This window comes from Beta vulgaris, chromosome 7 (genome assembly GCF_026745355.1).
Source record: "Beta vulgaris subsp. vulgaris cultivar EL10 chromosome 7, EL10.2, whole genome shotgun sequence".
NCBI lineage: Eukaryota > Viridiplantae > Streptophyta > Magnoliopsida > Caryophyllales > Amaranthaceae > Beta > Beta vulgaris.
The window spans coordinates 9,888,840-9,960,928 of NC_079208.1; the positions used below are offsets into that span (position 1 = coordinate 9,888,840).

At 36.4% G+C, this 72,089-nt stretch overlaps 2 protein-coding genes across 2 annotated transcripts; one reads left to right on the forward strand and one right to left on the reverse strand.

Moving 5' to 3' along the window:
* The first annotated feature begins 16,137 nt into the window (after positions 1-16,137).
* LOC104898645 (heavy metal-associated isoprenylated plant protein 6) lies at positions 16,138-27,420 on the forward strand. Its single transcript, XM_057396188.1, has 5 exons — positions 16,138-16,298; positions 16,401-16,536; positions 16,895-17,205; positions 18,962-19,049; positions 26,709-27,420. Exons 1-5 carry the CDS (start codon positions 16,290-16,292, stop codon positions 27,233-27,235), a joined length of 1,071 nt encoding a protein of 356 aa, XP_057252171.1. The 5' UTR covers positions 16,138-16,289; the 3' UTR covers positions 27,236-27,420.
* Positions 27,421-35,015: 7,595 nt separating this feature from the next.
* On the reverse strand, positions 35,016-35,627 carry LOC125491701 (uncharacterized). The gene has a single exon (XM_048633794.1). The coding sequence runs from the start codon at positions 35,625-35,627 to the stop codon at positions 35,016-35,018; it is 612 nt and encodes a 203-aa protein (XP_048489751.1).
* Between the last annotated feature and the right edge of the window lie 36,462 nt (positions 35,628-72,089).

Sequence of the window (72,089 nt, forward strand, 5' to 3'; positions counted from 1 at the left end):
CCACATCAGCACAAAACTCGGTGCAAGCATCCGAAGTTTGCCAGACTTTGAACCATTCCTCTGAGAGCGAGAGCCGCGGCCAGGGCTTCCTTCAACTGGGCCTCGCCGTTGAAACTTGAACTTCACCCTCTCCAGGTCCCCTCGATCCAGGTCACCCTGGCCTCAGCAGCAGTCTTGGCCGATTCAGCATTTTCCTTGGCCGTTGTCAGCTTGGCCCTCTCCACCTTCCATTCCTCTTGCTCCTTCTGCCAAGCCTCCTCGCCCTTCCGGATCTTATCCTCCACCTCTTCCTTGCGCAGCTCGGCCAGTCTTTTGCCCTTTTTGGCTTGGTACAGCTCGTCAAAGTGCGACCGAGCCACGTCCTTCAGCTCCTGGACTTCTTGGACCAAAGCGAGCCGGTCCTCGGCCACTTTGGTCATCCGGATAGAGAACTGCCAAAGCAAAGCTAGTTGAGAAGAGGAAGTTAAGAAATAAAAAGCAAAATGAAATGCGAAATAAATGAAGGTACTCACGTCCATCCAGGATCGGAAGAGTTCGCTTGACTCATTCCTCTTGTTAACCGCCCTGATATGATCACAGTCGGCTTGAGTACAGAGGATCTCCAGCGCATCGCTGATCCTCTGTTTCTTCTCAGTCTTGGAAAGCTGAGTAAATGGAAGAGGCGCCTCGGACATCGCCTGCTCGGTGTGAGATCCCCCCGGCGCATAACCCGGACTCCGAACAGGCTCGAAATCCGAGGATGGACGGAGATGTGAGTATTGTCCTCCTCGGACCCCGGTCGAGGGCTGTTGACCTCGATCGAAGGCTCTTTTCTAGCCTTCTTCGCCGAGGCCTCCTTCTCGGCCCGAGCCTTGGCCAGAGCCCTCTCGGTCAGCTCTACCCTCTCCTCCGTCCTCTCCTTGCGCTTCCTCGGCTTGGGATTGGAAGGATCCTACAAAACATATAAAGAGTTGGTGAGAATAAGGAAGTCTAAGTTTAAACCGGGTCGGATAAAGAAGGATCTTACCTTTGGCTTGGAAGGCTTGTTAATCTTGTTGGCCTTCATCTCGGCCCTAATCCTGGCAGCTTTCAGAGCAGCGGAGGTCAGACGTTCAGCCATTTCTTGGTCGGTTTCCTTAATGAAGGCTAGAGAAGCTTCTGCAAAAGGAAAAAAGAGTTAGAAAATATGTCAAATAAGGCATAAAAACAAGTCAATCGGACCCCCTCTTGCCGAATTACCCTTAGAAAAGGTCGGACTCAAGCCGAAGGCCGCCAAGAAATGCTCGTTCTTGAAAAGTTTGCAGCTCGGGAGCCAGTTCCCCGCTACAAAGACTTCGCCACCATCCACTATCTTGGCCTCCAGCTGCATATAAATAGCGGCCACGGCTTCCTCGTCGGATAGCTGAGGCACCTTGAAATTTAAGCAGTGGTTTGGCTCGGCCAACGGAGGCACAGTAGGGATGCCCCATTCCCCACCGTGGTACACAAAAGCAAACCCTCGGCGGAACCCCTTCTGAGAGGTGGGAAGATCAAGGACTGTTCGGTAGCCCCGCCGAGCCTGGAAGCACCACCAGCCCGGACCATGATCCCCGGCCGGCATTTCGAACAACTTATACTTATGCCGCCAATGGGTAAGGGTCGGCTTGACTCCAATAATGTCACAGATTACCTGGACGGCCAAGATTCCACCCCACGAGTTCGGAGAAAGCTGACCCAGGCATAAATTGTAGGCGTTCAGAATGTCCTTCTCGAACGGGTCAGGGGAACCTCAATCCCATCTCCATGGCCTTGTAATAGAAGGCGGTGCATCCGGGAGTGGGGTCAGGATGGTATGGCTAGCATCGGGTCGACCAGCAAGTAGGGGTCCTTTATTTGAAATTTAGCCGCTTGGCCTCGGGCGTCTTCTAACAGAGCCTTTATTAGTGACGGAAGCGGGAACTTCGCTCCCGGTCCGCCTTTGGGATCAATCTCCGGATATACGAGCCGCCGGACGTCGAAGCTTCCCTTCTTCTCCGGCATAGTTATCCTAACTACACCATCAGACAAAACCTGTCTAAGTAACTCCTCGAAGAGGATAGGGCCAGGGACACCTCCCAGGGTAGGGGGATGGCACCCTCGGCCTCCTCCTCCTCGGCTTGCGAAGGAGTACTCGGGAGGGAAAGCGCCTCAGGCACAGCCGAGGGATCCGGGCAACTTATTAAAGTTGACACCAATACCATTCCCATACCTCTCACTTCCTCGGCTAAATTATAAGGAGGTGAGGGAGGAGGTGTCACTGACTCGGACGAGCTCCCCATTATTTATCAACAGAGGGGGTCGGCCGATTTAATTAAAAGAAAAGAAAAAAACTTAGCGAAAAAAAAAACAAGGCGTACCTGGTCGGACGAAGAAATGGAGCCCGGACTTAGAGAGAGAAAACTCTAAAAGTAGAGAGAGAAAGAGCAGAAATCTACAAATTAATAAGGAGAGAGAGAGAGAATTGTAAAAGTGCCAAAATCTCTCCCCTCTCTCCTTACTTATAGGCAAAAGTCCTCGATTTTCGTGTCCCGCGTCGCATCTTGGACCTGGACCCGCGTTTTCGCCACCTTAATGGGCCTCTCAAATGGCCCAAAACTGTTCAAAAGACACAGCTCCAAGGAATATCAATCGTCACAAAGGTCATAAATGACCAGAAGTTGAATCGCCACCATGTTTTCAAGCACCCCAATAATCCACCATTGCCACGTGGCATTTCGGGTTTCGAGAAACTATTAAGTTCACCAGCTCAAGATTGCTAGTTCATCAGCTCAAGGTTACCAGTTCGGTCACTTCAGCCAGTGGTCCAAAGCCTTAGGCACCGGCTCGGACAAGCATGGGGCCCATTGGCCCCTCATCCGAGCCGCGTCCAACCAACTCGGCCCAAGGAGGCTCTCCTCTTTGGTTGAGCAAGTCTCCTAAGTCCCAGATTGACTTAGCGAGAGCAGGCACCAGCTCGGACAAGCATGGGGCTCATTGGCCCCTCATCCGAGCCGCGTCCAACCAACTCGGCCCAAGGAGGCTCTCCTCTTTGGTTGAGCAAGTCTCTAAGTCCCAGATTGACTTAGCGAGAGCAGGCACCGGCTCGGACAAGCATGGGGCTCATTGGCCCCTCGTCCGAGCCGCGTCCAACCAACTCGGCCCAAGGAGGCTATCCTCTTTGGTTGAGCAAACCCCCTAAGTCCAAGAGTGACTTAGCGAGAGCAAGGTACTGGCTCCGACAATCATGGGGCTCATTGGCCCTTCGTCCGAGCCATGTGTAAGCAAGGCCTTTCCTTTCTTTAACTGCTCGGGTCGGCGCATGCCTCCCTTTTCCTCCCAAGGACCGGGTCGGCACATAAGCTCCCCCTCCCCTTGAAGATATCGGGTCGGCGCATGCCTCCCCCCTCCTCAAGGAGACCGGGTCGGCACATGCCACCCCCTCTCCTTGAAGAGACCGGGTCGGCACATGCCACCCCTCTCCTCAAGAAGACCGGGTCGGCACATGCCACCCCCTCTCCTTGAAGAGACTGGGTTGGCACTTGCCACCCCTCTCCTCAAGGAGACCGGGTCGGCACATGCCACCCCTCTCCTTGAAGAGACCGGGTCGGCACTTGCCACCCCTCTCCTCAAGGAGACTGGGTCGGCACCTGCCTCCCTCCTCCTCCAGGAGACCAAGTCAGCCTAGGCTCAGGGCTATCTAGGTTCCGCCACGAACGGGAGACGCTTCAGCAAGGCCTCGATGTTTCCCATTCCTGGCGTGGGGCTAATTGTTTGGGCTTATTTCCTGGGTTAAGCCAGTCAGAGACAATTAAGCCCAATAAAGCCTTAAACCTCCAGAGGGCCCCACCTGTGATAGTGCCTCCCAGCTGTCAGTGCCCTCCAGCTGGCCTACAGTTGGCATATCCCAAGCACTATAAATACTCAACCCCCTCATCAATGAGAAGGTATTGAATTCTTACCTAACAAACCAGAGCATCTCTCTCTAGACTTTATCTCTCAAGCTTGATCACGACTTGAGCGTCGGAGAGGCGATCCCGGAACAACCCCCGGGGCAGTCTAACCATTACTTTTGCAGGATTCCGGCGTACGGACTTTGGACTCAGGACATTCGAATCTGACCCGGTATTCCCTAAGCAAAGGAATCAGTACCCTTAATTTCTAGACAGAAACATAACTGTAATATAAATTCCAAACATTAAAAAAATGAGGGGAGGGGGGAGGTGCAAGGGTGGCCTACTAACATTGGCCTATTCACAGCTTCAAGGATTTATTGTTTGGAACCATTAGCTATTACTTTTTTGATTTGGAAAAAAAAATATTCATGCATTTATCATTTCCTGCCAACTTGTGGGAGTTTGACCATCATTTGCCATTGATTTGTTGACTTGCACCTTTAGATTGAATTATCAATGAGTCTGACCTTTAACTTTTGGACCTTGAAGAGTTGTTTAAAATGTGAGTAACAAGTAACAACTCAATTGGCATCTATTAGTAAGTGTAAACTCTTGTTTATCTCATGTACAAGCTTAAAGCACAAATTTCTTTCCTTTTCTTATGTTCTTGTGTTTTTGTTTTTCAGCTATATGGGTTGCTAGCTAAATCAACTCAAACACGAGTATATAGATTTTTGGTCCTTTTTACTCTCTTATGTAAAGTTTAGTGAAGCATAGAAGAGTACCTTTGAGATTTTCAAATTTTTATATGGTGATTTAATAAATTTGACCATGAAAAATCTAATGATTTAAAATGATGCAATTTAATAATATATCATGATATTAATTGATGATTTGATTGAATATAAACCTACATATGGAAAATACAAGATGAACAATCAATCAAAGCATTGTCGCGGATTCCTTAGCAAAACAAGGGCTTGGTAGAAGATCGAAATTCATAGCTTGGTTGTGAGTTTTTATCCCATGTATTTCTTTAGTATTGTTGTCATTAGCTTCGTGTTGTATGTCCTTTGAGACGAGTATGATCTGTAACTTTCAACTGTAACAACCCCCAGCTTTGAGGCTCAAATCAATGGAATAACTCGGCTAATTATAAAAAAAAAAATCAATTAAAGCAATAGTTAATACAGTCAAATGGATAACCGTAAATTTATTATTGCAATTTTCTAATAAACACTCAAAATGACCAACATCTGTACATTTACATGGTTTGTGCATTTGCTCCTTCTTTTATTTGGACCCCTCTTTCGGGAACTTCTTGGTAAGAATAATCCTCTAAGTGTTTTTGCACGGATCATTCACCCTAATGTCCAACAAGTCCCAAACCCTCCCCCACCCCCCTACATCGATGCTTCCACCTAAATTTGAACTTTGATCTTCCATGTGGGAGATAGGAAGCCATACCATTGGATCAAAGGGTCCTTAGTTGTGCATGTGGTACTTGACATCTATTAAAATCCTTTGTACATCGATGTCAGCTTATGTTTGTATGTAAGTATCTTCTATACATTCATGTTTGTAAATTTTGTACTTTGTATTCAACATTTGTAAATTCCCTGTTAAAAAACAATTCTTTTTCCCATGTCACAATGTTGGAAGGAGGGTCTCCAACCAACTAAGTCAACATTGATTCTTCCGTCAAAAAATAACTATATTATGTTGATAATTACACATCCTAACTCGTCCAAAAAAACTTATACATCTTGTATTTGAAATTAGTAACCATTCTCTAACCCAACTTGATTTCTGCGAAGGTATTTTTTCTATTTTTAAGTCGTGTTTAGAGTTATTAGCCATTACTCCATAACCTCGTAGCATGCTTCTTTGTTAGATTATTTTTTTCTAATTTAATCTTTTAAAGCATGTCTCACATTTTTAGATGAAACTAGATATTCTTTTCTCATAATTCATAAATATATTGGAATATTTTTGTAGTTGTACTCTATACATTTTTTTTTTTGAATTAACATTAATTCATTGATTTAAAGTCTTACGACATCTACAATAGAAATCAAAACTAAACAAATACATATCAAAATTTTATTCTTTTAAACTGAACTGAACTAAATTAAGTGAATTGAGCATAACTAAAATGGAATTGAAGTTCAACTAAAATAGTAAGAGGAAACTAGTGAAATGAAAAAGGTAAAATGATTTGCAACCATGCTAAAAAACATAGGGCCTAAAACTTAGCAAAACAAAATTATTCTTGCAAACGAAATCAAAATTTAACTTTGCAGCTTGGCATTTAAAACAGGTCCCACTTACCCCTGAAAATCCGTAAATCCAGGGCCCATAAGTCAGTTCCGGGATGTAACAAACCCGTCAACAAAAGCACCCAATTGTTTGGTCCAAATTCAACGGCAGCGATGTGCACTCTCCTCATTTTTCATGTATGATCATGTATGTCCTCATGTCCTCATGCATCATTCGTCCCAATACACATACATACACACACACTCTTCACCGTTTCCCGGCTTCTCCTATTTATTGTTTGAGGTGGGACCATCGTTATCATGTAAATTGTAATATTGACAAAAACATACTCTTCAAGCCGCCAGAAATTTACCAAATTCTAAGATTGGTCAAAATTACTATTAATCCGCCCCTAATATTATTATCAAGACATTAAAGTAAAACCCCTCAAACAAAAAAACACATTAAAGTAAAAACTATATATTATCAGTTATCACATGTTCCACAATTTAAAGCACTTATACTTCCTCCGTTCTAAATTAAATGTAATGTATTTTTACGCATCTTGATATACTTCCTCCGTTCCATAATAAGTGAAATATAGGGATTGGACACAAGATTTAATAAATATCACTTTCAAAAGCCAAAAAGTCATAAAATACCCTTTTCATTATCAAAAGGAGGAGAGAGAAAAGCAAACTACACAAGTTTGTGATGGGTATTCTTGTCATTTTATAACTTTCTTTTTTCCATTTAAGGTATGTTTCACTTATTTTGAAACATTCTAAAACAGTAAGTGTTTCACTTATTATGGAACGGAGGAAGTATTATTTTGACTACAAATATCTATAATTACATATGAATAAATATTATAAAAAATACATTTTAGGAAAGTACGTCAGGAGACAAATCTAATAAGATCCATATGAGTGAATATGACTATATTTTCATTAGGTATAAATCACAATTTTTTGTCAAAGTGAAAGGTGTGAATAGTGAAAAAGCGTATTTGTTGCATTAAGTTCGAAACAGAGGAAGTACTAAAATTTTCATAAGAGATTCCAAATCCCTTTAGCACATACTATAAAGATTATATTTTTACCCATCAGACTAAATCACTTAATTATAAGTACTAAAATTTCGATGTCAACTACTAAATTCTTTTCTCTTATCAATTTTTTTCAAAAGATAAAAGTATAATTTTCCAATGTCAAACTATTATGAAAGTCTTCCTACGTGCTTGTAAGATTTTGAAGAAAAAAACTCAAAATTTGAAAATAGAGATCTATGTAAAGAATTATAATCAAAGTGTTTCAAAATGTTGCTATAAAAGGTATGAAGAGAAAAATTGAAAATAGATAACTATGTAAATAATTATAATCAAATAGTGCTTCAAAATGTTACTACTCCGTCCCATAATATAGTGCCTAATTCATTTTTGACCGAATATTCTCATTTGTATATATAAAAAACATATTTATGTGGGATCTTGTTAGATTCGTCTCAACGTGTAGTTTCATAATATCAATTTTTTATATTTTTTATTAATACAGAATTGAAGATATTAAAGGTTAAAATTACGTCTTAGAGATCGTGTAAAAGAGAAACAAACACTATATTATGGGACGGAGGGAGTACCATAAAAGGTATGAAGAGACATCTATTGGAGGGCAAATAAACGAAACCAATGCAAACAATCAACACTCCTTGAAAAAAAAACAATTTTTGTCATTAATGTCATAGCCAAGGTTGACACTCTCACCGGAAAAAAAAAAGTAGCCAAGGTTGAAACAACTGATTTATGGAAACCAATGAGTCAATGACATCTTTTTGTCATAAACCACTACAATGTACTATTTCCGTTTCCTAAAAATCTTCCTTGTTATTGTTCCTACAGATATCAAGAAAGATCCATTGTGTGGAGTATGGAGTGGGTAAAGTAAGAGAGAGAAAGGGAGTAAAATTAAATTAATAATGTAATGATGGATCATATGATAGGGACATGAGAGGATAAAAAGGAAAAAAAAATCCAAATAAGGAATAAAGTAAAAGAGGGAAGATCTTTTGGAAACGCACTTAAACGGAAAGAGGGATGATTTTTATGAAGAGTAAGTATGTAACTAACATATGTAAATAAATTATGGCATCATGCGGAGTGATAGGACAAATATTGACCTAAATTACCCCCACTACATGACCCTGAATATTTTGCACAAAAATTGACCAAAGAAACTAAAACTCCTTAAACAAAAATAAACCACAACAAGACTAAAACGAATTGGTTAATAGAACCAAATGACATTAACTATGTTGAAGTACTAAAATGCGACACCAAAAAATAATCGAAGGCATGGCATGAGCCCAAACAAAATTAGGTAAGTATTATTAAGGCGAGATGGTTGATTTTCAACCTACAATTCATAATTTAAAATCAATGAGATCATATATTTCTATGACCATATTTAATATGATCAATTAACATTTTTCATAGAAGGCATACCTCCTCATAAATAGGCTGGTTCTGAAAATTAGTACTTGTGTCATTGGTAGCACAAAAGTTTCTTGAGGACTATGAGTGTGTCTATAAACAAATTTTCAATTAGTGTTTAGTAGTTTGACTAATCCCAAACTAAATTGAAGATGGAAAGGGTGGAGCTTGTTTGGTTGTCAGCTAATATACACGAGAGTAGGCTTGTTTTACGGGCAAAAACATAAAAAATGTCGATTTTTAAAAAGTTCTATTTCTTAATTACCACAAAAAGAGTGGGTCTCTTAGGCATGAAACTTCCTATAGGAAGTTTCAACTTTCGAGGGTCAATCAAAATTTTATTTATACGACGTCTTAGAAAATGCTATTACATGGAACAAGTCGAACGAAAAATGAATGTTGTGTTCAACTAAACAACTACATGATGTTTGTCAATTCAATAATATAGCTCAAAATTATTTAAGCCTAGCTCGTTCACTTGGCTCGAGATGAACAAATTATTTTCAAACTATGCTTGGAATAATATTATCAAATCTTGTTATGCTAAAAAAATGCCAAAACTTTTTTAAAAAATATGACTAAATAAATGATTTATTATGTGAATTTTCACCAAAAAAATTCCCAATTTTCAACTTATTAACAAAATTTCCTCTACATTTTCAAAATTCACCGTATATCCCTAATACCTTGACAAACGTACAACATGACCTTACTACTAACAAAAGTCTAACTACATTAGTTGGCGTTAATTCTCCTAATTAATACTTAAATCCTAATTAACTCTAACAGACCACTGATAAACTAGTTATCTTCTCTATTAAATTTTCTCTTTTCCCTTTCTTTTTCTATTTCTCTTTCTCTTGGAGTATCTATGGCAGGCACCACCATATGTCCATCACAAAACCTAAAGGCCTAACCCCACCCTTGATTCCAAAGATCCATCTTACAATACTTCACCTTCAACCTAACTCTTGAGAATGCAAATTAAAGCCCAAATACAATGGCGAAAACAGACCACTTCGAAGATCTTGATGATCCTTTCTCAACCAAACACTCATATGTACTAGACAACATCGCCTTCAACTTCGATCATAGTTTATTAGGGTTATTAATTTAACGGAGTTGGACTTCCATTAGTAGCAAGCAAGGAAATATATTGTTTTTAAAAATGTTACGATTACATAGCTAATTCAAAATGTATTTTTTCTTTATTTTTTTATTAGGAAAGATAATTGGTCTGAATATCAATCCCTGCTAGACTACTAGCCTGCAGGGCACATCAAGTTAGAGAATAGGTACAAGGCTAAACAACTCAGAAGACAATAGACCTAAAGGCCCACTACTACCACAAGTGAAATCCCCAGCATATTGTTAGGATGAGGATTTGAACTCTGGACAATGTCATGAAATTCAGGGTGGTACTCCACTGAGCTAGCACTTCTCCCCTGTATTTTTTCCTTAATATTTATAATTGATGATTAGATTTTGGTTTTTTAAGTTTATTAAATTTTATAATCTCATTTGATTATTCTAAAATTATACGTATTTTGCTTAATAAGGTGATGTCTCTATACTTTTGAAAACTTCCTTTTAATATTAAGATATTTACATTAAGTTACATAATATAATATTAGTAACTAAGTTTTAGGCTCAAGCGATGCCTCAAATTGTTGCTTGAAACCCATTTTATGGCCGCAAGATAATATTGTCAATTGAAATTATGTCAATCTATACAAATATATTAAAAGGCTTATTGCTAAAGAAAGCCTATGTGCTACGTGGCACTCTCCTCAAATTTCTAATGCAAATGTTTTATGTTTGTGTGTACTCCTCACTTAAATAAAATGTGTAAGTGGAAGGTGTCAAACACGTGACTTTTGAAATGAAAAATAAGAGCTTAACCATCAATACATTATGATTTTATTGTCTAATATTTTAAATAAAATATGACGAAGTCTTGTAATAATTATAATTAACTAAAAAGACTTAAACCAAGCATATATATTTCTAACACTCTTTTTACGTAACTTAGAAGAGAACATTAATGTCATATTCTCTTACCACAATTCCTTTTACGGTACCACAATTCCTTTTACGGTATTGTTTTCAAACTCAAACCTTTTAATTTTTTTAAATTATCACATCATGACGTGAAATTTTCAATTTATTAATGGACAAAAAATAAGAAAAGTAGCAAAATAAATTATGAAATTTAAAAATAATAACAAATTTGTTTATTGTAACTGACCCGGTGCATCGTCCTGGAAAAAAACTAGTTATGTATTATATCTTAGGCCTTAAAGTTATATTGCCATCACAATTAGTATTTGGTTTTAAGAAAAGAATCATAAGATTTCATATATAAAATCAATTAATAACTCTTTTAATGTTGATTTGAGGTTGTGAGATCAAAACTTTTAATGACTATATTAATTACTTTTTGATACAAGGGAAAGCTTGTAGGAAAAAACCTATTAAGAGAGAGATTATTAACGTAATGGACAAACTTACTTCACAATAATTATATAACAGGACCAGGTGCTAATGAGAACCAAGTTTATAATGAGAATGAGAACCAATTTCGCCTCTTAGATCATCAAAAAATCGAATAGTCTACATTCCTCTCATGTCATTAATAATGACATTTTCGTAATTAATGGAACTTTTCGAACCGGTATTCGGTTTCTTAACCGGTAGATTCACAAAATAGATTGAGATGTTAGTTAGTTGTCAATGATGATATTTCATGGTCATTATTATGTCAATATCCTTAAAATTTTAAAATATCAAATATAAGAAGATGCATATTTGGTTATTAACTTCTATTCAATATAATTTACTTTAATATATTTTTGCTTTATTTTTTTTAAAAATAATTTTAGCTTATTTATTTCATTGAAGCAATAACATTACATATAGGATCATCCTGATTTTCCACCTCCATTACATCAAACCAAACTCAATGACATAAAAGACATAGAGAGTTATAACCATGCAATAAACTCATCCATTCTTATGAGGCCTTGCTTGGCAAGAGAGTCGGCCACAAAATTTGATTCCCGGCCTTTGAAGGCTATTTCAATTCCAAGGCCCCTTACCATAGCATTGCAAATGTAATTGATGATAAAACTTAAATTCCACGGCCCACTGCTTTCACCATTGCACCGCATTCAAAGAATATGATTCCATCATGATTTTTGATTGAGAGGCAATCCATTGAGGAAGAAATTTTAATCGCTCGATGAATGGCTAAAATCTTGGCATGGTTAATTTTCATGACTGGAATTAGGTTTGAGAAGATATAAATAAATTTTCCATGAAGATCTCTAAACACTCCTCCAATAGCCGACTTGGATTCACCAATCTTCAAAGAAGCGTCTACGTTCCACTTGAAAGAGGAGGCTGCAGGGGGAACCCATGGTTGCGATATTTTCAAGGCTTGTGCAACAGACTTATTTTGAGAGACGGGAGACAAGTCGAGGCATTTTGGATGCCTCAAATCTTCATTGGTCCCACAAGGGCCCCCCAACCCTTGATCCACCAATAAAGGCGCAACAAAACAAGATCTTGCAGCTGGTTTAGAGAGTTTGACTTGTTTTCGAAGCATCAACGGTTTCTCTCCATCCACAAAGTCCACAAGATAACGAAGAAATTTTATTGCAGTCCAGATTTTCTTAATGAAAAATCCTTTTTTCGTTTTACTTTTAATGGGTTATTATCGGTTCTCCTTTTCATTATATATATGTGGAAAGACTTTTGTAAGACTAAATTTGAATAGAGATTTAAGACTTTATGATATTTTGTTCAAAAAATTGTCATCACAAATAACAGGCCTAGAATATCCTGCCAATTAATTCAAATTTGACGTGTGTTATTCCAAATTTTGTGATATCCTTCTCATATTAGTTCCAATTCAAACTTGAGCGATTTAACATTTCGAAAAATTCACATAACATCCTCTAACGAGCTATGCCAGCCTAGTGGTTGGAAGAAATAGATAGAATGGAGATGAAAATAATTAAATTTAAGTGCACATTTTAACATGTGAAAAATAGATAATTAATCACCTAAAATCATATGGGAAAGGTACATCACGAAACTTGACCATATTCACAAATAGAGAAAATTTGGGATCCACATGCGAAAACATCCTAAACTTTGGGTTTATGGTGGAACTTTTCTCTATTTTGTTCGAGATACAAAATTATAATGGTGTATTAAAATCATGGATAAACTTTTACTTCTCAAGTAGAGGTAGAATTAGAGCTGTTAAATAAGTTGTGTTTATTTCATATTCGTGTCATTTACTAATTGTGTTTAAATTTTAAAAGTCTCGATGCTAACCTAACCTATTTAACTAATCATGACGAAAACCATTGACACCAAACAAAACCGTTTAATTAAATGGTTACTCGTGTCGACCTATTTAACGTATTTATTCAAATTTTCTAAAATATTTTAACACAAAATCGATGTTTTATGTACTATATATATCAACCCATGTTTCTTTAGTTAATAACTTGCTAGTCTATTAGAATGGTTTTAAGAATTTAGTAGTGTTTGTCAACTCATATGCTAAATGGTGCTAATATATATATAAATTAAATGTGTAAGTCGTGTCAATTTTGAGTTGAAAATATCAACACCAACACAATCCATTTATCAAACTATAAAACATGTGTTTACCCGTTTATGCAAATGTGTTGAAAAAGTTTGACAATAACCCATTTTTTCCTATTTGGTTCATGTCGTGTTAACTTTTGACAAGTCTAGGTAAAGCGCTTAAAAATTGTTCTAGTAAAACTTCTTTCTCCTGAAACTGAGGATTTAGCACAGCAAGCAATTCCTGGCGTAGAGGAGTAAGAGGAAAGCACCACCTCACAAAAATTTACTTGAGATAGTCTTTTAGATATATGCATTGATATATATAAAAGGGATCCTTCTTTATCTTGAACATAAAAAATTGAGAATTTCCTAACAAAAATTGAAAATTTTTCAAGTTTTTTTTTTGTAAAATTGATAAATTAAATCCAATATAATTTTAATAATTTCTTCTGATGTCATTTGATATTTTCTCTAAATTCGCCATTACACATAATTATCTCATTCTTCGTGTACCGCAACAATAATAATAACATAAATTCTTATATGCGGTCGGTCACATCTGTATCTTCCCGTGTGGTCGGCCCATATATAAGCCCAAACACATAAACATAACCCTTGCACGCGCCTTTCACTATTATGCGTTCCTTTTTCCGCTTCTATTCTCCAAGCTCATCCTTTCCACTTTTTCTCCTCTACTTCATTTGTTCCAACCTCACCAAATCATCAAGTTAAAAATCTGGAGTAATTTCGCAAATGGAATTGAACTCCATAAAAATTCAAAGTTCAAAATCCTAACTTCTTTCTCCCCTCTGTAAAATCAATGGCGTCGTTAGGATTGTAGACAGTGATAAAAAATCAATGGCGGAATCTGAGGTGTACCGCGTATAATGAATTGTGAAAAGTTGCAAGATGTTTGAGGAATTTAAGGTTTGAAGTGTGAAATGTTGGACAATGTATTGTTCTATAATCCTAGGTGATGGTGATGATGATAAACATGGTTGTGATGTTGAAATTAATGAGAGTGGTAAAACTGTTGCAACAACTATCTCTGAGCAAGAGTTTAACATATGAGCAACCTAGTTTAACCTTATAAATAGCCTCATTTATCCATACAATTAACTCCACCTAATCATATGAGCAACCCCATTTTGTTTGCATAAGTAACCCCATTCCGTTTATAAGAATACCACCTCTATTGTTATGCATAACCCTGAAATATTATATGAGTAACACCATTTATTGAGTAACCTCATTTATTCATATTAGTAACCTCGTTTAATTATACAAGTAACTTCAATAAATCATACGAGTAACCTCATTTAATCATATGATAATACCAAAGGTTCGTAAAAGTAACTGCATTTAATCAAACGATTAACCTCATTCATTCATAAGAGTAAACTGATAAGTAACCTCATGTATCCAAATGAGTAACCTCATTCATGCGCAAGAGTCCGTTTATTGATACGAGTAACCTAATTCGTTCATATTAGTAACCTCATCTATTTAATATACGAGTAACCTCATTTAATCTTATGAGTAACCCAATTAATTCATACTAGTAACCTCATTTATTTATACAAGCAACTTCAACTAATCATACAAGTAACCTCATTTAATCATACGAGTAACCCCAAAAGGTTGACAAAAGTAACCGCATTTATTCAAACGAGTAACCTCATTCATTCATAAAAGTAAATTGATTATTATATGAGTACCCCATTTAATTATATGAGTAATCCCATTTTTATCATATGAGTAACCCAATTCATTCATACTAGTAATGTCATTTAATTTATGAATTACCTCATTTAATTTTATGAGTAACCCAATTAGTTCATACTAGTAACCTCATTTATTTATACAAGTAACTTTAATAAATCATACGAGTAAGCTCATTTAATCATACGAGTAACTCCAAAGGTTTACAAAAGTAACCGCCTTTGCTTATAAAGTAACCACATTTCTTTATAGGAGTGACACCCTTTTATTGTTAAAAGTAACCACATACTCATACAAGTAACTCCATATCATAAGAGTAACTCCATCTGTTCATAAGAGTAACTCGATTTGCTTATAAGTATTTGTGCATAAGGATCAATTTCAAAATATCATATCTCACAACACATTTAATATTTTGGGAGGATTCAAATTGGAGATGAAAATTTGGCTCCATAACTTTCCAACGCCTGGTCAAAAGCTCGATTTCGACGAGAAACGAGCAAGATACGACAATTTGAAAATGAGATGACGGGCTAATAGCGTGTCACACGCAACCACACCTGTTATTTCGCGTATGACCGACCACCCACAAGACGCGCTACAATAATAATAACAATAGCAATAGAAATTCTATATAAGACTTCCATAGTTTTATCGTATTAGACACTTAAGTTGAAACTTGTCTACATTCAATTTGATGTTTCTTACAAATGAGAAAACAAAGTGAAGTATACAACCCCTTTGGTTGGTCTAAATAAAACTATACTAGTCTAGTATAATCTTTTTTGCATGGGGAGACAAAATCACCAAAAACGCCTAAAACGGTGAAGTAAAAGTAGCATGACCCACACACACACCCATGACAAATGAGACAAATTCATTAAAAAAAAAAATAATTCTATAATACTCCCTCTGTTTCAAAATATAAGGCATTTACGCTTTACGAAAATTTGCTTTGACCACAAATATCTCTCAAATACGATAAATAAAAATTATAAAAATTATATCGTTGGATTCGTCTTGAAAAATACTATAATAAAATTATTTTTAAAATTTTTTTATCAACATATATTGAGAGTAATTAACGGTCAAAGTTCGACCTCAAACCTCGTGCGTGCCTTATATTGTGAAACGGAGGGAGTAATACACAACAATAAATGGATAAAATAATTAGGAAATTTCTTCCTTCTTACTACAACTCTATATATATTCCCTCCGTTTAGAACCTCATTTGTTGGGATCCAAAATATCAAACCTCGTGTTTCTTCCTTACCATCCAAACAACCCCTTACTCTTAACTTCTTCCAAAACATTCACAACTGAGAAAAAACTATCACACATCACACATGGGTGAGGTTAGTTGCCTCATTTTCACTCATATTTCTTCATATTTTCTTCATCAAAATTTCATGTTTTTATAAGTTAATGTATTTTTATTTGTTCTTGTTTGTTTATAGAAAAAAGAAGGAGAAAAGAAGAACAATGAAGGACAAAACAAGGGTGATGGTGGTGTTTCTACCCTTGTTTTTAAGTTTGATATGCATTGTGAAGGTTGTGCCAAAAAAGTCAGACGATCAATCAAGAAATTAGACGGTAATTTTTCCAGAAATTTTCAATCATAGTAAATTAAATTTATCAAATTTCTAAAAAATGCACATTTCTTTGTCATTTTACTTATCTATTTTGTAATTAATTACTTTTGCTTATGAAATTCTCCTAATTTGCTAATTTGCCGTTACAACTTACAGTTACAAATTATCCGAGTTAAGTGGGTTAATGGAGTTTTTGACCGTTACCACTGCTTAATTACAATTCTCTGGGTTTCTTAATTTAATTTTTGTTGGGTTATTTAAAATTTTCGATTTTTTTTTATTATTGGTGAAGTGGGTAAATAAAAAGATTGGATTTTTCCTATTTTTGCTAAAGTTGTGTTTGGTTTGTGAAATTGTAGGTGTGGAAAATGTAAAGACAGAATTTTCTGCAGGGAAACTGACGGTAGTTGGTAAAGTGGACGCTGTAAAAATTCAAGAGAAGGTGGAGGAGAAAATGAAAAAGAAAGTGGAGTTGTTATCTCTACAAACAAACAAGCCCTCTAATAATAAGGATAATAATGGTGGTGAGAAAAAATCCGATGAGAAAAAATCCGGTGAAAAAAAGTCCGATGAGAAAAAATCCGGTGATAAAAAGGGAGATGAGAAAAAGTCAGAGGTGAAATCTGATGAAAAAAAGTCAGAGGATAAGAAAGATCAGAAACCCAAAGAGGTATTTTATTTTTAATTTTTTTATTTGAGTTGCCTTCTTTTGACTACTTACCTTGTTTAACATGGTTTGCCACATAGAAACTAGATAGGGATTTTACTTGATTATCTTTTCCATACATAGAAAGGGAATTTAAGGATGAGTGGTAATTTTTTATCCATAAACTATGTAGAACAAGATTGGGCATGGTACTGTAAAGCGGAAAAACTTCAGATCCCAATTATATTCGGGTTTTCATTAGTTTAAATAAATTAATCTATACGCGGTCTTGCATTTTAGGTTTACTTTTTGATTATCTCTGATAGTTACTTATGATACGTGTTACTATGTCGCACCCCCACTCTCGCCTCTTTTGGAAGAAGGGACATTGTAACACATATCATAAGTAACCTATTAAATAAATCACAATCAGTTCAAAACTCAATAGAAGAAAACAGACATAAAAACTAGCTCATATATCAAAAGATTCCTTGCTTCATAGGTTATGGAGTAATAAGTATATTATTATAAGTGTGAGTAATTATATTAATATGACAAGTAATAGTCTAGTGGAAGTACCCTCTAGTCCCCACACGAGTTTTGTACATAAGGGAAGATGGAGCTTCCTAGTGCTCACACGGAGTTCTATTGGAATTGAATGAAAGGTCCCCAATCTTGACTTTGTTTTGTTATAATTACTCCCTCCATTTCCATATTAGTATCATTGGTTCGTTTAAAACTTCCATACATCACAACATTATCTCTTTGTTTGAAATATCAAAGTTAATTTCTAAATTTTAACCAAAAAAAAAAAAAGTTAATTTCTAAAAACATTATGAATGCTTAATGGTTGGTTGACATTTTTACTTTTAGCTTCTTATTGTTCGCATGGATAAATCATTTTCCGTGATTTTGAGTTTCCGAAGTCATATATATCAATATATGCTCTTTAAAGATGATTTGAAAAAAAAAAAATCGCGTTTTCAAATATCTTAAATGATCTTGCTTGAATTTCCATACATTTTCATACATTTATATATGAGGGGAATCCAACTCGCGTGTAAATATAATATAATTATATATTTTGAGACGAAGCGAATTATCCATTTGCCAACCTTCAAATTAACATATGACTGATCACCCACTAGTAGCATTTCTACACTTTGCTTTGAGACTATGCATATCCACACAAATTTACTTGGCAAAAATCAAATTAGCATTACTTGGACAATAACGTTTCAACAAGTGGTCCAAGTTCATAATTGGCGAAAGGTTATTGCTATCCAAGTAATAAATTAATTAATTAGTTAGGTAGTTGTGAATTGTTTTTTCTCCTATGCTCAAAGAAGCCAATATGCTAATAATGATTGTCTTTGTAATCAAATAAATAAATTATTAAGTGAGTAACATCTATAAAAAATTTGTCTTGGGTATTGACGAAACGTTTCTAATGAATACTTAGTTTGTGGGGTTAGTTTATCTAAAATTTTGAATAATTAAAGGAATCTATATTTCTTTAGAGGTTTCATATCGTTCTGTGTTAGCTCATCCGTGCAAGATATGAAAGTGATGTATTTATTGAATTGATTATATATTAGGCATGTATTATTATATAAATAAAATTATTCGTAATTAATTAAATTGATGCTGATGTGCATTTTTTTTTGTTTTTGTGTTTGGAGAAACTTGGATGATTATGTATGTTAATCGTCATTAATTATTTAATTAGATGAAACGACGTTCTCTAATTGGTCTGAAAATATTATGATTTTTTTTGCAGCCTCAAATCTCTACCGTATTATTGAAGACAAGAGTGCATTGTGATGGATGTGCTCAGAAAATTAAGAAAATTGTCCGCAAGTGTGATGGTGAGTAATTTTGATTTACAAATATGGCAGGAAGCATGCGTTACCAGCTATCATTATCATTTAATTGGCTAATTAATTGATTTTGATACTTTTCTAATTAATTGGATTTTAATCTTAATGACAAATTCAATCTTAATAGTATCATAGAGTATCAATTAAAATATCTGTGTTTAAAAGTGATAATAACAAGATATGGTACAAGTTTTTATGGTAAAAGAATTTTGGATTCTTAAATTTTTTTGGAATGTTTAGTGGATTACATGGTGTCACTTTTTGAGTTTCTTTTTGGGTACAATGTCACTTCTTTTATTTATGGCACCAGTTGTGTATAGATACAAAATTGGGTACTTTGTCTTAATCTAAGAGTGACAAATTGACGCGGATTGCGTATAAAAACGAAGGCACGAAAGTGGAGGGGATCTACGTAGGAACTTCCTATAGTGTAAGCCGTAAGGCAGACTCAATAGGAGCTTAGATGGGATAAAGGCAGTAGAGTAGAGTTGTGCATAATTTTTTTAGGGTGCGTATTCGGTATAATTTATTGTGTAACATGTATAATGACATATCTGTATGAACAACTTTTTTCATACATATGACAACTCGAAATACCAAGGATGTCTTAGCCTAGTGGTTATGATTGAGGTGTTGTGAACAATAGGTCACATGTTCGAATCCCTCCTCTCCTTCTCCGTACTTTATACGGAATTATTACACTATAGTTTTATCTTTTGTGAACTTTATTTCTTGTTGATGCTTTTGTCCATGAATGAGAAATCTAATGTTGATTTCAATTATCAGGAGTTCAAGATGTAAATGTTGATTTACAGAAGGATGTGATCGCATTGAAGGTACTATGAACGTGAAAGACCTATTGCCTTACTTGAATGTAAAGCTAAAGAGAACCGTAGAGCTTGCTCCTGCAAAAAAGGATGAAGGGGCTGGTGGAGACAAGAAGCCTAAAGAAGATGGAGGGGCCAAAGAAAAGCCTAAAGAAGGCGGTGGCGGTGGCGGTGGCGGCTCAAAAGAAAAGCCTAAAGAAGGCGGTAGTGGCTCATCGGAAAAGCCTAAAGGAGGCGGCGGCGACAAAAAGGAAGGTGGTGGGGGTGAAGGAAGCGCCTCTAAGGAAAACGTAACAAAAATAGAGATCAACAAGATGGAATACAACCCATATGCTCATGGCTATGGTGCAAATGCATACACTTTTGATCCAAGGCAACAAGAACAAAGCTATGGTCACCAAGTAGTTGATTATTGGCATGAACCAGAATACTCTCACCCTCAGATGTTCAGTGACGAGAATCCTAATGCTTGTTCTGTTATGTGATTGTTTAATACTTCCACTATATTTTTAAACCTGTAAATAATTATGTAGTGAGGTAGAAGTTTAATTAATATATGATATATATATTATCTAACGAGAGCTTAAGTTAGTGAGCTAGACTTTTTTGTTCTTATTTACTTGAAATAAATAATGTCTTCTCTTGGGAGATGGTGATTGGTTATGTTAATATGGTTGCAATTTTGTGAAAGTGAAAGGATAATTTCCAAAGGAAAAAGAAAAGGTAGCAAATGACTAAAGTTTAGTAATGTTCGTGATATTGTACATATTAATGGAATGTTTAATTACTCGTTATTTATTAAATCTTAGTTTTATGATATATATACATTGTTTTCTTTCCAACACCTAAAAGATATGCAACTCGAAATTCGTCGTTATTTTGTACATATAGGAACTTCTTATTCAAAATTTTCTTTCTCACTTCTCAACACGTCATTAGAGAGGAACACTTGTATCTTCAATCGTAGATATGGGTTTTCTCGCCTTTCCATCTAATGCTTTCGCAATGAGAGTGATTCTCATCTTAACTTTTATGGCCTAAACTTCAATTTCAATATCAATATAAAGTATAATCAAAATAATTTGAAAGACTTAATGAACTTAATTACATGCGAAAACCTCTGGTGAGAGGAATTTAAAACCTACCACATGAGAGAAGAAGGATTCTTATTCAAGATAAAAGAATACAAGAGTGATTAAGATCGCTTATCTATCTACTGGTATTATGATTTAGTCTCAAAGTATGCTTACGTAGAGATAGGACAAGAAACTCTCTGATAACCAAGGAGCCAACATCAGGTATTATCATGCGATAAGAGGCTACTAATCTACAAAGTGAAAGTATAACAGAAGAAAACACTCCATAAAAAGTCATATTGATCGAGTCATTAAATTTCATGCCACAACGACCTAATTGTACTTGAAAAAATATTACTATATTATTGTCATCATCAAGTTTTCATATTTCGCAACTCATAATAACGTTTTTGCAAAATTTTCTCCCATGAGTAATTTCTTCTTACTTACATCAACCATCATCATCAGATTCATGTATCTTAATTTCTTTTATTTAGAGTCACACAAATTCATTTAATAACATAAAAATTATGAACTCATAGAGTATAAATCTATTCCTGGGGCCTCAACCATCGGCTTAACCTTTTTGGTTGAGTTGGTCCTTTGACATGGTATCAAGAGCCAACGTGACAAAAAGGTCACGGGTTCGAATCTCATCCACCCCTCATTTCTCAGTGGAATATTTAGCGTCAGGTATGAGGGAGACCTGTGCTGCATCTACACTTCAAGCCCAAAGGGCTCTTGCGTGAGGGGGCGTGATAGAGTATAAATCTATTCCTGGGGCCTCAACCATCAGCTTAAGTTTTTGGTTGAGTTGGTCCTTTGACATGAACAAATTAAACTACTTGTACAAACATATTACTTTATCCAAATAATAAGTTTTGAAGCACATGGTTGGTTTCGATTTAGGTTCATAGCTCGAAGCTGGTAGGCGATGCCGAGATCTTCATTAGGGCAACATGTCCAAGTTGCTAGTCCGGTATCAACATGGTCGTAGTGCGATACTTATCTTGTATGTGAATGTCAACTACTTTAATTGGTTAGTATCTTGTATGTGAATGTCAACTACTTTAATTGGTTAAAGTTCTCTCTTAAAATAAGATATTTCCTAATGCGCGTAAGATGCTGCCTCATTAAAAACCTTACCAGGAAAACCCAGTGGGAAAAACCATGGTTAAGGGAAAAAGAGTGCAGCGCGCATCTACTCCCCCTCATGATTACATAACTTGAGATCTTTGAGACGACGTAATCCAATACGGTAAACTAATTTCTTGAAAGTAGCGGTGGGAAGTGCCTTGGTAAATAGGTCTGCCAAATTTTCACTTGAACGAATCTGTAGAACCTGTACATCACCATTCTTCTGCAGTTCATGGGTGAAGAAAATTTTTGGTAAAATGTGTTTTGTTCTATCACCCTTGATGTATCCTTCCTTGAGCTGTGCAATGCATGCTGCATTATCCTCATACATAACTGTTGGAGCTTCTTTCCCTATAGATATGCCACAATCTTCTCGTATATGTTGAATTACGGACCTTAACCATACACATTCACGACTAGCTTCGTGGATAGCTAAAATCTCTGCATGGTTGGAAGAAGTGGCTGCAATGGTTTGCTTCATGGAGCGCCAAGAAATGGCAGTACCACCACTTGTGAACACATATCCTGTTTGTGATCGAGCATTATGGGGATCAGACAAATACCCTGCATCTGCAAAACCAATTAAGTCTTCTTTGGGTTGGTTAGAAAAGAATAAACCCATATCTTTCGTTCCTTGGAGGTAACGAAGTACATGTTTTATTCCATTCCAATGCCTTCGAGTTGGACATGAGCTAAACCTTGCTAGCAAGTTCACAGAAAATGATATGTCAGGTCTCGTATGGCTAGCAAGATACATCAATGCCCCTATTGCATTAAGTATGGTACTTCAGGACCAAGGATTTCTTCATTGATTTCTCGAGGACGGAATGGGTCTTTATCAACATCAAGTGATCTTACAACCATTGGGCTACTCAACGGATGTGCTTGATCCAAATAAAACCTTTTTAACACCTTTTCCGTATATGTTGTTTGATGCACAAGGATTCCATTCTTTAGATGCTCAATTTGTAGCCCCAAGCAAAATTTTGTCTTTCCAAGATCTTTCATCTCAAATTCTTTCTTCAAATATTCCACTGTGTGTGAAATCTCTTCAGGGGTCCCAATAATATTTAAATCATCAACATACACTGCAATTATTACAAATCCTGCCCCAAATTCTTTATAAAAATGCATGGACTGATAGGGTCATTCTTATAGCCTTCACTTAATAAGTACTCACTGAGGCGATTATACCACATACGCCCTGATTGCTTCAATCCATAAAGAGATCTGTTTAATTTTATGCAGTAATGTTCTCGAGAATTAGAATTTGCTGCTTCTGGCAGTTTAAATCCTTCTGGGACTTTCATATAAATGTCATTGTCCAGTGGCCCATATAAGTAGGCTGTGACTACATCCATTAAACGTAAATCAAGTCCTTCTCTTATTGCCAGACTAATAAGAAATCTGAAAAGTAGTTGCGTCCACCACAGGGGAGTATGTTTCTTCATAATCAATTCCAGGTCTTTGTGAGAATCCTTGTGCAACTAAACGTGCTTTGTATCTCACAATTTCACCATCTTCATTCTTCTTTCGCACAAAGACCCATTTATGTCCCACTGGTTTTACACCTTTAGGTGTACGGACTACTGGTCCAAATACTTCTCTCTTTGCAAGAGATTTTAATTCTGCCTCAATTGCTTCCTTCCATTTTGGCCAATCATCTCTTTGTGCACACTCTTCAATAGACTTTGGTTCATGATCCTCATTTTCTTCCATAACATCAACTGCTACATTGCATGCAAAAATTTCATCGACGTCGATTTGATTTCGGTTCCATTTTATTCCAGACATGACATAATCAGTTGAGATCTCTTCATTGTCAGGTACCTGAATTTCTTCCTTTGCCATGTCTAAAGTCTCTCCTGGAGATCCTTCAAAATTCTTTTTTCCTCGGTCTGGCCATTATCAATTCCTGCTCCTTTTCTTTTCCGAGGATTCTTATCTTTGGAACCAATAGGTCTACCACGCTTCAGGCGTGCTGTAGACTCACTAGCAGTTTGATGTTTTCCTTCTGGGACATCAATTTTGATTGGAGCATTCACAGCTGGTATATGCGACTTGGTTACTCTATTTGGGTCAGTAAATGCGTCTGGCAATCGATTTGCTAAGCTTTGTAAATGAATTATCTTTTGGACTTCTAATTCACATTGTTTATTACGAGGATCAAGATGAGATAATGATAATTCATTCCAATGATTTCCTTCTCCAGCTGTTTATTCTCTCCCCCTAATGTTGGAAAAACTGACTCATTAAAGTGACAGTCTGCAAATCGAGCCTTAAATAGATTCCCTGTGGATGGCTCTAGATATTTAATTATTGATGGAGATTCATATCCAACATATATTCCTAACCTCCTTTGAGGACCCATCTTAGAACGATGTGGTGGAGCAATTGGAACATATACAGCACATCCAAAAACTTTTAGATGGGAAATATTTGGTTCCTGACCAAAAACCAATTGTGATGGGGAGAACTTTTGATTACTCGTTGGCCTGATGCGAATTAATGCTGCTGCATGTAATATAGCATGTCCCCAAGCAGAGATTGGGAGTTTGGACTTCATAAGTAGTGGTCTAGCAATCAACTGGAGACGCTTTATTAATGATTCAGCTAGACCATTTTGTGTGTGAACATGTGCTACAGGATGTTCAACACTTATCCCAATAGACATGCAATAATCATCAAAGGCTTGAGAAGTGAATTCACCAGCATTATCAAGGCGGATTGCCTTCATAGGGAAATCTGGAAAATGTGCTCGTAATCTAATCAATTGAGCAAGTAGTCTGCAAACGCCAGGTTGCGAGTTGATAGCAAGGATACATGTGACCATCTACTCGATGCGTCAATTAAAACCATAAAATATCTAAATGTTCCACATGGTGGGTGAATTGGCCCACAAATATCTCCTTGTATACGTTCCAAAAAATTGATAGATTCAAAATCTATTTTGGTTGGTGAAGGTCGTATTATCAACTTGCCTTGTGAGCAAGCAGCACATGAGAAATCATTAGGAAGAATCTTCTGGTTCTTCAATGAATGTCCACATGAATTTTCAATTATTTTTCGCATCATTATTGAACCAGGGTGGCCCAACCGGTCATGCCAAATAGTGAAATTATCTGCAAACTTCCTGTTTACTATGGCATATGTTTCAATTGTATTGATTTTAGTGTAGTACAGACCAGTGGAAAATGCAGGTAATTTCTCCAAAATATTCTTAGTGCCTTGGGTAATACTCGTGATATGAAGGTATTCAACATTTCCTTCACTTATTGTCTCAATATGATATCCATTATGGCGAATATCTTTAAAGCTCAATAAATTTCTTTGAGATTTGGGAGAGTATGATGTATCAATGATTTCAAATTTCGTTCCCATAGGCAATAATATATTTGCTCTTCCGGAGCCTTCAATTATCTTTGTACTACCTGATATAGTACTCACACTGGCTTCTTTCATTGTCAAATAAGAGAAATATCTCTTGCTTTTTAGTATGGTATGAGTAGTTGCACTGTCTGCTAGGCATAAATCTTCACCATTCATTGCTAAAGGAACTTGAGGGGTATTCATATTCGAAGATTTGCGATGCTGATTATATGGCTCGGTTTGCAGTTGAATACTTGACAGCATATAATTGAGGTCGCTCGCTTAATGACAGATGATGTTCGTGGTTTCTTGTTTGCTCAGTTGGCTAGGGTTTGGTGCTGATAACGTGTTGTAAATAAACTGAAGAGAGAGAGAATCGTGTTGTCTCTTATTCCATATAGTCCAGGGTATATATATACAATACAATAGTTAGGGTTTTACTTGGAGAACAAAACCCTAGAATATCCCGGATATATTAACGGGGGTATAATGGGCATCCATATTATATTTCATAACAATTTTGATACTTTTCTAATTAATTGGATTTTAATCTTAATGACAAATTCAATCTTAATAGTATCATAGAGTATCAATTAAAATATCTGTGTTTAAAAGTGATAATAACAAGATATGGTACAAGTTTTTATTGGTAAAAGAATTTTGGATTCTTAAATTTTTTTGGAATGTTTAGTGGATTACATGGTGTCACTTTTTGAGTTTCTTTTTGGGTACAATGTCACTTCTTTTATTTATGGCACCAGTTGTGTATAGATACAAAATTGGGTACTTTGTCTTAATCTAAGAGTGACAAATTGACGCGGATTGCGTATAAAAACGAAGGCACGAAAGTGGAGGGATCTACGTAGGAACTTCCTATAGTGTAAGCCGTAAGGCAGACTCAATAGGAGCTTAGATGGGATAAAGGCAGTAGAGTAGAGTTGTGCATAATTTTTTTAGGGTGCGTATTCGGTATAATTTATTGTGTAACATGTATAATGACATATCTGTATGAACAACTTTTTTTTCATACATATGACAACTCGAAATACCAAGGATGTCTTAGCCTAGTGGTTATGATTGAGGTGTTGTGAACAATAGGTCACATGTTCGAATCCCTCCTCTCCTTCTCCGTACTTTATACGGAATTATTACACTATAGTTTTATCTTTTGTGAACTTTATTTCTTGTTGATGCTTTTGTCCATGAATGAGAAATCTAATGTTGATTTCAATTATCAGGAGTTCAAGATGTAAATGTTGATTTACAGAAGGATGTGATCGCATTGAAGGGTACTATGAACGTGAAAGACCTATTGCCTTACTTGAATGTAAAGCTAAAGAGAACCGTAGAGCTTGCTCCTGCAAAAAAGGATGAAGGGGCTGGTGGAGACAAGAAGCCTAAAGAAGATGGAGGGGCCAAAGAAAAGCCTAAAGAAGGCGGTGGCGGTGGCGGTGGCGGCTCAAAAGAAAAGCCTAAAGAAGGCGGTAGTGGCTCATCGGAAAAGCCTAAAGGAGGCGGCGGCGACAAAAAGGAAGGTGGTGGGGGTGAAGGAAGCGCCTCTAAGGAAAACGTAACAAAAATAGAGATCAACAAGATGGAATACAACCCATATGCTCATGGCTATGGTGCAAATGCATACACTTTTGATCCAAGGCAACAAGAACAAAGCTATGGTCACCAAGTAGTTGATTATTGGCATGAACCAGAATACTCTCACCCTCAGATGTTCAGTGACGAGAATCCTAATGCTTGTTCTGTTATGTGATTGTTTAATACTTCCACTATATTTTTAAACCTGTAAATAATTATGTAGTGAGGTAGAAGTTTAATTAATATGATGATATATATATTATCTAACGAGAGCTTAAGTTAGTGAGCTAGACTTTTTTGTTCTTATTTACTTGAAATAAATAATGTCTTCTCTTGGGAGATGGTGATTGGTTATGTTAATATGGTTGCAATTTTGTGAAAGTGAAAGGATAATTTCCAAAGGAAAAAGAAAAGGTAGCAAATGACTAAAGTTTTAGTAATGTTCGTGATATTGTACATATTAATGGAATGTTTAATTACTCGTTATTTATTAAATCTTAGTTTTATGAGTATATACATTGTTTTCTTTCCAACACCTAAAAGATATGCAACTCGAAATTCGTCGTTATTTTGTACATATAGGAACTTCTTATTCAAAATTTTCTTTCTCACTTCTCAACACGTCATTAGAGAGGAACACTTGTATCTTCAATCGTAGATATGGGTTTTCTCGCCTTTCCATCTAATGCTTTCGCAATGAGAGTGATTCTCATCTTAACTTTTATGGCCTAAACTTCAATTTCAATATCAATATAAAGTATAATCAAAATAATTTGAAAGACTTAATGAACTTAATTACATGCGAAAACCTCTGGTGAGAGGAATTTAAAACCTACCACATGAGAGAAGAAGGATTCTTATTCAAGATAAAAGAATACAAGAGTGATTAAGATCGCTTATCTATCTACTGGTATTATGATTTAGTCTCAAAGTATGCTTACGTAGAGATAGGACAAGAAACTCTCTTGATAACCAAGGAGCCAACATCAGGTATTATCATGCGATAAGAGGCTACTAATCTACAAAGTGAAAGTATAACAGAAGAAAACACTCCATAAAAAGTCATATTGATCGAGTCATTAAATTTCATGCCACAACGACCTAATTGTACTTGAAAAAATATTACTATATATTGTCATCATCAAGTTTTCATATTTCGCAACTCATAATAACGTTTTTGCAAAATTTTCTCCCATGAGTAATTTCTTCTTACTTACATCAACCATCATCATCAGATTCATGTATCTTAATTTCTTTTATTTAGAGTCACACAAATTCATTTAATAACATAAAAATTATGAACTCATAGAGTATAAATCTATTCCTGGGGCCTCAACCATCGGCTTAACCTTTTTGGTTGAGTTGGTCCTTTGACATGGTATCAAGAGCCAACGTGACAAAAAGGTCACGGGTTCGAATCTCATCCACCCCTCATTTCTTTGGGCTCTTGCGTGAGGGGGCGTGATAGAGTATAAATCTATTCCTGGGGCCTCAACCATCAGCTTAAGTTTTTGGTTGAGTTGGTCCTTTGACATGAACAAATTAAACTACTTGTACAACATATTACTTTATCCAAATAATAAGTTTTGAAGCACATGGTTGGTTTCGATTTAGGTTCATAGCTCGAAGCTGGTAGGCGATGCCGAGATCTTCATTAGGGCAACATGTCCAAGTTGCTAGTCCGGTATCAACATGGTCGTAGTGCGATACTTATCTTGTATGTGAATGTCAACTACTTTAATTGGTTAGTATCTTGTATGTGAATGTCAACTACTTTAATTGGTTAAAGTCTTGAGGGTGGCGCTCGAGACTTCAATTGTCCTTGTGGCTCTCTCTACACCAAAAAAACGATTAAATTTTTATTGACTTAGGACTCTAATAATCTAATCTAATCTAAATGTAAATATGAAGGACGCCCTAAATCTAAAATTAGATGTGAACGCATATTTTATTCGATCACTAGGAGAGATCAAAAGAACTCTTTAAGAAATCTAGATCAATGCTTTTGAGAGGAAATGTAATTCACGGGGTGTGTGAGTATACGTTCCAAATATTGGTTAATTGATAGTTTTTCACTTACTAATTTGTGACAGATTTTTCCATGTTTTATTGATTTTACATCTCGCTTTTTAGATTTCTTCACTTTTTTTTGCTTGTCGCTTCATATATTATGTGAGAATAATGATCACGGCTTATTCTAATGAGGGTGCCTGAGCTCATATATATATATATATATATATATATATATATATATATATATATATATATATATATATACACGTTAGCAATACAAACGTACAATGCGAGGATACCCTTAATATCCTCTATTATATTCGTTACACTCATGTAAAGTAAACAAAAAAGCTCAGTGAAAACGAGTAATTAAACAAAAAAGCTCAGTGAAAACGAGTAATGTATGATCAACGACAATGTCAAAAAATTTCTAACACAAATCAATGTCAATTTGGAAAATAAAACAATGTGCTTCTGGATGCATGGCTCATTGGCTCGTAGAAACAGTATTAGGCAGAGTGGCACTTTATCCTCAACACCAATTTAAATTGGTAAATGAATCTTTAATCTTCTTGTTTTATATTAATTTTTTTCTCTCTTGACGGTTGATTATACTAATAGTTTTCACCCCACCATTGAATATTTCAGTCTTAAAAAAGAACATGAGGTAGAGAATGAAGAACAATAAGAAGTTTCTACTTTGTTCGTGTTAGGTTGGGATTTGACTAATTCATTAGACGACAATGGCTAATTGTGCCTTTTTACGCATTTTAACCATTAACTGCAATCAGAATTATTTTACAATTAGTGTTGTTTTCTGCTGATTTATGCATTATTAGCCAACCTAAATTAAAACTACCCATGAAGCAACCGTCCACGAATAACAACATAAGAAATTTTGTCCTTTATAAAATGTCTTTTAAAATTTTGGAAAGCTTATTTTGGCAAATACCTCCAATTTCCTTGACACTGGTCAAACCCAAAAATTTAATTGTTGATTTTTGTTATGCACAAGCTTATATATCAATTAATTCCATAGTAATGACAAATCAAAGGAATTGTTTTGAACATAATTAATGAAGTCACGTACAAATGTGACTTAATCACATTCCCAAAGGACTTCAAGTTGTAAGTTAGCCTTTAAGATCGTCATAGATCAAATTAGGATGTAGGATGTGTAGACTCGATTGCGTGCTTGTAGGAGACTAGATACCACAACTCTAGGAGGAGTGGAGGGATACTGACTGAATCTAATTAATACAATTACATCATTCACTAGTATAGCTAGAGCTGTCAATTCAGTTACTCGAATCGGGTTCAGGTCGGGTCATCTCAGGTTTCAGGTCATGTTCGGTCAGGTCGTGTCAGGTCATTAAATCAAACAGGTCGGTCAGGTCGGAACGGTCATAATTCGGTCAGTCTGGTTCTCTTTCATTTCTTCTTTCGGGTTCGGTCGGGTTCGGCGCGGTCAATTTCGGGACAGGTCATCTTTCGTGATTATGTGGTGTCGGGTCGGGTTTATAGCAGGTTTGTAGCAGGTGCTTTCAGGTTCAGGTCATGCATGGATCGGATACTTATCAGGTGAGGACAATAGCGGTTTGGGTCAGGTTCGAGTCAGGTTCAGGTTGGTAGTTATCGGGTTATACCATACTTGGTTTCAGGTCACTTTCGGGTCGCTTCAAGTACGGATCAGGTCATGACTTTTGTGTGGCATTGCTTCAGATTTGTATCATTATATAAGATTTCATTGATAGTTCATCTAGTTATATGCCTTTTTATAGTAGTGTTAGTTTATGATTTATGTTACTATGTCGTGAAATCAAAGACAAGTCGAGTTATCAACAATCAACAAGTCGGGCAAAATCGGGTAACATGTAGAACCAAGTCACGTAAAATAATGTACCAGGTCACAACAGGTCTAGTCAAATCAGGTAACGGGTCGCAACAGGTCGGGTTAATGACAAGTTATGTCGAGTTATAATCAGTTTCAGGTCCTAATCGGGTCAAGTGTCGAATCGGGTTCATATCGTTGTCAGGTCGGGTCATTTCAGTTATCGGTCTTTTTGGGGCAGGTATCGGTTCAGGTTCAGGTCATAGAGTATCGGGTCAAGAGCAGGTATCAGTTATTATTAGGTCAGGTACAGGTCAGGTTTCAGGTGACCTGTTTTGCCAAAATTTCAGGTGCAAGTCAGTTACAGGTCATTACAGGTTCAGCTCTAAGTATAGCCAATGAGTTGGATTGAATCTCTAATTGCTAGACATCTAAGTATCTAACACCATGTGCTGTTGTGCCTTTTTTTTTGATCATTTTATTGCCTTGTCTCTGATAAGAGAGAGAAAATATTTTGACAATATTCTTACATCATCAAAATATTAAAAACAACATCTCAACTATATGGGATATTTTTCCAGCTAACTACATCTGAGAAAACTCTAGCTTCTTCATCTGAGATATTCTTTATTTGGCCTGAGCAATTAGATTGAAACTCAATCTTGAAGGAGGGGAATTTCATGCGGGTGGATCTGATGAAATTCAAGATGAAGGAAAGATTACTAGGTCCTTCAGAGAGGTTGAGACACCATCTGATAGCCAACCCAGATTCATAGGTTATTGAGATTTCATGATTTTCAAAGTTCCCGTTGCTGAGGGAAATTTGTGTGGCGCGATGAATTGCAATTATCGCTGCATTATCTGAGTTCATAGGAGGGAAGGGACATGAGAAGGAGCAAATAATAGACCCCATAGCATTTCGAAGATGTCCTCCATAAATTCCTCCAGACATTGCTCCCACTTGAGGCGAAAAGGGAGAGAAACCCACCGTCCACTGTAGCTGAGAGGGGTTGCTAGCTGCGTTAATTGCAAATTGAGGAAGAGAATGAGATATTTTTGGTTTAGGAGTTATAGAGTGGCCCCATTGAAGACATCTTGGGTTTCTAAGAACATCATCAATTGAGTAGAAGAAAGGGAATTTCCGGGCTTTCAACCACCAACATAGGCGAACCAAAACCAGATTTTTTTATTTCATCGGAGGAAGACGATTTATTATTGAAGATTCTCTCATTTCTCTCTCTCCATACATACCATATAATCACTATGAAGGTAGCCTGCCAAATTTTCTTGAAAAATTTGCCCTTTTTTGGATAATCCCATTGCATCAATGCTTGTGCAAGAGTCTTGGGCCACACCCAAGCAATGCTCCATAGACCCCACCACCAACTCCATATTTCCATAGTGAATGGGCAGAATAAAAACAAGTGAGCTGTGTCCTCTGGTTCTGAGTTGCACAAAATACATCCCACCTCCGAGAGTGGAATGATTCCCAGAGAAGTAAGCTTCCTCTTTGTGTTGATTCTTTCTAGGACTGCTAACCAGGTAAAAACATTTATTCTGAAAGGTACCAGATCATTCCAAATTTTCCTTGAAAGATTTCCCATACATGGAGTCGAATTTTTGTAGAGTTCTTCATAAAACGATCTAACAGTGAACTTGCCATCTTTGCTGTGATTCAATACTAGAACATCTTTCTCATCTTGCTGAACCGAGGCTTGAAGCAGAGAGGGGTGGAGTTGTTCCCATTCTATTTGGTCCCTTGTTCTAAATGGTCTGGACCATGACAGCCTCCATGTCCAAGTTGAGTTTTCCCAAGCACCCATTGAAGCGACGGATGCCATTGGCATAGAGGAGATTAAAAAGAGTCGAGGGAACATTATTTTCAAAGGCGAATTGATCAACTAAGTATCATGCCAGAACAAGGTATTTTCCCCGTTTCCAATCTTTTTTCTCAACCCTGATTTCAGAATTTCTTTTGCTCCTTGGTGCTTCAATAAATGATTACAGAGAGATTTCCATGGTCCCCCTACTTTGATAGGGGTTAATTCTGCCATACTGATGGAAGCTGGGTATTTATATTTCTTTTCAATGCTTTTCCTCCATAATGAGCTTGGCTCTAAGAAGTATCTCCACACCCATTTGCATAATAAACTCAGATTTCTGAAGAATAAATTACTCACATTGAGACCTCCAAGTGATTTAGGAAGTTGAGTGAATTCCCATTTGACAAGCGTCAATGCTTTTTATCCATCTCACCACTCCACATAAACTTTATTTGGATCTTAGTAATTTGCTCGATTACTCCTTCCGGCATGGGGTACAGTGACATGAAATAGATGGGCAAGTTCGAGAGTGAGGATTTAATCAGTGTGAGTCTCCCACCAATTGAAAGAAGTTTTCCTTTCCATGTGGCCAATTTTTTGCGCATTCTCTCAATCAAGGGGTCCCAAGCAGTGATTCTAGAGATATTGCCACCAACTGGGAGACCCAGATGCGTGATGGGGAAGACCCCAACCTTACAGTAAAACTTCTTAGCCGCTTCTGCCAGCCATGATTGTGGTGTGTTGATTCCAAGTAGCTCACTTTTATGGAAATTCACCTGCAAACCCGATGTTAGTTAGAACAAAATCAACATTTTTTGAATGTTCTTGAGCGCCTCCATGTCCGGGGATGAGAATATTATTGTGTCATCTGCAAATTGGAGATGAGTTAGTATAGGACCAGATTTACATAAAGCAATACCTGCCCATTTTTTCAGATTTGTGGCTTTTCTAATCATGAGATTTAATTCTTCCGCCGCTAACACAAAGAGAAAAGGAGAGAGAAGGTCTCCTTGACGGAGGCCCCGCTGGAGCTTGAAAGGAGATGACGGTGTGCCGTTAAGAAGAACAGACGCGGATGCGGAGGAGACACATGAGGATATCCTGTTTTGCCAAATACTTGGGAAGCCCATTTGTTCAAGGGTCCAATCAAGGAAAGACCATGAGACGCAGTCAAAGGCCTTATGAAAGTCAAGCTTAAACATCACAACCCCCACCTTTGACCTTTTACAAGATTCCAATAATTCCCCTGTGATTAACACACTATCCAAGATCTGACGGCCTTCAATAAACGAGGATTGGTGTGGCCCCACTAGATCCCCCATAACTTTTTTCAGTCTCATGGATAGCAACTTTGCTATGATTTTGTAGATACATCCGACCATACTAATTCGTCGGAAGTCCTTAAAACTTGAGGGAGCTTCAACTTTAGCAATTAGCGCAATAAACGTCATGTTACTGCCTTTAGGCAGAATCCCCTTTTGCCAAAATTCTCTGATTAGAGAGAATATGTCCTCTTTGATGTATTCCCAAGAGGACTTGATGAAGTTGAAATTAAAGCCATCCGGACCCGGGGCCTTGGAAGGGTTACAAGAGGCAATCGCCTCTTCAATTTCTGAGGATGAGAAAGGTTTAATGAGGTCTGAAGATTGGGTTAGGGAAAGTTTTTTGAAGTTTAAGTTTGGGAACGTTGGTCTGTTATGGAAATATTCTGAGAATAATTTTCGGAAGAAAGATGATGCTTCTTGCTTTATTTTTCCCGGGTCACTAACCTTCTTGCCATCGAATATCATTGAAGAGATATTATTTTTTCTCCGCCTTATCAAGGCATAGGCATGAAAAAATTTCGAGTTTTTGTCTCCACATTTCAACCAGTTGATGCGGGAGCTTTGAGCCCAATACATTTCCTGCCGCTTAAGCCATTCCCACAGTTCAAATTGGGCTTTGGATCTAAGGCCCAAGTCTTCATCTGAGAGGTCTTTTTCATTTGCAATACTGTCCCATTTCAGTATTTCATTTTCAAGGTGGGTTATTTTGTTCTCAATGATTCCAAATAGTCCGGTTCCAGGATTTCAGTTTTTGCTTGACCCTTATGAGCTTATCAACAACCGTACATCCCTTCGATTTAACCCAAGTATCTCTGATAACGTTCATACAGCCTTTATGTGTGAGCCACATATCTAGAAATCTGAACGGTCGAGGTCCCCAATCTTTTGCGTGGGTTTGAAGAAGTAGGGGGCAATGGTCCGATACGTTTCTTTTAAGGATAGAAGTTTGGAGGGATGGAAATTTTAAAATCCATTCTGGTTGAACAAGTATTCGATCAATTTTGATTTAGATTTGCCTCTAAACCATGTGAAATACCCATTAGAAGGGGAAATCTCTGTGAGATGAAGATTGCTCATAAATTCTCTGAATTTCGCTGAGCTTGATTCGTCAATCACCATGCTGCCTCGGTCTTTTGCTATTAGGACCTCGTTGAAATCTCCCGCTATCAGGATAGGGAGATGCGATGTGTTACAAAATTCCTCTATCGCACTCCAGGTGTTTGATCTTATCAGTGGATCACAAGAATTGTAGATGTTTATAAGAAGGCATTGAAAGTCCTCCCTCACCATAATTCCTTCAATTCCTATCCATTGTGTCTCGATTCTACTTGCTGTAAGTTGAAATTTTGATGGCCTCCAAAGGGAAATCAGACCTCCTGAAGATCCATTTGAGGGGCTGGCAATGATATTAAGATCATTGTCACTCCAGAATGAATTTTGTAATTTTGGTGTGACATTTTCCAACTTTGACTCCTGTATAAATGCCAATATGGGATCTACTGAGAGTAACATTTTCCTAAGCACTTTTCTCTTTATCCTCTTGCCTAGGCCACGCACATTCCATGTAACTTTCATGGTTCCGTTTTTTGAGAGTATAAGTGGGAATTATACATTGGAGAGCCAATCTTGCTCTTGGCGAGATAGAATTCCCACAATTCTATCTTGAAGATCAGATAATTCCCTGTTGAAATTCATCCCAAGTTGCAGGCCGAGTTCAATTATCTCAGAGGCTGTGTTTTCATTAGAGATTTTTGGATTTGGTGAGGGTAAAGGTGGAAGAGATTTTTGGATTTGAAGAGGGAGGCGTTTCTTGTATTTTTTCTTTAGGCGCTTTTGCAATCTTCTCTGTTCATGTTGTGCTTTTAAGGGGGATGGGATAAAATCTTCGAATCCTGGAGGAATAGATGGGCTAGAAGTAGATGGGGAGGAAGAGATTGTCTTTTTTTGTGATGAGGTTTGACTTTTCCGTGACAATGGGTTAAATGAGTTTTCGCAGTGGATTTGCGGATTGTAGTATGGAAAACTTTGGTCTAAATAACTGGGCTTTTGGGAGGAGTTGTTACTTTTATGACTCGGGGAGAGGTAGGCCTTTTGGGTGGGCTTTTTAGAAGCAGGGCTGCTTGAATTTGTTTGGTTGATGGGGGGGGGGGTTAAAATATTTCAGGGAATTATCTGGGCTAGAATTAGTGGCCCCCTAATTTGGGCAGTGGTGCAGGCCCAAGTTGGTGGATATAGGAAAAGTCGGATTTGGGAAGGGAGATGAAGGCTGCATTGGGTGGTTAGGGTAAAAGGTTTTTATGTTTTCCATGCAGGGTTGACTTGGGTTTTTAACAGGAGAGTTGAATTTTAGCTGAGTTTTTGGAGGTTTTGGGTAATCTGGAGGCTTTTGATTTGACAGAGGTGATGTAATATCAACAGTCTTGTTGGGAGAGATAATAATTGCCTTATTATTTAATCCAATTCCCGAGGTTTCTGGACTGCCTATCCATGCATTGGGCTGGGGAACCATGGGATTGATTGGGAATGGTTCATCTTCCCCAAAAAATTCCCCATCATCTTCTTCGCTAATTCCATTATCATTCTTGCCATAATCAACTTTATCATGATCAACTTTATCTGACATAGGAGTAAGAGGATTGCTAGCTCGTACCTTTTCTTACTGGCGGCTCGTAGTTTGGACTTTGGACCTAGGCCAAAATCTTCTGTAACAAAGATCTTGAAAGGCTTGCCTTCCACGTAAAACACAATTGGATTATTGATTTTGAAAAGACAATCTGAGATGATTTGAACTCTTGCATAATCCATTCTTGAGTATTCCACTGATAATACTCTGCCATATATGCATCCAATTTTATGAAAATTTTTATAACTCCATGCAGCAAGAGGCACTCCATAAATTGTGATCCACAATTCTCTCCAGATTGATGTGCTCGAGTTATTGACATCCCTTATTTCTAGGAACCATCTTAGGAGCCACTCACATTTTATCATTTCTTCTTTATCCTCAATGGAGTTGAATTGAATGAGGTGAAGTAGACCCCCTAGGGGTTTAATCTGTAAACAATTTACTCCTTCTGCCAGGATGTGTTTGTGAATAATCCTCGAGGGAGAGGAGGAGTTTGCCACCGCAATGACACTTCTTTTCAATGCTTCTTGCATCTCAGGGTTTTTTTCTCCATTAATCGCCAGGATGTGCTCGATGTTTCGACATTTCCTTGGCTATGTCAGTGCTTAATGGTTCTAAAATTTGGTTGGGGATGATTGTATCGGGAGGTGGGGGCGGTTCTTGAGGTGCTTTTTGGGTTGCGATTTTTGGTATGGGTATGGGAGGAGGGATGGTATTTTCATTTTGGTTTGGTTTACCTTTAGAGACCTCTTTATACGAACGGAGGTCCCTCAAGGCTGAGTTATGGTAATGGAAGTGTCTTGGTGGGGGGGTTTGAGGTGAGATTTGGTTACTGCGGAAGGATATTTGTGAAGTGGTTCTAGTCTGTTGTGCCTTAATAAGGACATAATATATCTAAAGCGTCTTTCTTTTTTTTTTTTTTTTTTTGACAAAGGGTAAAAGCAAGAAAACCTGGAGGAAGAAACTTAGCTTTTCCTAGCTAGGGTAGCTAGTTTATGTGCTAAAAGGACTTCCTCCCTTTTTACTTTTTTACAACACACAAAAGCAAAACTATTAGCTATTCTTCTTATATCCTTAATTATATGATCTAAATCCTTGTTGGTCTTTTCAGAGCTTCTAAGAGCTCTGATGATTTCTTGGTTGTCCGTCTTGATTATTAGCTCCGAACATCTCCATTCCATGTCTTGTAAAGCCCTTAAAACTGCATATGCTTCTGTTTGCTCTGCCGAGACTGCGAAAATTTTCCCTGAGAATTGCTCAATTGGGTCATTATTGGTATTCTTCCAAGCTATGGCTGCTTTCCATTGTCTCGTTTTGGCACTCAGCTTCCAAGCTCCATCAACTACCAAGGTTTGTACCGAGGTCGATACACTTCTCCCCCAAGTCCAATTGATTTCTTTACTTACACTCTCCTGGATGATTTTGTTATCTAAGCTTCTACGCAACAGCCGAGTCCTCGCTCTTAAGGCATTATCCTTTATCATCTCCATTATTCTTTCTGGGTTTGGTTTGCCTCTCTCAAATATAACCTCATTTCTATGTAACCAAATACCCCACAGCGTGGCAATGAAGTCTATTTCCAAGTCTTTTCCTTCTTCTTTTTTCCGCTTTTTGAACAGATTTAGGAAGTTCTTAATCCATTGTTGTATACTAATGTGATCCCCTTGAGAAGTAACAATTCCCATTGAAGAGCTCCAAATTCTTTGGGACCATTGACAGTCACGAAGAAGGTGGGCTAGGGACTCTCGTTGCAAGTTACACAAGCAGCAAATTGGATTGATGTCCTTGATTTTCCTTTTGCATAAGTTATCCGCTGTTGGAACTGCATTGTTTAAAATTTTCCAAAGGAAAAGCTTCCATTTCGGGAAGATATCCGTTTTCCAAAAACGATTCCAAAAACCCGAACATTCCATTGGATTTGAATTTTTCCTCTGCAAAAGCCAATACCCTGATTTGACCGAGAAGCTACCTGATTTGGTGTGGCTCCACTCAAATTCATCCTCAACATCATCTCTAGGGATATGCATGGCCAGAATTTCCCTCGCTGAATTCTTCGGGAATATGGACCATATTGAAGTTGCATTCCATGTTCTGTTGGCGTTGATTAACTCTCCTACTAAGATAATATTACCTCTAGAAGTATGGTTGCTTGGAAATTTTGGTCGAAGGTTAAATTTAGAATGCCACTTGTCACTATCAATTCTTATGGAGTTGCCGTTACCAATTTTTTTGTAGATTCCCTCTTTCAAAGAATTGCAGGCTTTAAGAAGGCTCCCAAAAGCATAAGAACAATTTTTTACCTCGATGCCCTCCATAGCCAATTGGACCGGATCCTTTTTATATTTTGCAATGTAGAGTTCATGGATGAGTGAATGCTTGTTCTTATGAATTCTCCAAGCCTGATTGAATAAAAGGGCTTTGTTCACATTCTCTATGTTTCTGAGCCCTAGGCCTCCATCCAGCTTGTGCTTTTCCAGAACCTCCCTTTTTCTCCAATAAATGGGTGTTTTGTCCATAGAAGTGGACCACCAGAACTTAAGAAGCAATGAGGAAATCTTTTTTGAGATATTCCTTGGGAGCAGATATATGGAGATTATATTAGCTGCTACTGAAGTTAAAATGGTGTTGATAAGAATAAGCTTCCCAACCTGAGAGAGAGTAGAAAATTTCCAAGAAAGGATTTTCCTTGTTATCTTTGAGGTGATGTTGTTGAATTGAGATGTTGTTCTTCCATCCACCTCCATTGGGCAACCCAGATACTCTCCTATCTTGTCCTTGCTTTTAACACCTAAGGGTCTTCTCATGATCTTCAGGAATTTCAGGGGAGTGTTGGGGCTGAAAATCACATGTGATTTGTCAAAGTTTATTGATTCCCCTGATTTTTCGCAGAAAGAGGCTAGAACCTTTTTAATAGCCCAGCAATTTTTTGGTAGGGCTCTGAAGAAGAAAAGGGCATCATCAGCGAAGAAAAGGTGCGAAATGGTTGGAGCTCCTCTTGCAATTTTTAGTCCCTGAAGCTCTCCTAGATGTTGTAGGTGAGAGAGGTTTCTTGAAAGAACTTCCATACAAAGAATAAATATGTATGATGATAGAGGGTCCCCTTGCCTAAGTCCTGCTGAGGGGTGGAAGAAAGAAGAGGGCTCTCCATTGACCAAAACTGAATAGGAGACAGTTGAAATACATTGCATGATCCAGTTCACCCACTTTTCAGGAAACTTCATCCTTTTCAACATTGCTTCCACAAAATCCCACTTAATTCTGTCATAAGCTTTGCTCAGGTCCACTTTCAGAATACCCGCAAACGAATTCCCTTTTTTCCTCTTTCTTACCCAGTTTATGATTTCGTGAGAGATAAAACAGTTATCTGACATTTGTCTTCCAGGAACAAAGGCATTTTGGTACTTGTCAACCAACTCGCCCATAATAGGTTTCAATCTATTCACCAGCATTTTTGAAATTATCTTATAGGATGAGTTACAGAGGCTGATTGGTCGGAAGTCCTTAGTCTCTTGAGGTCGATCTAACTTTGGTATGAGTGTGATGAATGTCTTATTTTGCTCCTTAAGAAGGAATCCTGAAGTGAGAAAAGATTGAACGCAACCAATGACATCTTCACTCACTAGAGGCCAGTTTCTTTGGAAGAAAACTGGAGGGATACCATCTGGACCCGGAGATTTGAGGGGCTTGGAACAGAAGCACGCTTTCTTGATATCCTCAGTGGAAAAAGGAACATTGAGATGCTCAATGTGGCATTGTTCAAGGGATTTAACCGGACCCAGAAAGGGGTCTTCCATTTGGATCCTGTTCCTGTTAGTGTCATCTGGTTGATAAAGGCTTTTGAAGTTTGTGAGAAACACGTCCTTGATGAGCTGATGATCAGTTACCCAACTACCTTCGGTGTCCTTTATAGCTTTGATTGTGTTTCGAACATCTCTTCCCTTAACACTCTTATAAAAATAAGCTGAAGTCTGATCTCCGAAATCGTCCCAACGGGACTTGGCTCTTTGTTTCCAGTATGTAGTTCTCAAATCGATTGCATTTAGAACCTGAAGTCTGTTTGATTGTTCATGCTCAGCCATATTCCTGTCTGAGATCTCTTTCTGCTGTTTTGTAAGGTTGCTCATGATTTCCTTCCAATCTATGTTGTTTTTGGCTTTGAAATTGAGGCACCAGCTCCTAATCTTTCTAAGAGTGTTCTGGAGCTTTCTTTGTAGAATGAAAGACGAAGATCCTGTCAAAACTTCTTTCCACTCTTCCTTTATGATATTACGAACCTCCTCGTAGTCCAGACTCCACGCATCAAGTCTATAAGGTCTCATTTTCTTGCTCTTGAGAGACGCTTGTAGATGAAGGATTATTGGACTATGGTCGGAAAGTAGAATTGGGAGGTTCCAAGTTTCTGCTTCTGGAAAATGATTCTTGCATTCTAGATTGCAGTAAGCCTTATCAATTCTTTCATAAATAACTTCCTCATTTGATCGATTATTTGTCCAAGTGAAGTTAACACCTTGGTATGGTATGTCCAACAGATTGTTATGGACTTTCCAGTCCGTGAAGCAATTCATTCCTTGAATACGGTCCGAGCCTCCCAGCTTTTGTTCTTTGTATTCAACTTGGTTAAAATCTCCTATTAGCACCCATTTACCCCTATTGCTGTTCATAGTATTGGTAAGGGTGTTCCAAACCTCAGTTCGAGATTGCAAATAAGGCGATCCGTAAACAAAAGCTATGAAGTATTCATTACCAGCTAGATCAGCTGATTTACAACATATTACATTCATAGTGATTAGGATAATAGAGACTAAAACCTTCCTAGACCAACAGAGGAACAAACCTCCTCTGTTATCAACCGAATTAAACCCCGTACAATTATGAAACCCCAACCTAAAAAACTTAGACTCCAGACTACTGACTTGACTCTTGGTTTCAGAAATAAAGATGAAATCTAGATTATTAGAACTAGCTAAATTATTGATAAAACCCAGGGATTGAGGACTAAGGTTTTTAAGCCCTCGACAGTTCCAGCTAAGGATACTCATTTGTCCACTCCAGACTGTTGGTCAGTCGCACCATTTTCCTTCTTCTTCTGGATCATCTTTTTTCCTTTACCTCCTCCTCCTTTGAGGCTAGAAGAATGAACACTATCCGCCTCAGAAAAATCCACTTCAGAGATATCTTCTTCGCTCAGGCCAAACTTAAGAATACCCTTGCCTTTGTTTGCTTTTTGCAGTTTTTTTCTTTTTTTTGCCCCTTGACCTGGCACACTAGCATCCTCCGTCGGAGGTAGGTTTAGGTCAAAAATCTTCTCGGCACTTAAGGCTTTGGCTTCTTTTTCAAAAATTCTGAGGTGCTGCGCTAAGCATCCTTTTGGCCTCCAAGTCTTTCTCACTCTTCTCTTGATAATTCTGGGCGGAGAGGAATTAGCCATTCTAGAAGTAGAGGAACTGTCAGTGGTTGGGATGGTCAAATTGAGATCCATGTCTTCAATTGCAAAGTCCCAATCCTCAAGAGGAAAATCTGAGCGAGCAGACGTAAAAGAGGAGCTTGAATTTGGTGTGTTTGGAGGAGTTTGTGAGAGGGAATGCGAGGCAGAGGAGGAATTCGTTGAAATGGAGGTGATTTCGTGGTTTTTATATGAGAGTTTCGTGTTTTTGTTTGACTGGTCAAGGGAAGTTATGGAATTTTGATTTACGATTTTACCCAGCTCGTCCCAATCAGAAAAGGAGAGGCTAGTGGTCCTTTGTTTCCTTTTTTGAGCAAGGCTTTTCATTTCCAGGCCCACATCTCCTGAATTGTGAAGGGGGTTAATAGTGGGGCCCATTTGACAAGAAAAGGTTATGAAATCCGCACGAGTGGGCTGATCAAGAAAATCTCCTTTTCCCAGATTGTCCTTTTCAGGAGAAAAGACACTATCCATAGTTGACGTATCTCCCATATCAAATAAAAGTGGATTAAAAAAGCTATGACATGGTAGAGAAACCTGAGTATACTGACCAGTGAAATCAGCATAAGTTGCATTAATATCCACCATGGGAGCCATGTTATTCGCAGAGGGCGAGTTTCCCATATCAAAATTGAGAGAGTTACCGAAAATATCTTTTGGAAAAAGGGCTTCCTCTTCTGGTGAGTTTGGTGGGTTTTTGATGAAGAGAGCTTCCTCTTGAAGCATCTCCTTTTCAGCAGATTGGGAGACATGAAGGTTGTTTGCTTCAAAGTAAGTGAGCGAACCAAAGGGAATAAAGTGGTCTGAGAAAGGATCAGAAGGAACAAACAAGCGGTCGTTGTTTGAAATGTGAACATTTGTGAACAGAGAAGCTAGATTAACAGCTTCATAGTTTGGAAGCAAATCCTCGAGGTTATCTTCATTTTGGTTGGAAGATGGAGAGGGATGGACTTTTGAATGGCTTGCCATTTTTTGGTTGTGTTGTTGTTTACTTAAGAAGGGATGAAGATGGTAGGAGTTAAGGAGAAGGTATAAATAGAGGAAGTTATGAAGTGGAAGTGGGACTGAAGTACAGGAATTATCAGTCGGATTTTTTCTTACGTCCAGAAATGTCAGTGTTGCAACTCTGAGATTACTCTGAATAAAACCCACATAAGGTGTTTTCGAAATTTTACTATGCGAGTTTACAATATTACCCTTTGGGTTAGTAAGGGGGGTAGTATTGTATATCCGCATAAGAGCTAGAATTGAGGAGAAGAAAAGTAACTTATCTGGAAAATTATGGCACAAAGTCCCGTATTGGTAGTTGAGAGTTTGAATAACTTTAACTTCTCTGCGCCTCTTACTCTTCCACTTAATGCAGGAAGCTTTCCTCTTAATGCTAGTCTTCTTCCCAGCTGGCCTCATTAATTGGACTCTTCTTCTTTTCTTTTTTCTGTTTCGGTCTTCGCTCCTGTTGGTCACCTGTGCAACAGTACTTTGACGGCTAGCAGCATTGATGTTGCTTTGGATTTCGCACTTCTCTTTGCGTTTGCGGTGTTGGTTTGCATGGAGCATGTTTTTCTTATTCTGTTGATGATTTTGATTTACTTGAGCATCTTGTGTGTCTAGCTTCCTATTCTTTTGGGTGCTGTCGTGTTTGGAATTTTCCCTTTTCCTTTTGGACCCACTCGCTTCTTGTTCATTGCTCTTTTCATGATTTCTCGGACTTGGTTGTTGATGCTCATCATGCTGATTAGGATTTTGATGATTATTATTATCGTCTGGAGGGGGGGAACCATTCGAATGAGAAGACTCGCTTCCGTCTGAATTATCACTATTATCGTCGTCTGGTAGAGTCTGCTCTGATGGACTGTCTCCTTCCGAGTCCCGATCCCAAGGGAAACCTGAAAGATCTACATTTGTAGTTCTGTTCCTTTCAACTCTTTTAAGACCTATGATCTTGTTTGAGTAGAGAGGAATGTTATAGTGTTCAATAATTGGAGGATCAAGACCTTGACCTATATCAGTAAGAACTATTTCAAAGTGACGTTGAGCAATGGCTAGAGGGAGTCTACATCTTGGACGCCTATGACCTATTCTTCCGCATTTTGAGCAAAATGTGAACACCCCCTCATACCTGAAGTCAATCCATTCCCTTGGCCCTTCCTGTCTGTTGAAGTAGAAACCAGGGACAAGAGGATTATTTATAGGGATAATTACCTTAGCTCTAAGGTAATCCTTGAAACCTTCAGCTGAGGACTCATTATCAAAATATAGCACATGACCTATTTTTTCAAGGGCTCGCCTTGCTATACTCATTTTGTTGTATAACAATGGTAGACCTTCCACTTTGACCCAAAGAGGAGCTCGTTGGAAGTTATGAGATCTGAAGGAATTATAAGGTTCGCATTTCGCAAAGAGTATGAGAGCTCCTTGGTAATTTGCTGATCCTAGGTCCATAAGACCTGCTCTATCTCTAGCATCTGAACAGAGAAAGAAAAAAAGTTTTCCAACTTTTCTAACCTGTATTTCGTCATGAGTGATCCAATTTGCATGAACCCAGTTAGCTATTTGTTCCTCAGTAAAATTCCTGATATCCTTCACTTTGCCCAGTACTGTGTTGTATAGGATGTAGTCATCCTGAGTAATGTCCTGATCGAGAGACTCCAGCAGGATTCCAGTTCTTCTAAGACTCGCATCTTCTTGATTGTTGGAATTAGGGTTGGGGAGAATGGGGTTTGAAGTGATTCGTCTGAGAGGAGGATTCATGTTGTAGGATTGAGTGTTTCTTAAGTCAGGTTTGGGGGTATGAAAGGAGTTTAGGTTTTCTTATTTTGGATGAAGATCGTAGGTTTGAATATTTTGCACTCTCTTTTCTAGAGAGAGATGGTCTCTATTTCTAGAGAGAGGTCTATATGTTGCGCGTCTTTCTTGGGTGTAACATATTACACCATAATTTATGGTGTAACAATCTTTTACACATGTGAAATAAAACCAAACCCAAACATTCCTCTAGATCTCTCACAACTCTCCTCTCCACTCTTGCTTTGGACAACTTTTTTTCTAGGTTGTGCATCAATACCTAAATCTAGGTTGCCAATAAACAAAAACACCATGAATCAATATTGATTTTTTGTTCTTTTTCGTTCGTTTTCTCTTTCCACTACTAAATTTCTCTGCTTGAACTCGTTCATCGTGATTTTGTTGTTGTTCTTCAATGGTGAAATTGGAAGAGAAGAAACGAGGGTAATAAGAGGAAGGGGAAACTCTAAATTAAGTGTAGTTGAGGACTTAGGTTTCGAACATGATCTATGAAGAATGTAGATGAAGCATGGAATATGTGGATAACAAATGAGATTTAACAAAACTGTAATACCCGACTGTTATGGAGTTGAGTCTATCGTCACCAATGCACATTTAGGGTCAACAACTATCGATCCTCAATAACCAATACCAATTCTTCTAGCATATTTTGTTAGTTCTTATTCATGCGCATCTCGAGAAACTTTCAAGTAGGTCACTATCCTTGGACTATTCCCTACTAAGCACGCTTAACTTTAGAGTAACTTAGGAAATAAGCTCCCTAAAAAAAAGATCCATCGAAATGAGTAGCCCGCTAAATCTATTTATAACAATCATGAGGGGAATTACAGATACGAGGTCGACACTTCAAAAGTCTTCCATTTAGAATCGGAAGTGTCACAGCCAAAACGACGGTAAAGTTTAAAAGCATTTTTCTGACGCAATGAAAAAGAAGAAGTAAGGATGGAGTATTTGAGTTTAAGAGCTTTTAACCTAGATTCAATATCGTCTTAAAAAGACAAGGAAGGAATAGTTTGTTCATGCCATGAAAATGCTTGTTTTCTTCATCTTGTTTTTGAGCAGAATGTGGTAAAAGATGAAAGAATTTGTTATCTAGGAATTGATTATCTAGGAATTTGTGATTTTTAGGAATTTCATGGATACAAATTCAATTGTTGCAATGTTGCTTTATATAATTTTGAGTAGAGGAAAGATGTCAAATTGTCTCTCCTCCTCTTCTTCTTTTTCTAGTTCTTTAATGGAATTTTTTGGTTTTTCCTACTTTTTTAGAGTAGGAAAAAAGTTTAGTAGAAAATGACACAAAAATAAGCTAAGTAAAAATAACATAAAAATGAATAGTAAGGATATGGTATATAAAAAAGTAAAATAATAATAATAATAATAATAATAATAATATAGAAAAAAAATGATACAAGTGTGCTGAAAAAGTCATAGAAATCACTAAAAATGGTATTGTATATAAAGAGTTGATAAAAAACAATAAGATAGGGGAGAATGATACAAGTTTGATAAAAAAAGACATATAAATGAGTAATAATGACATTGAAATGAGTAATAATGATGTTATATATATATATATATATATATATATATATATATAATATATACATATATATATATATACATATGTATATATATATATATACATATGTATATATATATATATACGTATGTATATACATATGTATATATACATACGTATATATATATATACGTATGTATATATATATATACGTATGTATATATATATATATATATATGTACATATATATATATGTATTATATATATATATATATGTATATATATATATATATATATATATGTATATATATATATATATATATGTATATATATATATATATATATGTATATATATATATATATATATATATAAAGAGTTGTCAGATAATAACAAAATAGGGGATATGATACAAGTTTGTTTAAAAATGTCATAGAAAATGAGTAAAAATGATATGGTATATAAAGAGTTGAAAATTAATAATAAAATAGGGGAAAATGATACAAGTTTGCGAAAAAATGACAAAGAAATGAATTATAATTATATGCTATATGAAAGGTTGACAAATAATAATAAAATAAAAAAACCAATACAAGTTTGTTGAAAATCGACATAGAAATGAGTAGTATGATATTGTGTATACATAGTTGACAAATAATAATAATAAAATAGAGACATTTGATACAAGTTTGCTAAAAAATAACATAAAATTGAGTGAAAATGATATAGAATGAGTAATAATGATATGATATATAAAGAGTTGACAAAAAAAAAAGGAAAATATAATACACATTTAATTTGTTGAAAAATGACATATAAATGAGTAATAATGATATGTTTCACTATAATTACACCATAATTTTTTCGTAGGAGAAATTCCCAAGAGGGGACCCAACTATTACCCATTTTCTTTTGTGAGTCTCAACTATGGATTATTCCCAACAAGTCCCAAGTTTACCATCTTGTGATTTTTATAAGTCCTGAATTACTTATAAACGATTTAAAAGGTAATATTTTTAAACGTTAGCCCCATTTTATAGGTCTTTGTCACTTCCTGAAAGTGTTTGAAGATGGTAAACATTTAAAAATCTTACCTTCTAAACCGATTATATGTAACTCATATATGAAAATCACAAGATCGTAAACTTAGGTTTTGTAGGGAATAATCCATAGTTAGGACTTATAAAAGAAAATGGGTAATAGTTGAGCCCTTTCTTGTGAATTTTTTCTTTTTTGTATACAAACATTCCTACATGCATGTGTAAGCTAATATTAGTGGTTATTTGTAATTCCTAGAAAATGGATTTAATGTGTTTAGTCGGAGAGCTGCTACACATACACTTAGTGTATATAGGCATAATACACTTCAAATGATAAGTTGCCATGTCCCTGCTAGCCAAAAAAAGAGGGAACAATGGCAGGAACCTTATTGCGCCATATGCATGTTTTGGGCGGGAATTCTAGCGCCACAATATATGGAGAGAGAGAACAATTTGTTTTGGTGCCACAATTATTTCATTAAATAATACTCTCACCTCTTTTCAATTTAAAAAAATAAAAGGTTGTTTTTTTTTTATCAGCTCAGTTCATTCATTTCATTGCCCTTAAGGGATAAAATACAATTTTAGAACTACAATTCCAAGATATTCATAGGTTACTTACATCCATGCTACTACATCTGAGAAGCGAGGGATTCGATTGATTGAGAGAGCGTGGTTAACCTCTTCCATACAAGATCCTTGGAACGCATAGCTAATCACTAATCCTCTATTGAGGGAGGATCTAATGAAGTTCAGAATGAATCTGAGGTTTGGCAGATCATCAGAGCGTGACGAACGTGACGCACACCATTGAATTGCTTGCCTGGATGCTGATGCAATGCGAGTAGTAAAATTTTGAGAATTCTTTGTTGCTCATGGATATTTGGAGAGCTCTGTGAATGGCTAAGACCTCTGCCGCACTGGTGGTCATAGGTGGACAAGGGCATGAGAATAAGCAGAGAATTTCCATGTTTGAATTCCGGAGAATTCCCCCTATATTTCCTCCATGAGCTGAGGATGATGCACTCACTACCCATTTTAATCTTACCTGCGCAGAAGGGGGAGGATGAGTGTTTAATCGTCGACTCACTTTTGGGTTCCAATTGAGACATGATGGGTTTCTTATCACTTCATCCACTGAGTATGGAAATGGATCTTTCCATGCTTTCAGCCACCAACAAATACGAACAAGAATTAGATTGCGAATTTCCATCAAGGAGCAGCTCTTTTGGTTGAAGACTCTGGCATTACGTTCCTTCCATAGTGACCACACTATTACAAGAAAGGATGCGGTCCATATTTTCTTGAAGAATTTGCTTGAAGTGGGGAATGACCATTGTTCAAATGCAAGATTCAGAGATGAGGGCCAAACCCATGTAATATTCCATATCTCCCACCACCATGCCCATATTTCCGTCGCAACTGGACATTGAAGAAAGAGATGTGATACTTCTTCGGGCCATGAATTGCATAGGGGGCAGTTGATCTCCTCTCTGGGAATAATTTTCAAGTGTACCAGCTTCTTTTTAGTATTAATTCTCTCAAGCAAAGCTAGCCAAAAGAACACTTCAATCCTGTGAGGTACGAGGCCCTTCCATATTTTTTGGGATGAACTTCCCAAGCATGAGCCGAAACTTTTTGATAGCTCCATGTAGAGGGATTTGACCGTGAACGTGCTCGAGAGGTTTGGTTTCCACACCATGACATCCTTTTATTCTGCATTGATTTTGGTTTCCTGAAGTAATGGAAGAAGAGAGTTCCATTCCGATTGATCCCTTGGTCTAAAGGCCCGAGACCAGGGGATCTCCCATTGCCATTCTGAGTTGTTAAAGAACCCCATTGACGCCACAGATGTTGATGGCAAGGCTGAGATTAGAAATAATCTGGGGAATTGGATTTTCAGCGCTGAATCATTAATCCAAGTATCGTGCCAGAATAGGGTTCGTTCTCCGTTCCCTATCTTCATCTTCGAGCCTTTTTTTAAGAGCTCCTTAGTATCGACATGTTTTAACAGTTTGTTGCAAATTTGTTTCCATGGACCCCCATTTTGGACGGATTCAAGATCTGCCATACAAAAGGTTGCGGAGTACTTATATTTTGCTTCTATGGTTTTCCTCCAAAGGGCTTCCGGTTCTTGAAGGTACCGCCAAATCCATTTGAATAGCAATCCTAGATTTCGGAGCAGTAGATTTCCAACATTGAGCCCTCCGAGAACTTTGGGAAGTTGAACCAAATCCCACTTAATTAGAGGCAGAGATTTTTTTTCCACACCACCGCTCCAAAGAAAATTTCTTTGGATTTGAATTATTTTTTCAATTACTCCCTGTGGCAATGGGAAAAGTGACATGTAATAAATCGGCAGGCTTGATAAGGAGGATTTGATTAGGGTGAGCCTCCCTCCAATGGACAACAGATTACTCTTCCACGATGCCAGCTTGCTTCGTATTTTTTCCAGTAAGGGCTCCCAAAAAGAGATTCTTGAGACATTACCTCCCAATGGAAGACCGAGATACGTTAATGGAAAAGAACCAACTTTGCAACATAACTGATTTGCTGCCATATGAAGCCATTCCTGTGTGATGTTGATACCCAGTATTTCGCTTTTGTGAAAATTGATCTGCAACCCCGAAGCGAGTTGAAATAAGATCAGCGTCTTCTTAATGTTGTTGAGAGCTTCCAAATTTTGGGGCGTGAATAATATGGTGTCATCTGCAAATTGTAAGTGAGTTAGTAGCGGACCATTGTGACAAATATCAATACCTGACCATAAGTTCATATTCGAGGCCTTTTGAATCATGAGATTCAAAGCTTCAACTACCATCACAAAGAGGAAGGGAGAGAGAGGGTCTCCTTGCCGGAGACCCCTCTGGAGTTTGAAGGGAGAAGAAGGAGTTCCATTCAGAAGAATACACACGGTCGCAGAGGTGATGCATGATGAGATCCACATCTTCCATTTAGAGGGAAAGCCCATTTGATCGAGGATCCAATCTAGAAAAGACCATGAAACACAATCAAAGGCTTTGTGAAAGTCAAGCTTAAGTATCACTGCTGATTTTTTGAGCCGTTTGCAAGATTCTAGCAATTCACTTGCAATTAGAATGCTATCTAGAATTTGACGACCCTCAATGAAAGCTGATTGATGGGGTCCAATTAAATCACTCATAACCCTCCTCAGGCGACTCACGAGCAGTTTAGAGATGATTTTATAGACACAACCGACCATGCTTATCGGTCGGTAGTCTTTGAATCCTGCTGGGAATTCAATTTTAGCAATTAGAGCTATGAAGGCTACATTACTTCCTTTGGGCAGGTTACCAGATTGCCAGAAATCATGAATGATCGAATAAAAATCTTGCTTGATGATCTCCCATGAAGATTTTATGAAGTGAAAATTGAATCCGTCAGGGCCCGGGGATTTCGAGGGGTTACATGATGCTACAGCCGCATCTATTTCAGAGTGGGAAAAGGGTTCAGTAAGTGATGAGGCTTGGATGTGAGATAGTTTTTTGAAGTTTAGGTTTGGGAAGGTTGGGCGAGAGGGATGATCTTCTGAGAAGAGGTTTTGAAAATACAGTACAGCTTCTTTTTTAATTGATTCCTGGTCGCAGATTCTTTCGCCCTTAATGAGCATCGAGGATATATTGTTTCTACTTTTCCTCATCGAAGCGCAAATGTGGAAATATTTTGAATTCCGATCACCGAATCTAGTCCATTGGACTCGAGCATTTTGGGCCCAGTAGATTTCCTTTTTAAGGAGCCAATCCCATAATTCGAGTTGGGCCTTGGCCCTAAGCTTGAATTCCTCGTTATCCAGATCTCTGGTGTTTGCTACGTTATCCCAATTCTGAATCTCATTTTCTCGAAGTGAGATGTTTGTGTCTATATTCCCAAATACTTCTGAATTCCATACTTTCAGATCAGATTTAACTGCCCTCAGTTTGTCCATGATCATGAGATTGTGATCCTTATTCCAAGCAGCTTCAATAATTTTGATACAGTCTTTGTGGGTCATCCACGCATCTTGGAATTTGAAGGGTCTAGGGCCCCAGTCAACCATAGATGAGTTTAGGAGGAGTGGACAATGGTCCGATATGCTACGCTTGAGGATTGAGACCTCAAGGAGTGGGAAGATCTCCAGCCAGTCTGATTGGACAAACACCCTATCTAATCTGCTTCTCGAATTACCCCTGAACCAAGTGAACCAGCCTTCTTTCGAGGTAATTTCAATGAGATGGAGGTTGTCTATGAAGTTTTTGAATTTGATGGAGCTTGCTTCATCAATCATTTTACTCCCTCTGTCTCTTGGGGATAGGACTTCATTAAAGTCCCCCGCTATTAGGCATGGTAGATTTATAGTGTTGCAGTAATCAATGATTGAAGTCCAGGTTCCTTCTCTCACGTTTGGATCGCAGGAATTGTATACATTGATTAGCAGACAGGGAAAGTTCGAGGATAGAAGGTTGCCCCCTATTGCAATCCAATTGCGCTCGCAGCGCGAAAATTCGACTTTAAATTGAGATTCTCTCCAAAGCAATATTAATCCCCCTGAATTGCCTATTGATGGACTAATGCTGTAAATGAGATCATTGCATTTCCATATAGCTCTAATGAGAATGGGTGAATCATCCTCAAATTTCGACTCCTGGATGAATGTGAACCATGGTTCATTTGTGAGAATTAATTTCCTCAGCACCCTACGCTTTATTTTGGTCCCTAGACCTCGCACATTCCATGAAAGAAGAATCATTGAGGAATTTAATGTGAGAACGAGAGGTGATTTACTGGTTAGCCAGCCAGTCCTCCCTTTGACGAGCCAAAATGCCCATGATTTGTTCATGCAGATCAGACAATGGTCCATTGAAATTCATTCCAAGTTTGAGACCTAGCTCAATTATTTCGGAAGCTACTGATGCATTGTGGTCAGTTTGATGGTTGATAGAAGTTACTGGACGGGAGGAATTTTCTCGGGGCGAGAGTAAGGTTTGTCTTCTCATTTTTTTCCTTTGTAATTTTCGAAGTTTTTTCAAGTCATGCTGGGCTTTCAGAGGAGGGGGGATAAAGTCTTCAAACCCAGGAGGTATTGATGGGCAAGAGGTAGAGGTTGATGAGGAGGAAGGGTTAGACACTGAGTTTTGAGTTGGTTTTGATAGAGGGAGAAAGGTGTTTGATAGTGGTATCTGTGGATTATTGTAATCAGGATTTGGGTTGGAATGTGAAGTTTGAAGACTAGTGGTTTGGATTTTGATTGGTCTAAGAGGAGTCAGGGGGGTTTGAGAAGTTCTGGTATTTGGTTTGCTAGGGAAGAGATTTGATTGGGCTGGGGGATTGAAATATGCGAAGGATGGGCCTGGCCCATCATCTTTCCCTGATGAGAGGTCCGTCCTAATTGGAGGTTGATCCAAGGTATTAGGAGAGGTTAGTTTGATGTTTTCAAGGCTATTGTAGCTTAGAGGTGACCCCACTGGGGAATTAAACTTCAGTTGGGTTTTGGGCGGGGTAGGATATTTAGGTGGCTTTTGGATTTTTGATGGGGAAGGTTCTTTTAGAGATTTGATTGGAGTAATGACAAGCTCATAATTATTGTCAGTCCCCAACTCAACTGGAGGAACTTTCGAGGAACCACGTGGGGAATTGCCCCATTGAGAGCCCAGATGCGATTCGTCTTCTTTCTGACTGTTCAAGTTCTCATCTTCTTCATTCAACCCAGATTTTTCTTTATCCATTGATTTTCCAGCTGTTGATTCATGGGGATCTTTATTCCATGACAAACCTGCATCTTCTACAACATAGACTTTGAAGGACTTCTTTTCCACGCTAAAAAGAATGGGGTTGTTGATCAAGAAGAAGCAGTCAGTGATCACTAAAACCCTCGCATAATCCATTCTAGAGTAATCAATCGATAGGACTTTTCCATAGATGCTTCCGATGTCACTGAAATTATCATAACTCCACGTTGTAATTGGGACTCCATAAATAGTGATCCATGCTTCTCTCCATATTGCTGCGCTGGATTTGTTCACATCTCTCAGCTCCATGAACCATCTTTGGAGCCATTGGCTTTCAATCATAGCTTTTTTATCCTCAAGCGTTTCAAATGTTAATAGATGCAGTTGCCCACCAAGTGGTTTTATCGTGATACTGTTTACCCCTTCTGCTAATATATGGTCCAGAATAATCATGGATGAGGATGGTGCATTGGCCACACCAATGACACTTCTAGTGAGAGATTCCTCCAAGTCTGGATTTATTTTGCCGTCAATCCAGAGGTATTGTTCACCTTCTAATTCTCCCATTGCCATTTGCTCCCTTATCTTTTCAACATCATCGCCGAGTACTCGTGTACTCATGATTCTATGTTTACTCATTTCTCGGGTTAGGATGGCTGGGTTTGGTTCAAGGATTTGGTTTGGGATGATTGTGTCTGATTGGGTTTTCTGGGAGGAGGTAGGGGGTTGGTTATGTCTGGTTTCTTGAATAATAGGCACTTGTTGATGGTTAGGGTTTTTTGTGATTTTGCTGGATGGGTTTGCAGCATCTCGATAAGTGCGGTGGTCTCGTAAGTTTGAGTACATATGGGGATTTGGGGGAAGAGGTTCATTATAAGGTTTTGGGAAGTTTGGAGGTTTCTTAGGGTTGGGTTCTGGTTTATCATATTTAGCTGGGTTAACTTTCAATCTGAAGTTGCCTATTTTTCTTCCATTCTCGTTGCTAATCGCATTGAGTAATGATTGTGTGGAGAAGAATTTCACAAAAGCATATCTATGCATGTAGTTGGTTCTACGTTTTGGGGGGAAAGCAAAGTCTGCAATATCACCATAGTGGCTAAAAATGGAGATTATGGTTTGTGGTTTAATGTCGGGGGGAAGGAAGTCTACAAAGATGGTTTTGGAGGCTGTGGGTGGGTTAGTCCTTGCAGCAGAGCGTCTTCTTCGAACAGTTGTCCATTCTTCTTCTCCCTTCATTCTCCATTGATACTCTCTTCCACTCTCTCTCTCTCTCTCTCTCTCTCTCTCTCTCTCTCTCTAAACATCTCTCTTGATTGTTAAATATTTGGTCAAATCACTTTTCTAACTTTTGCTTCATATTAGATCCACCATTAATCTCCTATGTAGAGATAGGAACTTAGGAAGTCATACCATTAAACTTGAAGATCCTTGCTAATAATGTATATATAACTGGTTATTCATAATATCGATCATATAACACATCAGACCAAAATGAGCTATAAACCTGTAAGAGTTTTACTACATTCTAAGGTTTTCATAACAAAGGTGAATAAAACAAAGGAATAGCCGGACAAGACAACCGAAACATGGAAGGCATTAACAATGGAAATTTTATCAGCGAAGTTTTTTTTTTTTTTTTTTTTTTTGTTAATAAAATGCACTAATTAAACTACTACACTCCATACTCATATTGAACAACGTTTTCAGTCCCCTTAGTTAATTTGTAAAGAAGACATTCAATAGTCCCTGAGTTCGTTTGTAAAGAAGACATTTAATCCCAATAAGAACATGTTTTTAGCTGTAATATATTAGGGGTGATATTAATTTAGTAACAAAACAAATATGTTTGTATCCTAACTATATTTCCTTGCATTTGTACGTATTTGTTAATTTTGATAAAATATTGTATATATTAGTAACAATTCAAGAATTATTTAAGATTCTGGTTTAGAATCAAATAGCAAGCTTTAATGTCTGAAGCGTGTGAATCAATTATATTAATAACAAAACAGTTTCAAACGACTATAAGTTTGCATTTTGTTTAGTAACAGTAAACATTTTAATATTAATGAAAACCTATATTATAGTGTGCAAAAAAAAGGCGTTGTGTAGTATAAATATTTAATGTCTCCACTTCTTGACATGCATGGTGAATATCCCGCAATCTTGGTTACTACAACGACAATGAAAACGCATTTATGGCTATTAGGTCCCGAGTTCAAATCCCATGCATCTCAAATTTTAATCTTCATTAAAATGATTTTTTTTTAAAATTTGTAGAAACACTTTAGTCTTTTCTGGTTTAGAATCAAACAGTAAGCTTTCGAGTCCAAGAATCGTTTGAAGTCCATTATATGATAATAAAAAATAAAAGTATCACAGATTATTTTTTTTTAAAAAAAAATCAATGATATTAATAACAAAACAGTTTCAAACCACTATAGGTTTGCAACTTTTTTAGTAACGTTAATTATTTTAATAGTAATACAAACTTATATTATAGTTTGCAAAACAGCTGTGTATAGTATAATTATTAATGTCTCCACTTCTTGACATGGTGGATATCCCACAATCTTGGTTACTACAACTGCAATGAAAACGCGTTTATTGCTATTAGGTCCCGAGTTCGAATCCATGTATCCCAAATTTTAATCCGCATTAAAATGATTTTTTTTTAAATATTGGTAGTAACACTTTAGTCTTTTTAAAATTCATAGTAGCACTTTAGTCTTTTCCAGCAACAAGTTGAAAAAACATGGTTTTAGCAACTTAAAAACTAATTAAAATTGAATTTTTGAATTATGTTCATTAGTAGAAAAAGGACGATTTGCGTCGCCTCATTTGCGTCGCATGAAAGGCAAAACAACGCAAAAACATAATTTGCGTCGCATGCTATGCAGCATGCGCCGCAAAACATCACTGCATAAGCTGACAAATTTTTAAGCCCTATCTGCGTCGCACTTTAGCAACGTGCGTTGCAAAAGGCTCATGTGCGTCGGACCCCTTGGCCCATCCGACGCACATCAGCCAAAAGCCCAAACCTAGCGACTTTTAAATTTCAGCTCAAACCCCCCAAACCTTAAAACTATACAAAGCGTCTTTCACCCTTCCCCCCCCCCCCTCTCTCTCTTTCACGCTCTCTGAACAGCGAACCCTAAAATTTACGCTCCCTTTAATATCCTCTCTCCCTCCTAAATTCCTCAATCTCCTCTCTACTGCTGCCTCGTCGCATCTTGCCTTTCTCTTTCTCCTTTTTGCGTTGGTCATCGACACTCTCTTTCTCTCTCTTCGTCGCGCTACTTCGTGGGCACTCTCTTCTCTCTCCTCGTCGCACTGGTTCGTCGCTCTGGTTCGTTGGCGCTAGTTCGTCGCGGTGGTTCGTCCGCACTGGTTTGTCGATTGTTGCTGTTCACTGCTCTATTGTGTGTTACAACCATCGAGAAGCCACGATGATTTCAGATGTCATGTCATCGACGAAAAGCTTTCAGATCTCAGGTTTTTGGGATTTTCAGTTGTTGTTTTTTGAGAGATTTGTTTTTTAGACCTTTTTTTTTTGTGGATTAACGAATTGTTGCATCAATTCGTGTTGTATTTTCTACATTTTTTCAGATCTGCACGCTTCTTTTCTCAATTTTTCGTTGTTGCTGTTTATTCATTTTGTACATATTTTGTCGAATTTTCAGTTATTTTTGTATCTTCTCAACATATTTTTTAGCTTATCAATTTTTGTATTTTTTTTCGCTTTTTAAGTATAGTAATTTAGAATTGATGATGTTGGTGTGAGTATCCATCTTGTTGTATCTATTCTGTTTTAGTTTAGTTTCTGTATCTGTTTGTTGTTCAGCCCAACAATTTTTTTTTTTTTTTGTTAAAAATCGCAAATTTGCGTTGTGTATTGAACCTGATGCGACGCAAATGATGTCTTTTTTTAAAAAAAAAAATCAATTTGCGTCGGATGTGGTACTATATCCGACGCATATCTTCCTTTTTTTGTGGGTGAAAAACAAGGTTGTATAAGACGTGTGCGTCGGACAACACCACATGCGACGCAAATGGTTTACGATTTGCGTCGGACCCCATCCGACGCAGATCCTCTATTTGTAATTTGCGTCGAGACCCGTGCCGTCCGACCTATGTGCGATGCAAATAGGGGTCCCAGGTCCGACGCAAATCGTCCTTTTTCTACTAGTAGTTGTTTAATTGAGCAATACATAGTGAGCACAATGTTATTTTAATTAGTAACGTACACGTATAAGTATACATATAACTTGGAGTAATGAAGCATAATAACTTAATAATGTTCATAAGCGTCCCAAATCTAATATATATGTATGTATAAAAGATGATTTGTCAAGAGTTTTTAGTACGCAACTTAAAAAAGATGTTATTTCAACCAATGAAAAAATAGATTTAATAATATGACGCTTGAATAAATTTTGTAATTTTTTAAAAAATAACGTCATACAACACTAAACATTACCTTCACTGTTATAGGTGGTGATATAAACGTTCATACCATAACATTAAAATAAAAACATCAAGACCCTTTCAAAACCAAAGCTAAATAAAGTTTACAAATCAACTATGAAAATTCAAGATTCAACTAATACTTATGAGATCAATTATTGAGTACTACATAATCAATTTGGGTTTGGATTTGTAGGAATTGAGCAACTTGTACTATATGTAGATTGTTCTTCTTCATTTGCAAAGAATCATGGCGAACCAACAACACTCTTTATCCTAAACCTGGATGCATTGGAAACTTGATGTAGACCAGAGTGGAAATTGTTGCTACCACCAGCAACATCATGGTTATGATGTTGTAATTGCCACCTCCCACCCATTGAACCAAACATGTTTCTTATAATTTCCTTCATATATTCAAACATCAAAGATAAACAAATATTTCTGAACTTATTGTGAACATAAAGTTTCCTCTATAAGTTGGTAATGTTTTTAGTAACACTAAATTTTTTAATAGTAATCAAAACCTATATTATAGTAACGAATTGATTAATATTGAAATATATTCTACGAAAAAACTGATTGTTTCCAAAATATTGTAAAACATATAATGTCATTTGAAATAACGATTAGAAAAAATAAATCACGAGGTTACCTCCTTCGTGGCAATTTCATCTGGTGTTGCTTTATGTTTTTTCTTCGACTTTGCACGCATTCTTCTCTGATGGGTTGGGATTTCTGGTTTTGCTGCCCTTGCTAGTATATCTTTTGTCGATAGGGTCTTTTGTGCCATTTTCTACGGGCTGTACACTCTTTCTAAGGTGTTTTTTGTTGTGTTCCTTTGGACGTAGCCTACGACGTCCATACACTTTGCGAATTGATCGATTCCACCATCCATGTGCATAATCACTAGTACGTTTTATACCCATTGAATCCTCTAACACAATTCGAATTGTATCTGTTGCTTTCTGGTACATTGTAAAAGTTTCTTCTCTATACATGGCTAACATGGTCAAGTACTTGTGCCGTTGTGATAATTCTCTCAATATTTGGACTCACGTTGATTCATCTGGGTCATAGAATGAAACCTGGATGTCTTCGTACTGCCTCACCAAATCCTTCCTCCATCGCGGCTCAGTATATATTTTTCAGGTATAAATGTAACACTATTTCTCTCTTTTGGAAAATATATTTTAATATAAAACTCCTTGAGAAACTTGAGAGTATTACAGCCACATGATAACGTTAAAGGCTTTAATACTAACTACTCACTGAACTTTGACTAATGCAGCAAAATAACTGAACTAACTTCTCTTTATTGAAATAACTTTATTGTACAACTATATAACAATGGAAATAAAGAAAGTAAAATAACAACTCATTGACTAATTATGATTCCTCACTAGCTCCCCATATAAAGTATGTATCATATCAACCTGTACATTCTGCTTGCCAAAATAGGGTCATCACAGGGACAAAGCCATAAAACAAAACAAATAAAAGTGTGTCAGTAAAAATACCGTGTACATGTATATGCGGAATAACAAACACTTTATTTAATTAAATATTTGAAATATTTAATTTTGAAAAACTTTTCTGGATACTTGATAATACTTGTATAATATAAGGTATATAACCTTGATAAAAATCTTTTTTTCTTGCCTAGGTACCTTTCTTAAAGTGTGCACTCCCCTAAGTTTAGTATTCCTTACTGAGTCTATTACGAGTGAGGGATTACTACATTGTCCAAATGACTTATACAAAAAGAACATGGGTAAATATATAATATAATGTAATGGCTACCATTCTTGCTAATAAATAACAAGTCGTTGCCTGGGTAAACAATATTAATAGCTATCATTCTTGCTAATAAATAACAAGTCGTTGCCTCTTTATAATTGTTATCATAAAAGATCATATATTTAATAAAAATCCTTCTAAAATAATCCTCCTTTAAAAAGAATAGTACTACTTATAAATTTAGCAATATAAAGACATAAATAAAATAACTTGCTTAAGAGGTAACTTTCGAAAAATAATAATAATAATTCAAAACAACTCCTTTTCAAATATTTAATGAATCTAAAGATCAAACTCCTTCTAAATATCTGAATATAAATTCAAAGATCAAACTTTATAATTATATTAAACTAAAGGTGTGATTCAAGTGCATAATAAAATTAATAAACGTTCAAACATGTTCTTACAGAACGCATGTAGTTCATAATAAAACTTATAAAAACATGTAGAGCCTTGGGTTGAAACAGATGGGGGCATCCGCAGCCCAGTGAGATCCTATCTATCGGTCGTTAAGGACCTATTCCCAACCAGTCAATCAAAGACAGACGGGCAGACTATTTGATCAGTATTTCCCCGTGTAAACGCGTAAAGTAAAGAAAGAGCGCCTGAACCCATCTTATAGAAGGTCATCTTGCTTTTCAATCCAAAATATTTTTCTAAAAACATGATACTAAGGTTGCAAAAATAATTATTAAAGATCTACATATACACGCACCTTGAAAATTAATAACTACTAGGAGAGAAGAGAAATGGTAGGCTAAAAGAGAGAGAGAGTTTAAACTTAAGAAAAGAGATGTATTTTTCAAATTTGGTGTGAAGAATATGATGGATGGAGACCTATTAGGAATACCAAAGTTGATAAACATAAGTGACAACCTAGAACTCACCGCCGTGAGTTTATGACTGCCACGATTTTTTTTCTTTTTGGATTTTTTTAAAAACATTTTAGACTTTGTTTTAAACAAAATATTTGGATTTAAAAATTTAGTAAACTTAGGCTAACATCTATTTGGGCTAAAATTTATTTTAAATACCCAAAAATATTTCTAAAAACTTCTTCTAAAAGCCTTTCCAATAAATAATAAGCCTTTAGTAAATAAAACCTTTTTAAAAACTAAAACTTTTCTAAAATTATAAACATGAACTTACTAAAACATACGGAGTATTACAGACAACCCGCCTTAAAAGAAGTTTCGTCCTCGAAACTTGAAGCAAGCAAGTAAGAAATATAGCAATTAATTTACATATACCAAATTCTTTCTATTAAAGTTGGGTCACTTAATAACTCATAAAATAAGTCAAATTAGGTCAAAAATAGTGTTTTAAGTTAAAAGCGCGAAACTCTATCGCATTCTACCCCACTTAAAAGGAGTTACGCCACCGTAACTCGCTAAGGCTTAAAACTTGACTTAAAATTATGGAAAAATTGTTAGAAACTACCTATTAAAAACACTTTTTTTAAAAAAACTACCTTATATCATGTTTATTTTACAAAACTACCTTATAAGTGGAAAAACTTTAAAAAGCACTACCAAATTCAGAATTTACTAACTATGGTTAACTACTCCCTCCAATTATCCCTCTAATATAAGATTATGAAAATACCCCCTAAATTCAGTACGTTACAATTATGATATCATCACTTTCTTGATCACTTGATGCTCTATCTCTTTCTCAAAAGTCAATCCCAAAAACAAACCAGCAGTATAAGTGTCGAGTAGAGCAAGCTTTGCACCATCATCAAACCATATTCTTCATCATCATCAACGACATCAATTCATGACCCAAAACCCAATTTCTATCTGCTTTTATTACTCATAATGAAGAATAATTGGTGAAGCAAAAGGTTGGGAGAAGAAATTACACAAACGATTTAAGGGGGTATTCAATAGTTAAATGCCGCTGTGAGGGAAATTAACAAAGAGGGGTTGGATACTTTAAGGGGTATTTTAGTAATCTTATATTAGAGTGACAATTGAAGGAAATAGTTAACCATAGTTAGTAAATTCTGAATTTGGTAGTGCTTTTTAAAGTTTTTCCACTTATAAGGTAGTTTTGTAAAATAAACATGATATTAGGTAGTTTTTTTTAAAAAAGTGTCTTTAATAGGTAGTTTCTAACAATTTTTCCTAAAATTATTTACCAACTTTGTAATACAAACAATATAAGAATCGTTGCTGGAAATGTAATAATAAAATCATTAGAGAGATAATAACACTTTCAAAAATAACTTTTAAGCTCTTAAAAAATTTAACCTCTATTTTAAGGTATTAATAATAGAAATAACTGTCTTCCATAATAGATCAACATAATAAAGAAAGTATTTGAATAAGTACAAATGGTAGTTTATGACAAACTAAAAAGTTTATACGATTTGAGTACGGAAATTTTATGTAACACCGTATCATAAGTAACCTACTAAACAAGTCACAAACAGGTTAAAACTCAATTGAAGAAAACAAACATACAAGCCTAACTCAATCAGGGATAATCAAAAGGTAGACTTAAAATGGGAAGACTGTGCAAATATTGACTTCTTTAAAACAATTTTTCCTAAATTAAATAATTATAGTAAACACCATCGTTATTTGCAAACTATAATATAGGTTATGTTTACTACTTTAGTGTATCGTGTTATTAAAAAAATCACAAACTTACAATCATTTCAAATTTATAGGTTCTAAATCGGAAGCGTTAAAAATAAATACAATATTTTGTCGAAATTAACAAATACAAATGCAATTTAAGTAAAAGTTTTATTACATTTTTATAATAGCACTTAATAGTTTAAAAACTTTGTTTATTCTTTATAGTTTATTATAAGGCACCACAATTATTAATCTTTGTTATATACAAATACTAAAAGTGCTACTATAAAATAAAATAAAAAACAAAATAGTGTGTGTGTGTGTGGGGGGGGGGGGGATCTAGAAGTAATAACAAGCATGTGATTCGAACTCGAGACCTCACTGCAATAAATGCGTTTTCAAGTGTGCAGTTGTAACCAAGTTGGCAGGATATTCAACCATGATAACAAGTGAATAAATTAAATAGTTATACTAAACACCAGCATTGTTTGCAAAGTATAGTATAGGTTATGTTTACTATTTTATTGTGTCACGTTTCTAAAAAAATGACAAACTTACAATTGTTTCAAATTAAATTTATGGTTCAAATTTTTGTTTTATATATATATAATTTTTTTTACTTAAATTTTAATGGACTACAAACCTTTCCTAGATTGGAAAGCCTGATTTTTTATTGTAAACAAGAAGCTTAATTTTTCACTAATATGTTACTGTGATGTCATTATGATTAATCCAGTGTCCATATTCTATTACTAATCAATAACATTATGAATAAGATGAAACTGTCGAAACATATGCATAAAACAGAGGGTTCATAGTAGAAAATGGTGAAGATGAATAAAATGAAGGTAATATAAGAATAATATGAAGAAAAAGTTGAAATTATGATTTAACACGAAAGTATTATGAAAAAATTATGATTTTTTGTCTAAGGAAAGTATTGTCCCATATATGACAGGAAGCATGCTTGCCAACACCACACATATGAACAATTTAACAGGGTAAGTGGCTCAATTATTAAGGAAGCCTTATCCAACATAGATAAAACTAGGCCTCTTGTTAATAAATTAGAAGTAAAAGTATTTAGAAATTAATTTAATACTATAAAATGAAAAAAAATTATATTAACATCATATTTCTATAACAAAAATATTCAACTATAATAAAGATGTACACCAGCAAAAATAAAAAATATGTAGTACAATAAATCATCAATAACTACTAATATAAAAATTAATATTTGGGCGCCTTGTGTTGTCACCTATTTTTCACATTCTGAGCGCCGCCCCTGCATTTTAACAACCAATTTAGCTAGACTCAATTACTACAAACTAAGGGCTTTTTCGATAGGTCATTGTTAGTATTCAGTTTCTATTTTCAAAATCTAGAAGACATATAATACATATAGGTTGTATAGTCATACTTATACTAATTATGTTTACTTTGAAAAGTACCAACAAAAAGTGGAGACCACTTTTTTAATTTCAATATTTTTGCTTTTTATTCTAAAAAAACTAAAAACTAAAAAAATGATAACAAACAAACCCACAAGATAAATATGATTAGTATAAGTATGACTAATGTAAGTCTCAATTCAAGATAAATTACTTCTCTTGATTATAGAAAATTTTAAAATCAAAAACTGAAATGAATGTTGAATGAGCCATAATTTTTTATGTTTTGCGCATGCTATCTAATTCGAAATATACCAAAACCCAAACCGTTTTTTCTTCTTTTCCCTCATCTTCCTCCTCGAGCCTCCCACATATTATCAAGCTAGGGATGGCCATTTATGGTCATTCCTAGCCCTTTTCCTTTCATTCGGTCTCCCCCCCCCCCTTCTCCTTTTGTGCTTATTTTTGATAAGTTAGTTTCTCTTTTTATAAGAGTTTCTCTCTCCTTATGGAAGTTTTGTCTTCCCTCTTGACGGGTTGTCTTCTCCTGTGTGAAAATTGTGAGTAATGTTGTTGTTGGTTGAAGATCAGAGTATCATGTCGAAAGTCGATCCGTTGATCGGAATTTATGTGGGGTTGAAACAAATGTCAGTTTTTCGTTTACAATCAGTTAAAATTGAATTCAATCCTATTACAAAACCGCATCAGATCAATAAACCTACTCGTAGAACGTTGTATTAGACATGCAGTGAAAGACAAGGGAATTTAGAAGTGTTAAATGTAATTAAAGATTGTAGTTTTGCCATATTCAAATTATGTTTGATATGTATTTGTTAATTTTTCATTTCTATTGTAGATGTTCTATGACTTCAAATCAATGAATGACATTTTACTAAAAAATTCTAATATTAACTATAGTTTTATCACTAATTGGTGGCTGTATATTGTATGTGTGCAATTTATTTTGTTTCCGGGGTAGTAGCCAAAAAGCCTTATTGGAAGAAGACCATATCATTGTGTGATTATGTGCCTATGATGCATCCGATGTCTATTTAGTTTTTGGCTTTGCAGAACAAATGTCTCGTTCCGACATTTCTTATCATATCATAAGTGGCGTTTCCTTCTTGTATGATTGTGGCTTTTTTCAACAATGGGATCCTAGGTCAGCTTATCTTTAGCCAATTTCTAAAGTTGAAATGATCACAAACTTGCCAAGTTAGCTCAAACCAGTCCATAAGTTTGTTTTTTATATACTAAACTATACGAATTCACAATTATGCATAAATACTTTGCAACTATGTCATGCCAAGAATACGTATGCTATCATTATTAGAATCGACAAAAAATTAAAATTATGCATATCATGCTAGCCAACCTTTTGACGATGTCGATGTTTATACTTTAGAGTTTCAATTGGCTGACGACTGATACTATTTACGTGGATTCATATAGAAGTATCTTTTATGTTGATTAATATAGTTGGTGATGGAGATTTTTATGGGTACTCCCATGGCTAAAGAACAACGCCAGTAAATAGTTACGTGGAACGCTAGAATGATGATTTCTCAAGATTCATTAAAGTAGGAAAAAATTGCACTACTAGTAAAGAAGGAAAAAATTATTACATTACTTTTGTTGATGATTTTTTTTTTTTTTTTTTTTTTTTTTGGCAATTCAAAGTTGTTATTGATAACCAAAAAAAATGTGGTACAATCTACTGCATTAGAGTAACAGCCTACTCCTAATGCCACCAAAACACCAAAGCAGATACTTACATCACAAGCATTTGCTTTTGTTTATCATTACATCTAACTGCTATTCTAAAGATGATACTTCTAACAGTTTGATTCTGATTAATCTCTACCCCTTTAAACACTTTGGCATTCCTCTGAAGCCAGATGGCATACAAAGTTTCTGTATACATCATAACATACAGCTTGTTTCTATGTTTGGTGCTGCGAGCTTTTTTAATGGCCAGCTTGAATTCATTCTGAGCATCAACCTGAGGTTGAGAGTTCAAATACCTCAGCACTTTGCCCCAGATTTCCTTGCTATATATGCAGTTGAAAAACAGGTGTTGTATTGTTTCAATCTCATTGCCACACGTTTTGCAAAGGGGACTAACATCTCTATTCCATTTACTCACTCTTTCTGTTGTAGCTAGCCTATTGAGCATAGCTAGCCATAGTATAAATTGGCTTTTTGGTGTAGCATTGTTATTGCAAAGTAGCCTTTTCCAGACCACGTTCTCAAAGTCTTCTTGAAGGAGCTTGTAAGTTTTCTTGATGCTGAATTTCCTTTGATTACTCATTGTCTCCCATCCTCCTGTTATAGCCAACAGCTCCCTAGCTTCAAAAATTTTCCTCAGTATCCATGAGGTGTTACTGCTAACAGTAACATTTTCCATATTTTGCCTCTTGATATAGTAGGCATTCACCCGTCTAACCCACAATTTATCCTGCTTGAAAGTTAAGGCCCAAAGAAGTTTTAGAATTGCTGCCTTGTTCCATAAGACCATGTTAGTAGCATTTAGACCACCAGTACTCTTTGGTTGCTGCAAAAAATCCCAAGCCACAGGTGCCTTGGAGCTAGTATCCACTGTTCCAGTCCATAGAAATTTTCTACAGATTGTTTCAACTGCCTTTATCAATTTCTTAGGCAATGGAAATATTTGGCCCCAATAGTTTTGCATACTGTTGAGTATGGTCTTCACCAACTGCAATCTTCCAGCATAAGATAGCAAATGAGCTACCCATCCTTGAGCCCTAGCTGTAATCTTGTCAATGAGAGGTTTACATTGAGAGAAATTAAGCTTTTTTGATGCAAGAGGGACTCCAAGGTACCTAAATGGCAGGGTACCAATAGGCATCTGGATTCTCTCAGCCAACTGGTTTGCTTCTTCCTGACAAACACCCCCAAAATAAATGCAGCTTTTCTCTATGCTTGCTTGAAGACCTGAAGCTTTTGAGAATGAATTGAAGGCAGACATGATCTTGGTGATGGAGCTTTCATCAGCTCTTGCAAACATTAATAAATCATCCGCAAACATGAGATGAGTCAGCTTGATTCTCTCACATTTTGGATGGAAGTTAAACTCAGGATCCTTGCACATATCACCCATACACCTACTCAAATATTCCATGCTCAAAGCAAATAAGAAAGGAGACAAGGGGTCTCCTTGTCTTAAACCTTTCTTAGCATCAAAAGGAATAGATGGGACTCCATTTAAAAGGATTGAATAAGACACTGTCTTTACACATGCCATTATCCACCCAATAAACATACTAGGGAAGCCTAACTCTTTGAGCATGCTTTCAAGGAACACCCACTCTACTGAGTCATATGCTTTCCTAATATCCACTTTGATCACACACCTAGGAGAGATATGTCTTCTATTGTATCCTCTTATAAGCTCAGTGGCTAATAGAATGTTATCACCAATGTGTCTCTCTGGTATGAATCCTGTCTGAGCACTATCCACCACCTCAGTAATCACAGCTTGCAATCTCTTTGTTAAAATTTTAGAGATTATTTTGTATAGAGTTGAACAACAGGCTATGGGCCTATAATCTTTAGCATGCTTTGCTTCATCAATTTTTGGTATCATTGTAACAGCAGTGCAGTTGATAGGCTTGTGCATAAAACCATTGTCAAAGAAATCCAGTATACCTTCATATATCTCCTGTTTAATAACCAGCCAACTCTTCTTAAAGAAAACTGAGTTAAACCCATCCAAACCTGGAGCTTTTGCATCATCAATGTCAGCTAGAGCTTGATCTATCTCTTGCATAGTGATAGGCTGCACAAGATGCTCACAAGCTGTAACACTTAACTTAGCCCCAGCTCTCACAATATTCAAGTCTATTGCTTCCAGCTGACTTGAACATGTCCCCAGCAACCTCTTATAAAAATTGCAAATTTCATTTTGGATTTCAGAGTTTTTTGTCAGCTGATCTCCTCTATCATTTTGCAGTAACACAATTTTGTTCCTAGCTTTCCTCACTTTTATTGCAGTGAAAAAAAACTTGGAATTTGAGTCTCCAAGTGATAACCACAGGATTCTTGCTTTTTGCTTCAGTATACTTTCATCAATACTGGACCACTTTCTCAGCTGAGCAATCAGATTCTTTTCTTCCTCTTGCAATTCACTTAATTGAGATACTTCTGGCAAAGCTTGAACAACAGCTAATTTTCTTCTTAACTCTTCCACCTGATAGTGAGCTTTAGAAAATTTTTTAGAGTGAAAGCTTTTCAAAGCTCTTTTTACTGCTTGAAGTCTCACCCAAATACTTTTCATTTTGAATCTATGATTTGCTGTGCCCCAAGCCTCTTTCACCACTTCAACAAAACCATTCTGGTCAGCAAGAAAATTCAGAAACTTGAATGGCCTCCCACCTTCATCATGCTGAGTAGCTATATTGAAAATCAAAGGAGAGTGATCTGAAATCCCTGCTGCACTGTACTCTATAACCACATCAGGATATTGATTAATTGTAATCCCCCACAATTTTATAGGATTTTCATAAATATATTAAAGTATTTATGTAGTTATATTTAAATCCAAATGAGTTTGGAAAATAATTTGACTTTTAAAAGGGTTGACTATTTTAAAAGTCAACTAAAAATATTTTCATAGCTTAATAAAATTGAAAATGTTTTAATTAAGCATGTCTTAATAAAAGTTTAAATATTAAAAGCATTTTGAAAAAGAAGTTTAATGGAATCGAAACTCCTAAAAGGATAAAAAGGAAAAGAGTCATGTTGATGATTAAAGTCCTAAGTTGTTCATCTTATTAATCATCAAATCTTATTATATCTTATCTCTTTTCCTAAACCTAAAAGGATTAGCCTTTATGTAAATATCCTAAAAACCCAAATATTTTACCCTACACACTCTATTTCTCTCTCCTCTTTCCACGTGATTTCTTTTTCCTCTCTTCACTCGTTTTTTCTCTCACCCGAATCTGATTGGCCAGATTTCTCATAGTTCCGTTAATTTTTAGCCAAAACTTCCTTCTTGAAAGTTGTAGATCTCGAAAAGTTATTGAAGTTAGCCTCAAGAATCACTCAATTCCGATTCTTATTCTATTAGTTATGGCCTCTGCAAGTTTCGCAATTCTGCTGCCATATTTCACTCGCGATTTCGGTATATTACTCTTTTTCTTCCTTTTTCTTTTGATTCTTTTCCTCGTTTTCTTATATATTGGACTTCATATATATTATATATTGAATATTAATATTTTCGATCTGTTATTATTTTTAGATTGAAGTTTTAATCATTAAAGCATGGATTTTTAGAGTTTTAATTACTATAAAACCATAGTAGCATATTAGATACTATGAGATTGATTTAGATTATGATTTTAAACATGTTTATATACGTTTAAAGAAGGTTTTATGATTTTAAAAGTTGCTGGAATTTTAGAAAGAGTTTTATTAATGGAGTTTTAAGATTTTTAATTACTAGTATGGTAGTACTATGCTAGGAATTAAAAGTTATTGAAGTTTTGATATTAAAATAAGCTTTTGAATATATTTAAAGGGATTTTAAATATTTTAAAGTTGCTGTATTTTTAATTAAGAGTATTGATTTTAGTTTATATTAATTTTTAGGCGGAGAATCTTTCGTAGGAGACTTTTAACGTTTTAAAAGTGGCCTACAGGCTAGTATATAAAGGTACGTACATAGTCTACGTGCTATATGGTTAGAAACATGCTTTAGGGATGTTTTTATTTTGTAGTATCATGTATAGGACCTTGTTGTTCATATATATGATTTACTGAAATTGCTTTACATGTTACTTGCCTGTGTGCTACATGTAAATTAAGAATATGTATGAGTATGACTGTTTGTATGGAAGTTTGATGCAAGCAGATAAGTTTAGTTTTGGTATTAATTCGTGAGTGAATTAATGTAAGTAGGTTGGAATCATGTGTTACATAGATTCTTTGAGATTATTTATTTATCTTATAAGAACCGTGGATCTTATTTGGTAATTTTGAGTTATACCTATATAAAGGTACAATTTACTGTTGGCTAGGTTCAACAGGCAAGTTAGCAAAGAATAAAAGAAGTTAAAAGAGTCCTGAATGATAAGTTGTGAACTTGTTAATTCTAAGATTAAAAAGGAGTTTGTGATGTTCATGTGATTATTAGTTGTGAGTGTTATGTGCTTGGTTGGTGTCAACACAAGTATTAAAATGAATGCAACGTAAAGTGAAACGAGATAGGTTATAGACTTTAGACTGGTGCACGTCTAGAGTTGGACACTAAGGGTTGGGATACATAGTCCGCCGTGATATGTATTTTCCTAGGATTGGATTGATCACCTTTCCTTTTTAGCTCAAAGGTTCCTCGATATCGCAGGTCAATTGGAATATGTGGTAGCTCCCATATCTCCTACTTCAGTATAGACAACTCGTCCCATAACTATTCCATTTAAAAGAAGAAATAAAAGTTTAGAGTCTAGTTCAGTAAGAGTCATCTGCAGTTTGTTATATGCTTATTATTATTTATGTTGTAGTATCATGTTTAGGATTATTTATGCCTGATATGTAGTACTCAGCTTTGCTGATTACGTGCTTGTTTGTGGTGTGATCATGGCTTTGCCTATTGATCCTGTGATGATCCTTCTGGTGAGCAGAGTCAGTATTGCATTGACATTATAGGTTCGCAGATGCATCACATTGGGAATCTGGAATGGAGAGGCTTATACTTAGCATAGTTTAAGTTGTTTTCGTAGGGACATCTTTACTTAAGTTTGAGGTTTTTAGTTGGTGTGCTTTAGTTTCCAAACACTTGTCATTTATTTCATAAGTTTAATAAAGTTGATTTTATTTTAGTAATTGTTTTCCGCTGCAAAATTCTGAGTAAGCCGAAACGTTATCACACGGGCGATAATGCCTGGGTAATTCTCTAAATTTTATATTATAAAGTATTTTCTAGAAAGAGAGAATTATCGGGGTGTTACATTAATCCAAGCCACATTTACAAAGCTTTTGTCAGTCCTACTTGATATTCTGTCATTGCCTATACTCTTATTATTCCAAGAGTAAAAGAGACCAGTAGTAGGAGCTTCCATCAACTGAGCATTCAGGACAAAGTTTCTAAGATCAATAGTCTCAGCTTCACTCACTGCATTACCATTCAATCTATCCTGAGCACTATAGACAGCATTATAGTCCCCTATCAGTATACAAGGCTCTTGACAAACTGATACAAAATTATAAAGATTCGCCCATAGCACCTTCCTATCTGCAATTGTATGAAGCCCATACACAGCAGCCATCTTGAACATATTCACCCCATAACTATTCTGGACCTCCATGACAATGACTTGTTCTGTGACAAGCAAGACATTAATTTTCACATCATTATTCAACCAACCAACCCAGATTCTACCTCTTGGTGAATAAGTATAGTTGTTAATCCAACTCCACCTATTACCAAACTTCTTTTTAATTTTCACACTCTTTTGCTGTCTTACTCTAGTTTCAAATAGACTACAAACTGAAATTTTTTGAGAGTGAAGAAAATTGATGACTTCCTTCACTTTAATAGGGTCATTCATACCCCTCACATTCCATGTTGTAATCTTCATTAAGACAAATAGGGATTTGGTCCCCTAGCACCCCCAGGACAACTCCCAGGTAAACCTGATCCAAACAGCAATTGTGTTCCACTTTGATTGTACACTTGCTTTCCTTTGTCTTTTGTCTTCCTTGTAACCAATCTCCATTCACCTTCATCTACAACTGGAATGTTAACAGGAGTATTTATAGGAGTGACATTATTCTCCTCAGAGACCACATTAACCTCCTCTGATTGCTCTTGCACCATGTGTTCCACTCCTTGTTCTGCATCAACTTCAATTATAGAGGGAGGCTGAACTACTATCTTTTCAACAGGCACCGTCTTCTTAGGAATCCACCTTTGAACTACTCGAGTAGCTACAGTCTTTCCTCCACAATTATGACCCACTATTTGACATTTTTTACAGAAGTGAGGCACCCAGTCATATTCTAACTTTTGTTTAAACACAACCCCATTAGGGTCTTCCACTGCCACCACCTTGGGTATTTCATGTGTTACATCCATTTCTATCAGCAGTCTTGCGTAGGAAACTCTCAAACCTTGGCTAGTACATTCATCTGCATAGAGAGGCACACCTAACACACTTCCTATCCTACTCAAAAAGTCCTCTCCCCAGCAATTCAGAGGTAGGTTAGGCATTTTTACCCAAATAGGAATTACTTTCAATACTTCCTCATGGAAGTTAAAATTAGCACTCCATTGCTTCACTATCATGGCTTTACCATAAAACAAGTGGGGTCCTGAAAACAAAATTTTATCCCTTTCCTCCCTAGTTTTCATTCTAACAATAAAGTAACCTTCATCATGTTTAAATACTTGTGGTTCTTCCTGAGATTGCCACTGATTTTTTACATACTGAGAGATAGCATTTAAAGTTGGATTTTGCCCAACTACATACACCACAACAGCATTTAACCAACATTCACTCGTTCTTTCAACCTCAATCTTATCAAGTTTAGCTGTCGGAATTCCATCAATGAAAACAGGGGGGGATGAACTTGAGACCCATACCTTTATCGGATATTCTACTCTGA

Coding starts and splice junctions, on each gene's coding strand:
- LOC125491701 (XM_048633794.1), bottom strand. CDS start 35,627: ATGAAAGTTACATGGAATGTGCGTGGCCTAGGCAAGAGGATAAAGAGA.
- LOC104898645 (XM_057396188.1), top strand. Junction 16,537..16,894: donor ATCAATCAAGAAATTAGACG/GTAATTTTTCCA, acceptor GTGAAATTGTAG/GTGTGGAAAATGTAAAGACA. Junction 19,050..26,708: donor AATTGTCCGCAAGTGTGATG/GTGAGTAATTTT, acceptor TTCAATTATCAG/GAGTTCAAGATGTAAATGTT.